Below are 72,089 nucleotides of genomic sequence, written 5' to 3' on the forward strand. Positions count from 1 at the left end.
CTGGCTGTCTTGGGAGTTGCTTTCCAGAGCTGGCTGGCCTTGAGTTATCAGAGTTGCTGGCCTCTGCTTTCCAAGTGCTGGTACCATAACTGTGTGCCACTACCATACCCATCAGAATCTTGAATTTCTAGATTAGTGGTTTTTATTTCAGTCTTCCTACTGAAGGACAATTCCAAGTTCAGTAGAATTGGGTGGGTGGAGACTCATTGGAACAATCAGATAGGAGTTTCCATTGAGAGGCGGGCTACCCAAGGAGGGACAAGGTGGAAGGTGTATAAAAGGCTCAGGGGAGATTTAGTAGAACATCAAATTCCCTGAGCTTGTAGTTGCTGCATGTTCCTGCTGAAAACAGTAACCTTGTCAACAGTGTTCTTACCAGGTAAGTACTACCTCCATCAGGAGGCTTCTAGAATGCTGGGCTAGCCTTATCACCACAACAGAACAGTCCATTTCCAATTTTGAAATTTTGTTGCTTTGCTTATTTTGTTTTTCAATACAGGGTCTCTCTGTGTTAGCCTTGGCTGTCCTGGACTCGCTGTATAGATCAGGTTAGCATTGAACTCACAGTGATCCACCTGACTGCCTCCTCAGTGCCAGGAATAAAGACGTGTGCCACCATGCTCAGCCCAATTTATAATTTTTAATATGTGTATAATTTGGTTTTAATGTGAACTGGTCATGGCCTGAGAATGTTCATGTTTGTTTCTTTGTTTTCATGAGATATAAGAGACTGGGTCTAAACTAAGCAAGGATGAGCTTGAACTCTAGAACCTCTGGCTCTGTTCAGAGTTCTAGGCTCACAATAAAATATGAGCTAGGATCTTCATTCTAATTTAATCCCTTTGCACTACCTTACAGTATGTTTCACAGATTATGGTTTTACAGGTATATGAACTGAATTTTTCTCTTAAATGTATCCTAATAGAGTGCTAGAGATGGCTTCATCTACAGAAGCCCCAGGTCCAGCCTTCTGGGAATCGGTGCTAGGAATGGGGTTGCTTAAGACTGTCTATTTTATTACTCCCATCTGAGACGTGTTTGTGTGATTCTGTGTGTGTGTGTGCGCGCATGTGCACGCGCGCAATATAGGATCCAATTATCTCACAGCAGCCACAGCTTGAAACTGAAATTAATGTGCTGAGCAAAAGAAGATCACAATCTAGGGTAAACTGGGCTGCATGGGAAGATTTAACTCTACATATAACTAAACAAACAGTAAAATAAATGACCTGGGAATGTGACTGAATGACAGAAGGCATGTGCATTGGGAACAAACATCTCTAAGGAAGAAATTCAATGAAGACATTTGAAAATCTTTATGAGGGGAATGGTGTTGGTGGTGTTGGTGGTGGTGGTGGTGGTGGTGGTGGTGGTGGTGTGTGTGTGTGTGTGTGTGTGTGTGTGATTGGTTGTTGATAGAGAAGGGATTTCTCTGTTGTCTTGGCTGTCCTGGAGGAACTTTAAAACCCATGGTGGCTAGAGTTCTAATCCATGAGGCTACTCTCCAGTCATTGTTTTGGGTTTTAAGAGAAAGAATTTTAGAAATAGAGCAATGGGTCCCAGGTTAGGAGCATTGGCTGTTCTTAGAAAGGTCCTGAGTTCAATTCCCATGAAACACATGATGACTCATAACCATCTATAATGTGGTCTGGTGCCCTCTTCTGGTATTTAGGCACACATGCTTGTACATTATAAGTTATAGTAAAGGGATTCCTCTGTGTTGTCTTTGCTAATCTGGACTGGTTTTTTAGATCAGGCTGCCCTGAACTCACAGACGTCTACATTCTCTGCATCCCAGGTTGCTGGGATCACAGGTGTGCAGCAACAAACCAGGCTGACATTTAAAATATTATTTTACTCATATCCCTAACCTGAAATAAACCATATTGATTAGACTAACCTAGAATCTTCCTTTGCCTTGCTCCAACAACCTGGAATTTTAGGTTCTTGCTATTCTGTGTGGCATCTATGCAGTGTTGTAAAGCACCTGCACTTGCCCATCTTTTCGGTGGGAAAAGACACTCCCAAGTCTCCTCTTCACAGGCAGGAACATGTTGAATTGCCACAAGCATTGGTTTTCTAATGAGATCCATTCATGTTTGGAAGCATAGGTAATTCTACTCCAGACTTCTTTGCAGGTAATACCATGTGTTAAAGTGTAAACAAAAACTTAAGAATATTGATGAAGTGTTTTCTCACTTCTTTTTTCCCTCGACCACATCAATATGGGGAATTCTCTTCCTTGTACCTTCTGAACCCTTGGATTCTCATCTAAGACTCACTTTTTGCAAGTGCTCTCATATCATAGCAGGGTTTTCTGATGCTTTTGAGCAAGTTGCATGTCTCCGTGACATTTGCATTTCAGCTATCGTCTAAGTGTGTAGCCAGGTGTCTATGAATTTGTGGAGCTTTTAGAGCATTCCTGAAATTAATAAAATGTAGCCCAGTGCCCCTTCACTGGGCTCCAAGGGCACAGACAGTGGTGCATGCTGACAGGTGTCTCACATATTCTCTTGGTCCTTATCAGGATGGATCTACTGAAAGGACAAAGCATGATAAGTGTGTGATTGACTTGCCATGTTACAGTGTGCATTCTTGAGGGCCTGGAAAGTTGTTGAGTATCTTTTCCTTTATCAACAAGAGTCTGGTAAAAGTGTATGTTTCTGATAACCATTCAGACTAGGCATGAGATCCAGAGTAGCAGGGCTGGGTACCTAGTAGGACCTTGGGCATTTTGTGTCCCTGTGGTGGCTTATAAGAGAACCTAGATGATGAGGGTGATGAATGTCTTGCTTTGAGATCACCTGATTTGTAATTTCTGCAATCTGACATCTAGATGGAGTCCAGCACTCTGGTTTCTGTGATATTGACAAAGAGGAATTTCCAGAACTTAGTCTGAAACTATGTCTCCTCAGTGCTTCAATAGGTCTCTCTGTCAGAATATCTATCCATCAGGATGAGCATGTACAACCCTCCCACACTTGTGCAGCTGGCCATGCACCAGCTCCTGAGTAATGATGCCTTGGCCATCTCTGCTCTGTAGAACTTGCCCATTGAGCTCTTCCCTCTACTGTTCAAGCAGGTATTCGATGGCAGACACACAAAGACATTGAAGTCAATGGTGGCAGCCTGTCCTTTTCCCTGCCTTCCTGTGGATACTGAGAAAGACCACTGAAGTGGAGACCTTGTGAGATGTGCTGGATGGCATAGATATTCTGTTGATGCAGAAGGCTCATCCCAGGTAAGCAAGGCTGAAGGAGGCTAGAAGGAAAATCACTGGGCTCGAGGTAAGACACACGTGAGGTCAAGAGGACTGAGGTCAAACTGGACAGAGGATTGTGATGTCCTTCCCTTAGAGGTCCGTGGAACTACTACTCAAGTTGAGAGCTGTTATAAATGACAGTCAGGAATGGAGGACATCTCAGGGCAGATGTAGCCCTATAGGAGGAGCTTTTGCCTGTCTCTTCTACGGACATTAGATGTGGAAGGGACAAGTCCAGAACCTTCCATGTGTAAGAGACAAGTCCACAGACACTGAATGGAGGCATGCAGGACATGCCTCCAGACAGCTCATGCAAAGAGTCCTTGCCTGTGAGGGGTACTACATTGGAATTGACATTAGAAAAGTGGGGTACAAACTGCCTCCATGATTGTCCTTGTTTACATTGTGCAACTTTTTCTTATGCCCTGACAGAAAGTACAAGCTTCAAGTGCTTGACTTATGGAATGTACACCAGGATTTCTGGGATGTATTGGCTGGAGGAGAGGATGGATCCTGCTCAGCAGATACTGTGAGGGAGAAGCAAGTAGCAAATCGCATTCATAGATATACCCGGAGGCGACATTTGAAGGTGGTCACTGACCTCAGCCTCTACTTCCAACTGAAAGAACACCAAAGGTGCTTATTGCAGTGGGCCAAGCAGAGAAAGGGCTCTGTGCATCTATGCTGTCTGAAAGTGAAGATATGTGCCTTTCCTGTGGAAATCATCAGGGATGTCTTGGACATTTCAAGCCACACTACATAGAGGAACTGGAACTATTTACAAAACAGGTCCTGGCCTTCCTGAATTACTTTGCACTTTGACTTGGCCAGATGAGAAATCTCTGCAAATTCCATCTAAGTCACATCTACTTGAACTCGGACACGGTTGTAAATGCGTTGGCAGGCATAGAGAAGAATTGTGCCTCCAAGTTCGTTGCTCAGTTCTCCAAATTGAACTGTCTCCAGCATCTCTCCATGAATGGGATCTCCATTTCCACTGACCATGTGAAACAGTTTTGCAGGTAAGGAATGATGGTGAGCCCTTCCATCAGCAAAATTTTCCCTCTATCTTGAGCATAAGTGTGCACCTGTGTAGTGGCAGCCACAGTGGATTCTATAGCTTGTGAGTCATGAAAGTATCTCAGTGTGCATTGTTTCCTTCTTAACTGAAGTCATTGGCTCAGTTCCCACTTATTTAGCAGAGTTTGAGCTGGGGTAGGAAATGCGTAGAAAGCTTCATTGCAGTTATGTCAACTCCACAGGTGGGATAGATGCAGTGAATGAACTTTAGGTGTTCTGCTTTGGGATTCTGTCTAAGAAGGGAGAAGGGAATAGGCTAGAGCCCTAATCTGGATAAGGCCCACAGCTGTGAAACCTACTCGAGTTCTGTACACAGATATCTGTGAACAGAAACCCATTCATTCTTTTTTTGATGCCTCTCAGCATCACTTTAAAGAAAGATGATTTGAATACAGGGTGGGACTTAGTAGCTGGGAACTGGTGACTTTGAGGTGCAGTTTCATCTGTTTTAAGGTGGAGAACTGAAATCAGGGATACAGGTTGTCCTAGATAGCAAAGACAAGGATGAACACTGTTAGACATGTGCCATAAGGTTGTCAGAACCTTTCTGTGATAATCCTTTCTGGTTATGGTCTCTTAGCATGATGTGGAAAGCTCTAGTCTTCTGTCTGACAGAGTGAACATAGGTGGTTGCATACCTGTGTTCTGAGACCATCCCATGTGATAGTGCTATGCCTCAGGAGATAGTGATATGAGCAGAAACCTTCTGTCAGTACCTTAGTGATGACAGTCAGTGTAAATGTAGATAGGCTTTGCATATGTGCTTCCCCCATTCAGTGTCAACCTTAGTAATATCCTCCAACAACATGAGCCAGTACTAATTTCTTGATCTTTCACTAGATACCAGAAGACCACATTGGAATCCTTGCCTATCACTCACTGCTATCTCTCACAGTCAGTCTTGAAACACTTGTCAGCTTGTCAGAGCCTCCATCAACTGAAACATCTGAATCTCAGTGATATAGTGTTATCCACATCACATACCACAAGTCTCCAACTTCTCCTAAAGAACTTAGCAGATACTTTGAAGACCCTGGAGTTACAGCACTGCAACCTGGAGGATTCTCCCCTCAGAGTCCTGCTGCCAGCCCTGACCCAGTGCTCCCAGCTCACCAGGGTCAATTTCTATGACAATAACTTCTCCATGGCTTCACTGAAAGACTTTCTGCACTGCATGGCCAATCTAAACAAGCTGACTGTAGAGCTCTACCCTGCCCCTCTAGAGTGCTATGATCAGCTGCATTATATCTTCGTGAACAAAATTTCCCAGTTGTGTCCTAAGCTACTGGAAATTATTGTGGTCAAAAGGCAGCTGAAGACAATCAGCTTTGCTACAGTCATGTGCCTTGAAATTTGTCAGCGCTGTGTCTATGACTTGAAGACCAAACTATGTCAATGTTGGCAGTAAGCAGGAGAGTCTGGTTTCTGAATGCTGAGATGTCGAAGTCAAGTGGAAAAGCATTCATCAAGGAGTTGCAGAATATGTGGCTTAAGACACAGTTTAGTGCATTGGAACCAAAATGGTGTTTGACACACTCAGTACACAGAAGCTGTCATGATATGAAGTGCAGTGGAACAATGGGGACAGGTGTCCTGTGGATTCAGAAAGATAATTCTGCATTTCTAAATGTACCTCTAATAGGACAGGTTCACCAATGACTTCACTGTGCTGTAAATACATGGTTAGTCTATGAACCTGAACTCTCTCCTCTGGTGTGCTACTCAGTCACTGACCTTAGTGTTACCTTTACAGTCAGGTCATCCTGTGACCTCATGAAGAATGACCAGGGAAATTATGGTCTAAGACATGTTGGTATCAAAATGCACTGAAGTCATTTATGGCATTGCTTCTCCTCATTACCTTCCACTGCTTGACAATGTTGTGGGTCATGGGAACAGAATTGTCAAACTGAACTGAACAGTTCAGAACTGCTACCCTGTGAAGACTGGTTTAGAGAATGGCAGGGTTTTTATATTTCACATAGAAGGTGCTGTGCACACTTTTAAGAATGCTCTAGCAAAAGTCCTTCCCTAGAGAATTGACTGAGCTGAAACCTGGTTGTTAACTATTCAGTTGTGAGCTGTCTTTGTCACTGTATCATGTAGCAATAAAATAATTTTAATTACTCTCTATTTTCATAGTTCTTTATTTTAAAAATTGCAATGTTCTCACATCATTTTGATTCCTGCTAACTCTGTACAATCTACAAATTGCAAAGAGCTCTTAAAAATCACCCTGTGGACAGAAGCATTCCTGGGTAGTGATGTGGTCATGAGTACAGTGGCATTGCTACATAAGACCCTGATCATTAATAGATTCTAGATATGGGGAGGGGGAAAGTAATTGAGAGAACTTACTGTTCCATCAGAACTCACAGAGATGGGCTACCCTAAGACATAATGTGACCATAGAGCATCAACTATGTAATTGTGGCCCCCAGAACACAATTCATTCACAGAAGTATAATGCATACCATATCCATCCCCTGACAGTCTGACCCCTTTCCTGATTATTTCATGTGCACACAGATAGAAATACTAAAAGCAATTCCTTCACGCCTTGGGAATGCCTGGAAATTGTAATCTCCATGTTCTCAGGTGTTGGTTAAGACAATGGAGTGAGTTCAGGCCTGATATTCCCTGTCAGGGGACTCATTGCCTGCATCTTCTGTTTCCCTGCTGGGTCCAACTTCAAGTCAAGATTCTGTTTCCTCATCCCTGTAGCCTGTATCAGTAGTTCCCAGCTTTGCTCTGTACTTTCAACACACACTGTCCAGATGGTACCCAGCACATAGGGCCAATGCATTCTCTCTTTCCAGCCTATCGAGTACCCTGGCCATATGTGTGTTTTCTACCTCAAAATATGGCACCTTTGGGGATGGCAAGAAGGCTCAACAGTTTAGACATATAAATGAAAATAAATACATTTAAAATAGGGTTGGGCACTTAAAATATTGTGTAGCACTGGTCAGCAGTTGGTATGCTTTCTTCTGGGGAAAGCCTCTTCTCTTCCCAGCTTTTCTTAGTCAGCTGTGGTTCTTGTGCAAATCTGGTGGAATCTTCTGTTTAGTTTCCCACATTCACTTTTGTCATCCTTTTTCAGCTCCTGTTCATCCAATCATGTTTGTCAGACTTTATGGGTATAGCTTCTCAGATTACTAGGAGATGCAATAGCACCAGAAACTCACTGATCCTCAAGATCTTACAATCATCTTTCCACAGCTCTCTTCAGCAATGTTTCCTGAGCCTTAGGTGTGAGAATGTTCATAGATTTACCCATTGGCACTGAAGCCCACAGTTTTGCATAATTTACTGGTTGTGTTTTTCTATAGTGGTTTCTGCCTGCTGTAAGGAGAAGTTTCCTTGATGTAGGGTAAAAGCTACAGGTAATCTGCATGTATAAGAGCAAATGTTTATAGATTGTTGTTAGGGATTCTGCTGGGTATTAAAGGATTAAGCACATTTGTGATCATAGATTATGCTGGATTGTCAACTCTGAAAACATGAATTTCTTAGTTAGGGTTTTGTTGATATTGAGAGGTACCAGGTCCACAGCAACTCTTATAAAAGAAAACTTTTAATTGGGGAAGCCTTATAGTTCAGAGTTTTAGTCCATTATCCTCAGGCAGAAAGTTTGGTGGTATGCAGGCAGACATGATTTTGGAGAAGAAGCTGAGAGTTCTACATGTGGCTCTACAAGCATTGGGAAGAGACAGTGAGCCGCCAACACTCAGTTAAATATTTCCTTCAATAAGGCCACTCCTTGAACAATGCCATTGCCTATGAGTCTATGAAGGCCATTTTTAATTCAGACAATGACTGGGGTTCAGGACTAGCCCCACAGTGAACACTCAAACACCGCACTGATAGAAGTTTATTGAATGCTGAACAAAGACTGACTTTCCAAGGCCTCAGCCTGGACTGGGCAGTCAAACTGTGACACTGACATTTTTTTTGTTGTTTTTGCTTTTGTTTTTTGAGACTGGGTTTCTCTTGGTAAGAGCCCTGGCTGTCCTGGATTCACCCTGTAGAACAGGCTGGCCTCAAATTCATAGAGATCTGCGTATCTCTGCCCCCTGAGCACTGGGATTAAAGGCATGTTCCACCACATCCATTTTCATAGTGAGTTGTTAAAGGGAAAAACCACAACCAAGCAGAAAAAGAATCCTTTCTACTCCAGGCATATTATGTTAATCTAAGCAAGAAGACTTCATTTTTGTTTCAAGTTCCTTGTATCTAGGCAGCTAGATAAAGCCTTTTAAGCTAATATTTGTGGTAGGGGAGCTCTTGGCAGGGGGTGGAAGGACAGGTCCAGCTTTCTGGGAAAAAGTAACATAATAGGGTGTTGTGGTTTAATTTTAAGAGAATATATATTTATGTTTAACTCAAGTAAAACACACATTTATGATCTTTCATTCTAAGCAACAGGTACTGAATTATAAGAAATTACTATCCTTCTATAGGGTGGGTACGTCCTGTGAATTTCATCCTGTGAAAAAATGGAGACTTAAAGTCAAAATGGCTCCTGTTATGCTAAAAATGAAAGTAGGTGTTAACAGACGACCTACAGTTATCCTAAGACCTAAAGTAGGCCTCAACCAAGGGGCTATAGTTATGCAACAACCTTTAAGCAGGTTATACTACTACAATGTAAGTATCATTATACAGACTGGACCGATTATATTTAGGAAAATGTACACATGAACATATAGGCATGCAATAACAATTAGTTTTTTTAAAGGCCATGACAGCAAGATCCAAAATGGTGGTGCCTAACACATACCATGTCTGATCAACAGGACAGCAGTGACTGAACAGCTACCTAGGGACCAAATTGAGAACTACAAAACACCATTGCTGGTAATTTCTTGGTAAGAGGGGTCCACACGGTGTGGAGAACAAGTTGGTCGGACATTGTGCCACCCAACTAATCCACAGAAAAGTCTCTGGGTCCCTTGTATGCAGTTTCCAAAGTCTAGCCACTCACTCTCATGCAAAAACGACCTACACCGTGGTTGTTAGATGGAACTGGAGACTACAAATGCCAGTGTCTGGATTTTATAGCCCAGAGAACACTTCACAGTCTAGAACACAAGGGGATCAGATCTATGGTCACTTGTCCAATCCACATAAAGTTCCTGGGTCCACACAGGCACAGGTAGGGCCTCGAAGGTCAGGCTAGTCACACACCTAGTGGGTAACACAGCATCTGAGCTCTGTGTCTCAGATAGAGTTGTGAGCTATAACACATGAGTGTCTGGGTCTTTTAGTGCAGAGGAGTCTCCACAGCCTGGAACAAAAGTGGATCTGACTTCAGATCCCCTGGCCAAACCAAGGAAAGGTCCCATCTTCCCACAGGCATGGATCAGGCTCCAAAGTCTAGCCTCAGTCCTGTTGGGGTACACAGCATCTGTACTCTGTGTCTTGGAAGGAACTGTGGAATATAAAACACCAGTGTCAGAGTTCCCCTGCTGAGATAAGATACAACAGTGAGGAGCACAAGTAGATCTGATCTCAAGTCATCCTCCTTGTCCACCAAAAGTTCCCAGGTCTGATCTTAGGTCACCCAACTGATCTACCTGAAGAGATCCCTGATTACTGCAGGTGAGGCATCTCAATCTGTGGCCATTCAACCTATGAGCAGCTCTTAACAGCCAGTGAAAGAGAGCAGAAACTACCATGCAATGCTAGAGACAGCAAGATGGCTAAAGACCAGCATAAAAACACAAAGAACAAAAGCCAAAATAATATCGCATCTCCAGAACACAGTTATCCTGAAGCAATGAGCCCTGGAAACTCTAACAAAACTGAAGTATGAGAAAATGACTTCAAATCTTTCCTAATGAAGATGATACCTGAGGAGAATGTTGAAAAGAGTTCCTTTGCTGCATTTTTCCACAGCCTCAGCTCTGCTGAGCTCTGGAGAAGCCAATTGAAGAAGGCTCTTCCCATGAACCAGTCACACAGAGGGCTGAGAATTGAACAGAGGTGAATGTGGGTGTTCATGGATTTTCAAGCAGAAGGGAGCCAGGTTCTTATGCTCTCCCCTGCAGGGATTATCATTCCACTTTTAGGTCCTTTGAATGGGGTCTGAGACTCAGACTTTAGGAGGCACAAGCTGGACTCTTAGCCAAAATACGACATCTGTAGACAAGAAACTAAGTTTCAATTCACTCTCTTCTTAATTTCCATCTACAAACAAGAGTTCAAAGTAAGTTTAAAGATAAAAGGGACAAGCACAAGTGCTAAAACAAAAGAAGAGTCAGGCAACGCACTCCCTCCCCGAATCAAGGACTCTTGGTTTGTAAAGCTCTGGTATATAAATGTCAGGAGGCTACCCAAGACATCATGCAGATCCAGCTTCCAGGTTGGATTCAAGGCAGCTGTGAAATGTTTCTTGGAAAGGACCCAGCTTTTTCATAACTTTTGGCCCAAGGTCATTATAGTCTGCCACCACAGGAGGGAGACACTGTTTTTATTCTGAGCTCAGAAAGTTGGCTTTCTGGAAGAATGTGCATCTGAAACTCTTCTGTCCATGGTCTATAAAGAAATGGATAAAATCCATAAACAAATATAGGAAAATACAGCCAAACAGATTGAGGCCTTTAGAGAAACCATGAAAGAGGAGCATAATAAAGAAATAACTGGAAGAAATTCAGGGAAATGAAAAACATCAGGTCAAGGAAATCAATGAAAGTATTCAAGATCTGAAGATGAAAATGGAAACAACAATAAAGATACAAACTGAGAAAAGGCTGGAAAGAGAGAACTGCAGAGGTAAGCATCACCAAGAGAATACAAGGGATGGAGGAAAGATTCTCAGGTATAGAAGAGAAAATGGAATAAATTGATGCAACCATCAAATAAAAAATAGAACAGACAAGTGGACCAAAGGAACTGAATCAAAAACCCAGACATATATTCACACAACTATGGACACTTGATTTTTGACAAAGAAGCCAAAACCACACAATGGAAAAAAAGATAGCCTCTTCAAGGAATGGTGCTGGTCTCACTGCATGTCTATTTATCCAAGAAACACTGAAAGAAATGCTCAGCCTCCCTAGTTATAATGGAAATGAAAATCAAAATGATTCTGAGATTCTATCTTACACCTTTTAGAATGGCTATGGTCAAGAACTCAAGTGACAGCACCTGCTGGCGAGGCTGTAGGGAAGAGGGAACACACCTCCATTGCTGGTGGGTATGCAAACTTGTACGAACACTTTGGAATTCAATCTGGCACTTTCTCAGAAAATGGATAATAGTGCTTCCTCAAGATCCAGCCATACCACTACTCAGGATATACCCAAAAGATGTTCCACCATACAACAAAGATTTTGCTAAACTATGTTCATAGCATCCTTATTTGCAATAGCCAGAATCTAGAAACAACCTAGATGTCTTTCAACCAAAAAAAGAAATAAAGACATGGTGGTACACTTACACAATGGAATACTACACAGCTATTAAAAACAAGGAAATCTTGAAAATTGCAGGCAATTGGATTGAACGAGAAAAGATCATCCTGAGCAAGGTGATCAAGACCCAGAACGACATGCATAGTATATACCCACTTATAAGTGGACATTAGTAGGCAGGACAAAATGTCAGGGCACAGTATGGACTCTATGTAGAAAGCAGAGTAGCAAAGGCTGGGAAACAGACTGAAGGAAACAAACCAGGAACTCCAAGCTGCCCCTTCATTGCAGTTGGACAACTCCCAGGTTGGAAGGCACAAACTTTGAACACCCTGCACTCCTCCAAATATGGGAAAAAGCATGGAAACCCTGGGGAACAGGGGGTCCACTGCAGTGGCTCAGAACAGCAAAACAGGGGCACAAATGGGCCACAGACTTGGGGACTCCTCAGACAAAACAAGTATGGATAATAAAAAGAAACCCCACCCCCACTCTACTCCTGCCTCCACTGCCACCATAGCTGGTCTTCCCTGAGGTTGAGAACCACAATCTCCAAAATACTGAACTTTTTTGAGTACTGGAGCAGGGTAGGCCCCCTGAGGAACAAAGGATCAACACAGTGGAAGCAACACAGCATTGTGACATACAAGCCACTGTTCTAACTTGTGGCTGATTCTCCGGAGGAGAACAAGGAGCCAGAGGAACCCCAAGAAATCACAGATTCTAGGTGGCAGAGCTTGGACTACTATAATCCAGAAAGACAGTGTCTGCAAATCCAGTATATGAAGCAATTGCCTTTGAAAGGTACTCACCCCTGTGACTGCCAGCTTAGACATGCCAAGCTCTTAACAGATGCCTAAAGGAAAGGGTAAGAAGACAAATAAAAAAAATAAAGAGAGCATGGCTCCAACAGAAAGCCCAGACATCAATAGATACCCCAATGCAGCTGAATCTCAGGAAAATAATCTTAAAACTATTCTCACACAGTTATTTGAGAATTATAAAGAGGAAATGAATAGATCCTTCCAAGAATTTCAGGAAAATACAAACAAAGGAAAAGAGGCCATTCAGGAAAAACAAGAAATCACAATCAAACTGGCAAAGGAGATGAGGTAAACGGTTCAAGACAGGAAAATGGAATAAGACACCATTATAGAATCTCAAACTGAGAAAGACCTCAAAATAGAACAATTAAAGAAGAAAGCAGGAATCATACAGACAAATATAACGAACAGAAGCCAATATATGGAGAAGAGAATCTCAGAGGCTGAAGATAAAATAGAAGAAATTGAAATATCTCCCAAAGAAATATTAAAAGATAAGTTTGTGACACAAAGCATCCTAGAAATCAACGACACCATGAGAAGGCATAACCCTGGTATTATAGGAGTAGATGAAAAGGGGGATGCAAAGTCCCACAGACTGAAAATGTTTTCAAGAAAATCATAGAAAAAGTTTCCCTAACCCAAAGAAAGAGATACCCTTGAACATACGAAGGCCTACCGAACACTAAACAGGCTAGACCCTAAAATAAATTCATACTGCCACATAATAATCAAAACACTACACCTATAGAACAAAGAAAATACATTAAAAGCAGAAATGGAAAAATGCCACGTAACATATAAAGGCAGACCCATCAGAATTATGCCTGACTTTTCAACAGAGACCATGAAAGCCAGAAGTGCCTGTGCTGAGGTCATCCAGATACTTAGAGATCACAGATTCCAACCCAGACTATGATATCCAGCAAAATTTTCAATCACCATAGATGGAGAAAACAAGATATTCCATGGCAAAACCAAATTGAAACAATATCTAAATACCAACCCAGTTCTACAGAAGATAGTAGAAGGAAATTTTCATTACAATGTGGTCAACCGCACCCAAGATAATCTCACATCAACAAAAGTGAAACAGAGACTGCCACACACAGTCATCACTAATTTTACAATAAAAGGAACCAATACCTATTGGTCACTAATATATCTCATCATCAATGGCCTCAACTCCCCAGAAAAAGACACAGGCTACGAAAATGGGTACAAAAACCAGATCCATCAGCCGCATTCAAGAAACACATCTCGACAACAAAGAGAGACATTACCTGAGAAGAAAGGGCGGAAAAAGATTTTCCAAGCAAATGGACTCAAGAAGCAAGTGGGGGGAGCTATTCTAATATCTGATAAAGTAGACTTTTAACTAAAATTAATCAAGAAAGACCGAGAAGGACACTTGTTCTAATCAAGGAAAAATTCACCAAGGAGACATTACTATCCTGAATATCTATGCCCCAAATATTAGGGCACCTAGTTTGTAAAATAAATACTTTTAAAGTTTAAATTACTCATTGATCCCAACACAATAATAGTGGGAGACTTCAACACATCACTCTCACCAACGGACAAATCATCAAGAGAAAAATTAAATAGAGAATAACCAAGATAACAGAGATTATGAAACAAATGGACCTAACACACATCTACAGAACTTTTTACCCAAACAGAAAAGAATATACCTTCTTCTCTGCACCACATGAAACCTTCTCCGACATAGACTATACAATTGGTCACAAAACAAGCCTTAACAGATAGCAAAACATTCAAATAACCTCCTGCATCTTATCAGACCACAATAGCCTAAAGCTGAGCATCAACAATAGAACTAACAAAAGGCCTATAAACACATGGAAACTGAACAATGCTCTACTCAATGACATCTGGGTCAGGGATGAAAGGAAGAAAGAAATTAAAGACTTCCTAGATTAAGTGAAGATGAAGGAACAGCATATCCAAACTTTTGGGACACAATGAAAGCAGTGTTAAGAGGAAAGTGCATAACACTAGGTGCCTTTGTAAATAAACTGGAGACAATGCATAACAAGCAACATAATGGGACACCTGTAAAATCTAGGAAAAAAGAAGCAGACACACTCAAGAGGAGTAGATAGCTTGGAATAATCAAACTCAGGCCTAAAATCAGTAAATTAGAAACAAAGAAAATAATTCAAAGGATCAATGAAGCCAAGAGCTGGTTCTTTGATAAAATGAACAAGATAGATAAACTCTTAGCCAAATTAAAGAAATGGCAAATGGTGACTACCCAAATTAAGAAAATCAGAAATGAAAAGGGAAACATAACAACTGATACTGATGAAGTCCAAAGAATAATTATGTCTTAGTTCAAAAGCCTATATGCCACAAAATTTGAAAATCTAAAGTATACGGACAATTTCCTACATAAATTCCACTTTCCAAAGTTCAATGAAGATCAGGCAAAAAAAAAATTAAATAGTCCTATATCCCGGAAGGAAATAGAGGAATTCATCATAAGTCTCTCAACCAAAAACAGCCTAGGGCCAAATAGATTCAGTGCAGAATTCTACCAGATTTTCAAAGAACTAATACCAATACTCCTCAAATTATTCCTCAAAATAGAAACAGAAAGATCACTACCAAACTCATTCTACGCAGTCATAGTTACCTTATGTTAATACCTAAGTCATACAAAGACCCAGTAAAGAAAGAAAGTTTCAGACCAATTTCTCTTATGAACATTGATACAAAAATACTCATAACATTTTGTCAAACTGAATTCAATATCACATCCAAACTCTCATCCATCTTGACCAAGTAGTCTTCATACCAGGTATACAGAGATGGTTAAAACATGGAAATCCATCAATTTAATCAACCGTATAAACAAACTGAAGGAAAAAACCACATGATCAACTTTTAGGTGCTGAAAAACCCACTGAGAAATACAATACCCTTTCATGTTAAAAGTCTTAGAGAGATCAGGGATATAAAGCACCACATACCTAAACATAGTAAAGGCAATAAACAAGCCTATATCCCACAACAAAATAAATGGAGAGAAATTTAAATCAATTCCACTTAAATCAGGGACACAACAAGGCTGTCTACTCTCTTCATTTCTCTTCAATATAATACTTGAAGTCCTAACTAGAGCAATAAGGCAGCTAAAGGAGATCAAGGGGATATGAATAGGAGAGGAGGAAATTAAAGTTTCACTGTTTGCAGATGGTATGATGATATAATATCAGTGACCCAAAATTCTATCAAGGAACTCCTATAGCTGATAAATAACTTCAGCAAAGTGGCAGGATACAAAATAAACTCAAAAAGTCAGTATTCCTCCTGGATAGTAATGAGAAATGTGCTGAGAAAGAAATTAGAGAAGCCACACCCTTCACAATAGCCTCAAATAATATAAAGTATCTGGATGTAACTCTAAACAAGCAAGTGAAAGATTTATAAGAATAAACTGTGACTTTCTACAGAAGGAAACTGAAAAAGGTATCAGAAAATGGTCATGGATTGAGAGAATCAACATAGTAAAAATGGCCATCCTACCCAAAGCAATCTACACATTCAAGGCAATCCCTATCAGATCACCAACAGAACATTTTATATAACTGGACAGATAAATTCTCAGTGTCATATGGAAAAATGAAAAAAACAGAATTGATAAAACAATCTTGCACAATAAAAGTTCTTTGGAAGAATCTCCATGCCTGAGTTCAAGTTATACTATAGAGGATCAATAATAAAAATGGCATGGTACTGGCATAGAAATAGGCCAGTTAACCAATAGAATCAAATCAAAGACCCAGAAATAAATCCAGAAGCCTATGGTCATTTGATTTTTGGCAAAGAAACCGAAACCATACCGTGGATAAAATACAGCATCTTTAACAAATGGTGCTGGTCCAACTGGATGTCTACATGTAAAAATTGCAAATATATCCATATTTACCAGCCTGTACAAAACTAATGTCCACATAGTTTAAAGACCTCAACATAAAATCAGACACATTAAATCTTTAAGAAGAAAAAGTTGGAAAGAACCTATAACTCATTGTCACAGGACACAACTTTCTGAACAGAACATCAACAGTTCATGTTCTAAGGTCAACAATTACTAAATGGGACTTTATGAAACTGAAAAGATTCTTTAAACAAAAGACACTGTCAAGAGAACAAAGCAACAGCCTACAGATTGGGAAAAGATCTTTACCAACCCTACACCTGGCAAAGGGCTAATATCTAAAAGATATAAAGAACCCAAGAAATTCAACACCACCAAACCAAATAACCCAACTAAAAAGGGGGTACTGAGCTAAACAGATAATTCTCAACAGAGGAATACTTAAGGAAATGCTCAACATCCCTAGTCATCAGGGAAATGTAAATCAAAATGTCTTTAAGATTCCATTTTATGCCTATCTGAATGGTGAAGATCAATAACTCAAGTGATAACACACGCTAGTGAGGATGTGGAAAAAGGGGGACACTCTTCCGCTGCTGTTGGGAGTGGACACTTGTACATCCACTTTGGAAATCAATCTGTCACTTTCTCAGAAAATTTGGAATGGTTCTATCTCAAAACTCAGCTATACCACTCCTTGGCATATATCCAAAAGGTGTTCCACCATCCAATAAGGACATTTACTCATCTATGTTCACAACAGCTCTAATCGTAATATCCAGCATCTGGAAACAACCTGTATGCCCCTCAGCTGAAGAGTGGACAAAGAAACTGGTACATCTCCACAATGGAATACTACTCAGACTTTAAATACAAGGAAATCTTGAAATTTGCCGGCAAATGGATGGAACTAGAAATGACCATCCTAAGTTAGATAACCCAGACCCAAAAAGATATGCATGGTATATACTCACAAGAGAATTTTAGCCCAACATAGATGTCCTGAGAGACTCCACCTAATGGGAGATAGGAACAATTACTGAGACTCAAAGCTGGACATTGGGCAGAGTGCTGAGAGTTATAAGTATGAGTTGGGGAATGGAAGGTCCAAGAGGGAGCAGGAGCTCCACAGGAAGACCACCAAAGCCTATGGATAGAGGCACCATGGGGTGATGGGAGAGGGAGGGGCTCCACAAACTAATGCTCCAATCAAGGACAATGCACGCAAAGAACCAAGACCTCTTTTTCAGATGTAGCCAATGAACTGTGGATTTTCCACATGGGGCAAGGTGAGAATGCTACTGAACCTCTGACATGCACTGGTGGGCCTACAACTTGGCCATTGCTCCTTGGCAAGACAGCCTAGTGGGCATCCAGTGGAAAGGGATGCAGACTGCCCTAATTATAGGCTCTTCCCAGAGGTCTAGAGGAGGAGAATAAGAAGATGAATAGAAGGTAGCAATGTGAAGATAAGAGGGAGGGGATAACATTTGGGAGGTGATATGAATAAATTACAATAAATAAAATATACATTTTAAAATTAGAATGGAGGAAAGGGTTGCTCCAGAGACTGATACACCAACAAGGACAATGCATGGCCAGTCCCTAGACACTCAGCTGAGTTGTAGTGCCTAGGCAGTACAGTCTTCCTGTGGGTCCCACAATATGGGGAGTAGGGACTACTTCTGACATGGACTCTGCTCCCCCAATGTGAACACCTTCTTGCAACCCCACAGGGTCTCGCATTGCAGGATATTTGATCTCAATGTGGTCTATGGGGGTATAGACTACTAAAACTTCTCTTTGATCTCATTGTGATCCCTGAGTTTGAGAACTGTGAAAACATGTGTTTTGTTTTGTGTGGCTAAGACCTAACAGACACCTTTAATATAAATTTGGCAAATGGATGTGTTTCATTTTGAAGAGTTTGGAAAATTGAAATATGTGCATCATACTAGAGATATATATTCAAGATTTCACCGGACAACTGCTTCAAGCCCTGAAAGGGCTGATTCTGTATTTATATATTTATTAGAATTTAGGCTTATAATTGTGAAACATATACAGATTAAGACTGAAAATGCTCCAGCATATGGCACTAGTAAAATGAAGCAGTATTTTACATATTACAACATAAAGTATATTACAGGTATACCACACAGTCATACAGGATATGTGGCTATAGAAAGACCTAATCTTACCTCAAACAGAAAGGGGAAATGGAGCTCCCCAAAGATTTACTGCACAGTGCTTTATTAAAATTAAAATTGTTTAAATGCCAGGGCTGGAGCGATGGCTCAGGGGTTAAGAGCACTGACTATTCTTCCAAAGGTCCTGAGTTCAATTCCCAGAAACCACTTGGCTCACAACTGTCTTTCATGAGGTCTGGTGCCCTTTTGTGGCCTGCAGGTGTTATATGCAGGAAGAACACTGTATAAATAATAAATAAATCTTTAAAAAATTAAATGCTAAAGAAAAAGAAACACCATCTGCAAGGAGACATTGGATAATAGGAAAAAACTGCTGAATTAAATCATTCTGTGTATTTTAAAGATGTGTTGACCCCAGAATGGAAACAAGATGTGTGTTACTTTGGGAAGAGCCTTTGCCTTTGTTTCCACAGGTGAAGAAAAGCCATGGATACCATCAAATTGATAAAGATTAGCTTTGAACAAGAGAGATTTCCAAAAGAAAGATCATCAGACAGCTTGGTCATTCAATTCAAACTAACATATAAGGTTAAAGTTGTCTTCTTAAATAAAAAAAGATAGTTTTTTGTTTGGCATGAAAAACACAGTGAAGAGATCTTAAAATGTTAAGCCAGGATCAGTGGCACACACCTGTAATCCCAGCATTCTGTTTGCACATGTAGGAGGATTTTTATGAGTTTGAGGTCACCTGGTCTACAAATCGAGTCCAGTACAGCCAAAGCTACACAGATAAATGCTTTGTTGAAAAAGAAAACAGAGAGAGGGAGGGAGAGGGAGAGGGAAAGGGATGGATGGATGGATGGATGGAGGGAGGGAGGGTGGAGAGAGAGAGAGAGAGAGAGAGAGAGAGAGAGAGAGAGAGAGAGAGAGAGAGAGTTGATATGTCTTAGATTAAAGGTATGAGTTAGGGCTCAACTACATCAAAGAAAAGATTATGTTTTTACAGTTCACAATCTCAGGGATCAAAACAGGATCAATGGCTGGTTTTTATAGTTCACCACCTCAGGGATCACATTAGGATAGAATATCATGCAACGGTCTCATTGTATAGCTTTGGATATCCTGGAAACCTCCATCTAGACCAGCCTGGGTAGGACCTCACAGAGATGTACCTGCCTCTGCCTCCAGAGGGCTCGGATTGAAGGCATGCACCCTATGCATAGCTAAAGAAATTTACTGTCACTGTGTGGATCAGGCTGGCCTGAAAAACAGAGATTCTGAGTTTGCTTCTGGAAATTAAATGATTGCATCACGTGATGGAATTATAGAGGTGTATTGATAAACCTTTATTGTTTGTTCGACTTTCATCTCATGCTTTGCTGTTGATTTTCACACTTTGAGAGAAAATATCCATCTTGATCATGATGGTTAGAACTCCTTGGAAAAGATGTTGTCTCAACAGAACCTCATGATAGCTAGAACTACAGGTACCCACCACCCAACTCAGACTTTCACATCTGCAACATATGTGTGTGGATTTGTTTGTTTTGAGTTTTCTTTTTATTTTATTTTTTTGCTTTTGTAGGGTTGAGAAAAAATCTCCATATGTAAACATTGGCTATCATAAAACTCATTGCTCACCCAAGTACACACACACACTAAAACCACACTACAACAAATACACATACAGACACTAAAACCACACACACTAAAATATACCAAACATAAATTAGTGTATGTACTTTTACATACAAAATGGATCAAGCAAGCAGACAATGGAAACTTGACTTTTGTTCCTGGTGTTTGTTTTGTTTTGTTTGTTCATTTGTTTGTTTTTCCAGACAGGGTCACTTTGTATGTATCCCTGTGTGCCTTGGAATTCACTTTGTAGACCACACTATCCTTACACTCACAGAGATATGGCTGCCTTTGTTTCCCAAGTGCTGAGATTAAAACCCAGTTCCACCATACCCAGCAGAATCTTGACTTTCCAGTTCAGTGTTCTTGATTTCACATATGAAGGTCTGAGTCAATCAGCCAACAATAGGAAAAAATCAATCTTTAATAATATTAAATGGGTAGAGACTCATTGGACCAATCAGACAGGGGCTTATGGGAGGGAGGTGGGGCTACATGTGGAAGGGCAAAGGGGAAGGTGCACAAAAGGCTCAGAGGAGGTCCAGTAGAACACCAGAGACTCTGAGCCTGGAGTTGCAGTGTGACCCCTGTAAGACCCCCAGCACAGTGGTCTTAACGTGGAGACCCCCACCAAGAACCAGCGAGACCAAGGTTTCGGTTGCAACATGCAAGAGGCTTTATTGCAGGGGGTCGGGTACCCGGGCGTCTCGTCTCAGTCTCTGGAGAGGCTGGCGCGCCGAGCGAGTCTTTTGGGGGCCTTTTATAGGGATTTTAGCGGGAAGCGCGGGTACAGAAGCGAGAAGCATAGTTACAGGGCTCTGATTGGTAAATTTAAATGAGGCGAGGTTATGGCCCGGTCATCAGATGGGCTCTAGGAACAGGGGAGTTTACCCGTTCTCTGGGCCAGGTGGCCGACCATAAATATCTTGTTTGACAAGGACAAACTGTTTCTGTTATCTCAGCATGTTTTTATCTTTTTTTTTCTGGGCTCCAGGCCTTATCTTATCCCGGGAACCTATTATTCTAGTCTTGCCTTGCAAGATAGCGTTGCTGCTGCTATGCTTGCTATGGCGGGTGCACAGGGGAGGGGGTCTTACAACCCCACTGAGAAAAACAGCTCTGTTACCAGTGTTCATATCAGGTAAGTCATCCACCTCCATAACGAGGCTTCTTGCATGCTGGGCTAGCCTTATCTCTATCAAGCTAGAGTTACATTCCCAATTCTGAAATTTTATATTTGATATAATTTGATTTTAATGAGAAATGGTCCTTACATGGGAATTTATATGGTAGTTTCTTTGTTCTCCTGAGTTTTTAGAGAAAGAGTCTTAACTAAGCAAGGCTGACCTTGAACTCTAGATCCATCTAGATCTGGCCAGGTTTCAAGGCTCATTCTGCAATTTGCTAGGATCTTCTTTCTAATTTAATCCCTTTGCAATTTTTAAACTGTATTTTATAGAATGTGGTCTGAAAGTTATATGAACTGAATTTTTTCTTAATTCTAGCCTACAAGGAGTGCTGGGGATGTCTCCATACACCAAAGCCACAAGTCACAGCTGATCTTGGAACCAATGCAGTAGCAATGTGTTTGCTTCAGCCTTGTCTATTTGACAATGAATGTCTAAGATAGATATATAGATATACAAATGTAGAAGTAGAGATATATGCAAACTAGGAGCCAGGTATCATACAGCAGCCACACCTGGAAACTCAGTTCGTGTACTGAGCACAAAAGATCACATTCCAGGGTAAAGTGGGATGCATGAAGAATCCTTATCTCTACATATAATTTAACAGAATGAATTAGATGACCTGGAATGTGGCTGAATGTTAGAACACATGTGTAGTAGGAACAAACCCCACTAAGGAAGAACTTCAATAAAGTCATTTAAAATATTTAAAATCTTTGTTTTGTTTTTGTTGTTTGGGTTGTTTGCTTGTTTTAGGTTTTTGTTTTTGTTTGTTTTGTCTCGTTTTTAATAGAAGGGATTGCTCTGTGTTGCTTTGGCTGTTCTTGACTCATTTGTAGACCAGGCTGGTCTCAAACTTACCTGTCTCTCCTTCCTGAGTGCTGGAATTAAAGGCATGCATGACCACAGAAAGACTTTAAAAAAAAAAAAGAAGGGATTTCAGGGCTAGAGAGGTGATTCACTTGTTAAGAGCATTGAGTGTTCTTCCAAAAGACCTCTGTCAATTCCCAGAAACCAGAGTGTAGTTCATTTCCATCTATAATTAGATCTGGTGCCCTCTTCTGGCACATAGGAGCGTATGCAAGGAGAATATTGTACTAATAAATGAATGAATGAATGAATAAATAAATCTCTAAAAGATGGGGGATATCTCTGGGTTGCCCTGGCTCCTTGGACTCATATTGTAGATGAGGCTTGCCTAAACTCACAGATATCCATCTCCTGTGCCTCCCAGAGTGCTGGGATTACAGGTATGTGCCCCCATGCCAGGCTGACATTTAAAAACCTTTTTTCTTTTCCTTTCTTTCTTTTTTTTGTTGGCTTTTGTTTTGTTTTGTTTTACTTTTTGGAGGCATGTTGTCTCTTTTACACAAAGCCCTGGCTGTCCTGAACACTCTTTGTAGACCTGGCTAGCCTCAAACTCACAGAAATCCACCTGCATCTGCCTCCCAAGTGCTGGGATTGTGACATTTACAAACATATTATACTAGTTTTTCCTAACTTGGATGAGCCTTAAATATACAATAAAGATTAGACTGATGTGGAATCCTGTTTCTTACTCAAAAGGGCTGGGATTATAGGTTCTTGATAGCCTGTGTGGCATCTATACAGACCTTGCAACTTGGGCTGGATGGCACAGACATTCTGCTCATGCAGAAGGCTCATCCCAGGTAAGCAAGGCCCAAGGAGGCTAGAAGGGAAATCACTGGGCTAGTGGTGAGACACAGGTTAGGTCAGGGTGAATGGGGTAAAACTGGACAGAGTATTCTGATGTCTTTGGATTGGAGGTCTGTGGAACTACTGCTCAAGTTGAGAACTGATATAAATGACAGTCAGGAATGGAGGACAGCTCAGAGTATATGTACCCCAAGTAGGAGGAGCTTTTCCCTGTCTCTCCTACAGATACTAGATGTGGAAGATATGTATCCCTAGTGTCTCTCTTACATGTGGAAGAGACAAGTCCACAGACGCTGAATAGAGAAAAGTAATACGTGTATCCAGTTTTAGCCCTGACAAAACGTCCTTGCCTGGCGGGCGTGAGGGGCTATGTTGGAACAAACATTATAAAGGTGGAGTAAAAGCTGCCTCCATGTTGGTTCCTGAGTTACATTTTGAAATTTCAGTTTTTCCCCCTCACAAAAGGTGCAAGCTTCAAGTGCTCGACTTAAGGAATGTGCACCAGGATTTCTGGGATATATGGGCTGGGGGAAAGAATGGAGCCCACTCAGCAGAGACTGTGAGGGAGAAGCAAGTAGAAAATTGCATTCATAGATATGCTTAGAGGCACCATTTGAAGGTGGTCACTGACCTCCACCTCTACTTCCAGCTAGAAGAACACCAAAGGTGCTTGTTGCAGTGGGACCAGCAGAGAAAGGACTCTGTGCAGTTGTGCTGTCTGAAGATGAAGATATGTGCCTTCCCTGTGTAAATCATCTGGGGGTTCTTGGACACTTTCGAGCCACATTACATAGAAGAATTGGAACATTTTACAAGCCAGGACCTGTCCTTCCTGGGTCACTTTGCACCTTGCCTTGGCTAGATGGCAAATCTTCCCCAAATCTGTCTAAGTCACATCTACTTGTACACGGGAAGAGCTGAAAATGCATTGGCAGACATAGAAGAGAAGTGCCTCCCCAAGTTCGTTACTCAGTTCTCCAAACTCAACTGTCTCCAGCATCTCTATGCGAATGGCAACCACCTTTCCATGGACTTCATGAAACAGTTTTTCAGGTAAGGAATGATTGTGAGCCCTTTCTACTATGTCAGCAAACTTTTCCCTCTACTGTGAGCATTAGTGAGCACCTGTGGGTGCCAGCCACAGTGGATTTTACACCTAGAGACTCATGATAATATTTCAGTGTGCATTGTATCCTTCTTAACTGAGGTTACTTGGTTCAATTCCCATTCATTTAGCACAGTTTGAGCTGGGGTAGGAAATGTGTAGAAAGCTGCATTGCAAGTATGACAACTACACTGGTGGGTCAGATGCAACGAATGACCTTTAGGTATTCATCTTTGGGATCCTCTCTAAGACTAAGACTGTGGAAGGGAACAAGTCAAAGTAAAGGGCTCTGAGCTGGGGAGGACCCACACCTGTGGTTCCTAGTGGAGCTCTTTACAAAGATGTCTCAGAACAGAAATTAGTTAGTTCCTCTATTGATGTCTCTGTCAGCCTCTAATTCTGCCTGGAAGGAAAGATGATTTTAATACAGGTTGGAATTTAGTAGATGGGAATTGGTGACATTGGGGTACAGTTTCATCAGTTTCAATGGTGGAGCACTGAAATAAGGGATAGAGGTTGTTTGAGATAACAAGGAAATGATGAACACAGTTGGACACAAGCTAAGATGTTACCAGAAACTTTATGTGATGTTCCTTTCTGGGTATGTCCTCCTGGCATGATGCAACAAGATCTAGTTCTCCTTCTGCCAGGGAGGATGGGGAGTTGCATGTTTGTGTTCTGAGAACAACCCACCAGATAGTGCTATGTCTCAGGAGATAGTGACATGAGTAGACACCTTCAAGCTGTTCCTCAGTGATGACATTCAGTGTAAGTGTAGATGGACTTTGCTTATGTGGTTCCCCCATTCAGTGTCAAACTTAGTAATGTCCTCCAACAACATGAGCCAGAATATATTTCTTGATCTTTCCCTAGATACCTGAATACCCCATTGGAACCCTTGTCTATTACTCCCTGCCATCTCTCACAGTCAGATTTGAAACATTTGTCATGGAGTCAGAATCTTTGCCAATTGAAACACATGCACCTCAGTGGGATAGTGTTACCCATGTCCCATCCTACAGGTCTCCAAGTCCTCCTGGATAATGTAGCAGACACTCTGCAGATGCTGGAGTTAGAGCACTGCAGCCTGGAGGACTCTAACCTCAGTTTTCTCCTCCCTCCTGTGAGCCAATGCTCCCAGCTCACCAGAGTCCATTTCTATGACAACTTCTCCATGGCTGCACTGCAGGACCTTCTGCACTGCATGCGCAGTCTAAACACGCTGACTGTAGAGCTCTACCCTGCTCCTCTAGAATGCTATGATGACTTGGGTTGTATCCTTGTGGACAAATTTGCCCAGTTGTGTTCTGTGTTCCTGGAAATAATTGTGGCCAAAAGGTAGCTGAAAACAATCACATTTGCTACAGCCATGTGCTCTGAATGCTGTCAGAGCTGTGTCTATGACATGAAGACCAGACTTTGTCCATGTTGGCAGTAAATAGGACGTGGTTGTTTCTGGATGCTGAAACATCAAAATCAGGGAATGGATGTTCATTAAGGAGTCTCAGGACAGTTGGCTTTAGTTCCAGTTTTGTGCATTGGAATCAAAATTATGTTCAACATATTCAGTACATGGGAGCTGACATGATATGAAGAGCAGTGGAACCATGTCCTGTGGATTGATTAAGTTAATTCTGCATTTCTAAATGTGTCTTTATCATAGCAGGGTAACAAGTGGCTTCTCCATGTTGTACTATAAGGTCAGTTTAAGAATATGAATGCTTTCCTCTGGTGTGCTACTCAATTACTGACTTCACTTTTACATTTACTCTTAGGATATTTTGCCATGTCAAAAAGTATGATCAAGAAAATTATGGTCCAAGGCCTTTTGGTAATAAAATGCATTGAAGTCATTTATGATATTGTCTTCTCCTCTGTTTGGCTGCTTGATGGGTTTCATTAACAAAATTGTCAAACTGAACTGAACAATGTAGACCTGCTCTCTTGTGAAGACTGGTTTAGAGAATGGCAGGGGATTTCATTTCTCGGCACTCAGATATAAAGTGCTGTAAACATTTTTAAGATGGATGAAGCAAAAGCCCTTGCCTAGAGAATTGTGTGACCTGAGACCTGATTGTCAGTAGTTCAGTTGTGAGCTCTGTCTTTAGTTAAGGGAGTACCAAAGCCAGCCATTTTACTCCCTTTGTCACTGTATCGGGTAGCAAGAAAATAATCTTATTTAGTCTCTATTTTCATTGGCCCTTATTGAAAAACAAATCTTCATGTTCTCACATGTCATTGTGATTCCTGCTAACTCCGTACAATCTATTAACTGGTAAGGACTCTTGAAAATCACCCTCAAGACAGAACCATCACTGGAGAGTGATGTGATTGTGAGCACAGTGGCATTCCTACAGAAGACCCTGATCATTAACATGTTCAACAAATGTGCATGGGGGCAGTTGTTAGAATTTAGATTTCCATCATAGCTCAAGGGGATGGGCCATCATAGGACTTATTGTGACCATAGGGCATCTTCTTGTTCTTGCAAAATAGTGTATATTTTTATCGTTGAAATTGTACCTGCTGCACAACTTATTCACAGCAAGTAGAATGCATACTGTAACCATCCACTAATGGTCTGACCCATTTCCAGATAACTTATCCTCAGAAAGGTAGAAATCCTATAAGCATGTCCTTCATGCCTCAGGCATTCCTTGAATTTCTAATCTTCATGTTCTGCAGGGTATGTCAGCAGTGGTGGTGCACACCTTTAATCCTATTATTTAGGAGACAAAAGGAAGTGGAGGTCTATTAGTTACAGCCATTCTATCCTTTACAATGAGTTCCATGTCAGTCAAACTATATATTGAGACCTTGTCTCAGTAAAGCAAAACAAGTCAAGAAAAACATGGCACAGCACTCAGGAGGCAGAGGCATGTAGATCTCTGTGAGTTCATGGCCATCCTGGTCTACAAAGAGAGTCCAGGGCAGTCAAGGCTTTACAGAGAAACCCTGTCTTGAAACATACACACTAATAAAAAGAAAATTTGGCATGGTTAATAATGCCTAATCTCAGGTGGTTCTCTGTCAGTTCAAGACCAGCCTGTTGGATCTACAAAGTGAGTTTTGAATCATCCAGAGCTGTATAAAGGACACCATGTCACCACTCCATCCCACCTCTTCACCTGGCAGCTGGGAGAGCCGACCAGCCTGGTCATTGATGCTGGAGGGCCCAGGAGGGAGTGTGGGAGTGCTGGAGGTGGTCGTGTTCTCGAGTGTCCTAGCATTCAGATCACCTCCATCTCTCCAACCCTCAGGGACCTCGCTGGAGGATACTCCTGAAACCTGGGGGATTACTTGCCACCAGAAGGCTTTGAGGGCTACCGAGAGGCAGGAGGGGAGGGTGAAGGTGCCTTCTTCAGCCCAAGCTCCAGCAGCAGCAGCCTGTCTTTCTGGAGCTTCTTCTCTGATGCCTCAGAGGAAGCAGCCCTGCATATAGCATGTGAAGAGATGTAGTCTGAACTTAATGAAGCAACCTCTTGCTTTGGCCTAAGCTCTCCACTGCCCTCGCCTTGTGCTTCCCCTAGAACATGGACTCTGGAGGATCCATGCAACCTATTTTGTCCAAGCTCTGGATGCCAAACTCTGGAGAATAGCTGGCTACTCCGCAGGGCTACTGGGCCCATCATAGCCTCCTCTCAGCCTGCTTCTCCTTATGGCAAGAGGCGCTATTCCAGTTCTGGAACCCCATCTTCTGCCTCCCCAGCTTTATCTTGCTAGGGCAGCCTCGGGGAAGAGGGCTCAAAACCACCTCCACCACCTCCTTTGCCTCTGATCCGGGTCCCTAGTTTCCCTGGCCCTTTTGATTATGTGGGTACTACACCAACCCAGACCATCCCTCAGAAAACCCAGAGGACTTCTAATGAGCAGGCAGTGGCCCTACCTTGGTCTGAGGAGACTGCCTCCTGCAATGGCAAGCTTCCTTCGGGAACAGAGGATGCTGTGGTTGCTCCAACTCTGCGGAACGAGGTGGCTGGCATGGACTAACTAGCAGTGCCTTCTCCCCTTTCTTGGTCCAAGGCCCGGATTCGGGGACACAGTCCCATCTTCAGGACCTCTGCCTACCTCCTCTGGACTGAACTTTGCCCAGCGAATATGAGCAGCTGTAGTTGAGGATCAAGGTACACCCTAGAGCGCACCACTAGGCCGACTATGAGACCGAGGGCTACTGAGGAGTTTTCAAGGCTGCTCCAGGAGGTCACCCCTTGGCCAAGCTCCTAGGCTACAATGAGAAACCACTCGCTCTACAGATGTTCATTGGCAATGCAGATGAAAGGAGCCTGCGGCCGCATGCCTTCTACCAGGTGTACCATATTACCAGCAAGATGGTGGCTATGGCCATCTATGAAGCTGTAGTCAGTGGTACCAAAGTGCTGGAGATAACCTTGCTCCCAGAGAACAACATGGCTGCCAACAGCGACTATGCTGGAACCTTGAAGCTTAGTAATTCAGACATTGAGCTGTGGAAGGGTGAGACAGACATTGGGCACAAAAACACACGAGTGTGGCTGTTGTTCCGTGTTCACGTTCCTCAGGGCAGTGGGAAAGTCATCTCTGTCCAGGCGGCGTCAGTGCCCATCAAGTGCCCCTAGCGCTCTGCCCAGGTGCTTCCCCAGGTGGAGGCCTACTGTCCCAGTGCCTGCTCTGTGAGAGGAGGTGAGGAGCTAGTACTGAATAGTTCCAACTTTGTGGGGCCCTGATGGAAAACTACAGTGGGAGGAGGAGGCTGCGTTGCATTGGCTGTAGAGCAGTGAGGTGACACTGACTCTCACCATCCCAGAGTACAGCAACAAGCACGTGATCCGGCCAGTCCAGGGCTACTACATCTCCAATGGCTGGAGTAAGTGCAGTACTACTCAAAGTTTCAAGTTCCTGCCTGTGATCTTCAAGAAAGAACCCCTGCCACACTCATCTCTCTGCAGCTTCCCTTCCTCATCGGGTCCCCCCTTTGGCACTGATACGGACTTCTCACCATCCAGGCCCCCTTACCCCTCCTTTCCCCATGAAGATCATGCTTATGAGACCCTGTATCTGTCAGAAAGCTTTGGTTATAACACACCCACTCTTTTCCCCCAGACAGGGCACCTGCCATCCTATAGATCAGGCCTGCCGATGTTCCCTGAGACTGGGAGTAATGCAGGATGTGTCTGCCCACCTTCAGTCTCCTTCTTTCCCTGCCCCTTTCCTTGTGATTCACAAGGAGGACAGAGCTCCTCTTTCATGCTGGGGCTTCTGTTCTCTCCTCCGGCCCTATTCAGACCTCCAGTACTATCCTCCCCACCACTTGAAGATGCCTTCCATCCCCAGAGTGCTGTGCACCCCCTACCAGCTGAGGATTACAATGAGGTGGGGCACGCTATACCCCTGGGAGCTCTGGAGCAGGAGAAATCCAGTGGTAGCTACAGCAGCAGTGAGTGCAAGAGAGATGGATTTGCGTGTTTGCTGAAAGCTGGAGTTTGGCTTTGAAGAGACTTGGCAGTATTAGTCTCCTGGGGCTAGTCAAGGCCTTGGGAGCACGTTCTAGGTGTGTGTGTCCACCTGAATTCAGCAACTTAATCCTGCAGGGCACATGGAGCATCTGTTTCAGCTTTTCCTGTCTCACAAAATTTCAGCCCTGGAACTATTTCAAGACCATTCATTCCATCCAGTTCCCTGAATCTGTAGATCTGGGCACTGGGTCTCAGGGAAGGACAGTGGCTTGTTTAAAGCCTCTGTTGAGTGTTTTCCCCTCACCTGATCTTTCCCCGATGACTGTAGTGCACATTGGTTAAGAAAAAAAAAGAGACACCATGTCAAAATTAAAGTGTCTTATAATTTAGAACTTGCTCCAACCAGGGAGTGTTTGACTAAAGTCAGGAGGACAATCACCTGAGTGAGGGACAAAACACAAGACACAAAGAAGGAGAGCAAGTCTGAATATTGATCAAGTTCTCAAACTTTTATTTTTCAGGCAGCAGTTTTTATAAGGCAGGAGACAGGGAAGCATACTGCTATGGCAACCCATCTGCAGTCTATCTCAAAACACAGGGAATTCCAGGCACGGTCATAATGTTCTGCCACACAGAATATCTTGCTCTATCTTTGTCTAGTCTAACTGCTAAACCATAACAGGGCCAGTTAGTTTCTGGTAAAAGGCAAGTTCTGGGAGAAACAGAAACTTAAAGGTGCAGACTTGGACAAGATGGCTAAACATTGGCCATATGACCTACTGTCCCCAAGAAGAACTCACTTTAGAGAGGCTGAGACAGGAGTTGTAAATTTGTCTAAATTTGTTACACAGAGTGAGTAAGTGGCCTGCTTAAGGTACATAGCAAAATCCTAGATTTAAAACAAAACAGAACAGTTAAGTATTATGATGTCCTCCTTTAATCCCAGGCTCTAGTTCCACAGATTCTGGCTGACTGATCAGAAAGCACAGTGACTTAGTTCCCCTTCTCCACAGGCACACAGTCTCAAGAACTTAAACATAGTGACTAGGTTAAAGTCCAAGAAAGACATCAAAGAGTGAACACCTAGGTTTCCATGGCCTGACCATTAAGCTAATACTTCATTCATGAGAAATTATTTTCTTTTTAAAAATTAAGTAATTTATTCAGATTACATCTCAATTGCTATCCGTGTACTTGTATCTTCCTGTTCCCCTTCCCTCCCTCTTTTACCCTATTTCCCTCATCTAGACCTGTGACAGTTAACCCAGACCCAGAAAGATACAATTGGTATATACTCATTTATAATTGGACACTAGCCCGAAACAGATGTCCTCTGGGATAATGGGAAATGAGAAATTTTTTTTATTCTTTTGTACCAGCAGACTTTTAGAATACAAGGCATTTTTTAGGTTTATTTTCCTTTGTTGGTTTGGTTTGGTTTTTGGTTTTTAGAGGCAGGGTTTCTCTGTGTAGCCTTGGCTGATCTGAATCTCACAGAGATCTGCCTGACCTTGTATTTTTAGTACTGGGACTAAAGGCATGTACCTCCACCACCCACTTTAGAATATTAGAATTGTATTATACTTGAGTCTTCTTTCTCCATGGACCCATGGTTCTCCATGTCAATGTTGAGCCCTCTTATTTGAACCTCCTATATCATATCTTACCCATAATACATAGACTCACTGGTCTGTGTTCCCTGGAGGAGTAATCTCTCTTTTCTCAGTGCTCAGAACTAACTTTCTCCCATCATTACCAAAAGAAAAAAAAAGACAAAGTCTGACTTCAACAAAGAAACAACAAGATCATGACTTCTAGGACAGTTATATGGAAGAGAGTGACTGACTTGAGCTACCTCATGACCCTGAGAGCACCCAACAGCTCAGGTTTATTGTGATCACATCACTCTATGAGAGAGTAAAGAATGTCTTTGAGCTCTCTGGGGGGCCAGGTACACTTGGTGATTCAACTGATTCAGTTTTACCATGTAGAGCAAAGTCACTCAAGGACATCCATGGGCATGTCATTTTCATGGAAGCAGATCTTGGTGAGCATGTTGTATTGGATCAAAGAAGACAGAAGAGAATTGAGCTGGGAGTGTCCATCCTACAATCCTCCAACTCAATGTCTTAAGAGTGGCTGAAACTCTCTCCAGAACAACATGGAGAGGCCTAGTAGGAAAACAGCACTGAATACTACTACATCACTGAAGTTCAGGTATATGAGCTAGTTTTGATGCAGACTCATGGATAGATCATTCGAGTCTGATGGTGAGAGCTGTCAGGAAGAGACAGAGAGGGTCTCTATGTCAGGGCAGGTCTTCAGGCTCCTAGGTGGAGAATAAGAGAAAGTTCTGGTAGTATGAAACAGTGACTTCTGGGGTTCTTGGTTTCCTCATAGAGATCACCACTTGGACCTATCAGGGAGGACAATGTCCAGGATATTGCCATTGGTGTCTCATCACTCACGTCACACCACTCTTGTCACAGCCCTCTCATCATCATGTAGGACTGACCTAGTCTTTTACTCAACCAAGGCCTAACATAATACTCTGGTGTCCCTGACCCTGAAACTTCAGCACAATCTCTCTGTTCACAGTACTTCTCTCCTAACAGAACCCCAGCATTACTCATCCAAGGACTTCATCATCTCCCTAGGCTCTCAGCAGCCTTTTACACAGAGACTTATGGACTCTTTAATTTAGAAATGATCTACAGCTGTGTCCTAACCACAGTATCTGTTCCACACCAAACACCCAATAAACTTTAAAAAGAAAAAGAAAAAGAAAGACTCAATCAGGGATGCAGGATAACTCTCCATCTCTCCTCACCTAGGCAACTTTTTTAGACAGTATTTTTGAAAGAAGATACAGGTCCTATAGAGCTGCAGGAGACTCCTAGTAATCCCTCTGCCTCAGCTGACTCAAAGGTGTAAAATGGGAAGACTCCTGAAAGGCCTTTGCTTTCCTCAGAAGAAAGAGGAAACAAACAAAATGGTGAGCTCCACTATCAACCATGAAGTTTTCATAGCCTCAAAGAATCAAGTCAACCACAGTGAACAATTATTTCTTTCTCATTTTGCTATGACCTGAAAATAAAATTATGAAAATGCAGGATGTGTTTTCCCACATTCCAACTCCAGTAATGAGGGGTATATGTGGGGAAAATGAAGGCCAAGGACAACCTTGTTACTTTGCCAGTTTGAGACCAGGCTGGGCTATGAGACTTTGTCTCAAAAACAGCAAACAAAAATCCCAAGTGGGTCAAATGCAGTTCTTCACGGATCAAGATGGCATTTTATTACATTTTGTTGCTTCTTTTTTTGTTAGTGTTTCCTGATAGATTCTTACCCTATACTGAGGCCAATTCTCCTGCCAGTTTCCCTAAGTCAGTGATTGTCAACAACAACAGACATGACCAATATTTATTTACTATTCCCTACCTCCACCCCTGTAGCAAGTTCTTTGTAGCTCTGGTTGGCCTGGAAATCAATATACTGACCAGGCTGGCCTCTCACTCATAGAGATTTACCCCTCAGCCCTCTCCTCCCTCTCTCTTTCTTTCTTTCTGCAGGTGGTGGAACATGCATTTAATACAAGCAGTTGTGAGGCAGAGGCAGGCAGATCTCTGAATTGGAGGCCAGCCTTGCCTTGTCTATTCAGTGAGCTGTAGGACAGCCATATCTACAACCCTGTCTTGGATAATAAAAATAAAACAAAACCACAAAACTAAGAAACAAAAGAAAGCAAGGAAGAAAAGAAGCAAGCAAGCAGACAACTTCTATGTAGTCATATCTGGCCTCCAACTAATAGACGTCTACCTTTCTCTGTTCCTGGAGTACAACCACACCCAATTGGATTGACCTTTGACCTTTTGTTTTCCAAGACAGGTTTTTGTATAGGTTTGGCTGTAATGGAACTCACTCTGAAGACCAGGCTGGCCTCAAACTCACCCATCTGTCTGCCACTGCTGCTGGAGTGCTGGAATTAAAGGCATACACCATCACAGCCTGTTTGAGCATTCTTTTTGTATTTGAGATATAACCTAGATTATAGCAGCAGGCCAGGAAAGCTTCCAATGTCTGATCTACATTCCAGCTTCACCTTTTAAGACAGAACATGGATCTAAACCCTTTTAATGGTACAATGACCCTGTCACAGTGTTCACATATCAGATATTCTGCATATCATTATTTACATTAGGATTCATAACTGTGGCAAAATTGCATTTATATAGTAGGAAAAAAAATCTATTGTTGGTTATTACCACATGTGGAACTATATAAAAGGGTCACAGCATTCAGAGGGTTGAGAACCACTGTTCTAATTGATAAAGTTAGCTGTGTTTTCCAGTGCTGGCTTTCACCTCTCCAAAAACTCCTACCTACCTTCCCTTCATAGTGCAAGGGATGGTTGGCACTGAGCCTGCACCACTGAGCCTAGCTGGCATTTAATCCATTCCCCTGTGATTTTTAGCAATGTTCACTAATCTTGAATTCCTGGTTGATTTTATCCACAGCCAATCTTGGATTCCTCTCGGTCACTTTAATAACTGGTTAGAAAAAGAGGGGCAGAGCTGGGCTTGGTGGCACATGTCTTTAATCCCAGCACTTGGGAGGCAAAGGCAGAGGTAGGTGGACCTTTGTGAGTTTGAGGCCAGTCTGGCCTACAAAGTGATTTCACGACAGCCAAGGCTACATAGAGAAACCCTGTCTTGAAATACAGAAGAAGAAGAAGAAGAAGAAGAAGAAGAAGAAGAAGAAGAAGAAGGAGGAGGAGGAGGAGGAGGAGGAGGAGGAGGAGGAGGAGGAGAAGGAGAAGGAGAAGAGGAAGAGGAAGAAGAAGAAGAAGAAGAAGAAGAAGAAGAAGAAGAGAAGGAAAGAAAGAAAGAAGTAGATGGACATAGGATTGCCAGAAATAAAAGACAGGGACACTGTGGCCTTTGGGTTGGGGTGGGTGAACATATTTTACTCTTTCACTTCTTTATTCATATTACACACTTATGTGTACTACTGTGAACTCATTGCATATAGTATTTTTTCTATGTTTGTTTCATTACAACTATATTACTAATACCTTTTCTGCGTGAAGCCTGACGATGCAGTGCAGAAACTCATGCTAAATATACAGCATACTTGCAAGGAACCACACCCTCATTCTTGTCCATGGATCACTGAAAAATATCATTATGTGGTAATAAATTAAACAGCATATTTAAAGTATCAACCCTTAAAAGATGAATTACCAGGCCAGCAATGACCATGCACTATTTAATCCCAGCACTCAGGAGACAGTCTAGGAGGTCAGTCTGCTCTGTAGAGTGAGATCCAGGACAGCCAGGGGCTACATAGAAAAACCACACTCATCATCAAACAAGAGATCTAGCAGCCTTAAAACCTTGCTAAAGCTCTGTCTACATTGGGTTACACATATTTCCTCCTCTAAAGACTAGTTTATGTTTCTATGCCCCTAGTTATAATCAGATCTATGTGTTTTTATTTAAGTGTGTTTACCAATGTATTTCAGTATAAAGAACAAAAGGTCCAATACATTCTGATTGGATTGCCCCTTCTGGAAATCTACAGGAGCCCATATTTAGAAAATATTTTTTAGCTGGGCGTGTTTGTACTTGCCTTTAATCACAGCACTCAGGGAAGAAGAAGCAGGCTGATCTCAGTAAGCTCAAAGCTAGCCTGTTGTCCTCAGTTAGTTCAGGACAGGCAAGTGTACCCAGGGAAACCCTGAGTCAATAAACCAAAAACAAACAAGCAAACAAACAAACAAGCAAGCAAAAACCCAAAAAACAAAAGTAGAGTTTTTCAAGACAGGGTTTCTTCATGCAGCCCTAGCAGTTCTGGAATTCAGGTTAACTGTGGCCAGACAAAGACAGGTGTGATAGCTCATACTGTAAATCCCAGAATTCAGGAGAAATAGGCAAGGGAAGGTCTCTGTGAGTTAGAGACCAACCTACTCTACAATGTGCATTCCAGGACAGCCAAGGCTATTACACAGAGAAACTCTGTCTCAATAACAAACAGACAAACAAAACAAATCAGCAACAGTGGTCAGGCAACTATACCTTCAAAATAAAACATATGTTTTCTATGGTCTGTTACACATCCTATCCATTCTTCCATGCCTGGGCAACTATGTTCTGCAACCTTTTAGCAGTAGACATCACTTATATAAAGGTGCTGGAGACAGTGGAGTTTGGGGAACTGAAGCAAGATTATGCTCATCCAAATTTCTTCCAGCAATGAAGACAGAGATATTGAAGAACCTCTGCACAGATCCCTCCCTCTAACACATCTGTGTGTGAAGAGTTCCCATCTGCTCCAGGAAGGTTGATAACTTGCCACCTTTCCCAGCTGCCACTGACAATTCAGCTCTAGGATATGGTTTGGTCTACCATTTTCTTTCTTTCTTTCTTTCTTTTCTTCTTCTTCTTCTTCTTCTTCTTCTTCTTCTTCTTCTTCTTCTTCTTCTTCTTCTTCTTCAGCATCAAATGGATGCTGACATGGATGAGTTTACTGATGATGCTGAGGTCAGAGGTGAACCTTCCATGGACAATTATTCCAGATCCTTCTCTTCTTCAACTTGCTTTTTGGGATAACATATGTTCAATAACACTCATGGCCTGATTTCCCTGTGTTTGAGGAGAAAAGGAGAACTCAAGTGTTCCAGGACCTATGAGACATCTTCCTTATGGACCAGACTGAATTTGGAGTCCCAGGGACTCCTCCCAAATATTTTCTTTCCGGAAGCCCAGATTTTAAGCTTTATAAGTACTATTCCACCCTAATTGTTAGGGTCAGTTTCATCTGCAGGACTGTGGAGAACTGAAAAGGGACTTGTGGTGTGCTGTTGAGTGATAAAATCTGTTATAATTCTGTTATTATTCTCATATCTACTATTGTTTTGGCATTGATTTACTAACATTGTTTATGGGCTAACTAGAAGATCAGTGATTTGAGATGACTGAGCAAGTTACAATGTCATGCTAGACTTCTGTAGACTCTTTGTGAGTAAGATGTAGCTAGATTCACATTAGATATAATCTCTTTAGAATTAACAGTAATCTACAGCATGGATTATCCTTGGCAGGGATGGCAGGGCTCGAGATTATAGCTTGTGCCTTCTGTCCTTTCTAACACATCTCATGTCTCAGCAATTACAGCCAATACAAGCACAAGAACATGGCATGAAGATCAAAGACACTGTCCCTCTTCATGTGTTGATGTGGAGGCCAGCCAGATATGGGTAAGAGTGAGTCTCAGCCTTATTGGACCAAAGACAGGCTATGAATGATGGAACTCTTAACCTCTGAACCATCTCTCCAGCACTGGTTTTGTTTTTTGTGTTTTCTGAGACAAGGTTCCTCTATGTGAAGCAGTGACTGCCCTGCAAACCACTCTCTGGATGAGGTTGGCTACAGACTCATAGACATCAGCTTGCTTTTGCCACCTGAGTGCTGCAATTAAAGGCCTGGGCTCCCACACTTGGACTAGCTTTCCTATCTAAATGTTTGCTTTTTCCCTATGTCTAGTATTCAATCTCAGGCTTCATGATTGGAAGGAACTATTTGCCTGAGTAGATCAGCAGCCCACTCTTACTTCCCTCCATTCCACACCCTCAATCTCATTCCCCTTTATCTTGTACCTGTAAGGTAGGCATGAGCAAGTCTATAAATCAGTTGCATGTCTAGTCTACTCTGTGTAGAGGAATTTTAATCCAACAACATAACCACTCTTGCTGGAATATAGACACAACTTTAGTTCTAGGAGACAGGGACAAGTAGATCTCTGAGTTCAAGGCAAGCCTGATATAGAGAGAACAAGTGTAGGTAAAGAAAATCTTAAGTCCAGGCCTTGTAGTACACACCTTTAAACTCATTACTCAGGAGGCAGAAGCATACAAATCTCTGAGTTGCATTCAGGCACTAAAGTTGATTCAGTGAATTGAGAGGCAGTGCAGTGAAGTTGAGTTCATGATGGTTCAGTTCATGCAATTCAGAGGCTGTTTTATGGAAAAAGTTGTGCAGAGCCCAGTTGCAGAGAGGAAACAAGGTAGAAAGAGGTAAAGACAAAATTTGCTGGAAAATGAGGAGTCAGAAGGTTAGAACATACTTCCAAAATTAGTATGATGCCAAGAAGAGTAAGTCAGTAAGAGGAGACAGAAGTCAATCTGAATCAGTCAGCTAGGAGAGGAGTTTGAGCCAGAAGAGCTGAGTTGATCCAGCCATCCAGAATTCAGAAAGAGCTAGAAAGGATGAGCTTATTCATTACTAAATCCCAGATACTGAAGACATTCTAGGCCCAGGTTAGATCATCTGGAGGCTAGATTCCAGCTTCCAGGACTAGATCTACCTAGGTCAGCATGCAAAGACAATAAGCCATCTGTGTGTGGTAGAGCATGCCTATAATCCCAGCATACTATGAGGCAGAGGTAGGTGGATTTGAGTTCAAGGCTAGCCTGGTTTAAACATGAGTACAGAATCAACAGTGAAACCCGTCTCTGAAAAAAAAAAATTAGGTAGTAAACCTCAGTGACAAGTAGTCAGAGTAATAAAAGTTACAGTTACAACTTTATTCTCCATACTTGCCATTATTTTACCAGGAGACTTATCCAGGATCCAGGTTCTACAGACATCTACTGTAGGAGAAGAAGCATCTAATTCACCAACAAAGACAATGGTTTGTTTAATAAGGAGCTCAGAAAGGAACCGAGAGCTACTTTAAAGCTAAACAAACATTCTTCCAGTGGAAAAACTCCAGCTGGCAGTGCAACCACACCCATGTACCCAAGCTGTCTTCTAGTTCACCCTCCCTCCATCCTTACTTCCTCCCATCTTTCCTTCCTGCCTTCTTCCATTCATGTTTAAATCTTTCTGTGTTTTTAAAAACAGGATTTCTCTGTCTAGCACAGTCCATTCTGGAACACCCTTTATAGACTGTTGACCTTGAATTCAGAGGTCATCCTGACTCTGACTCCCTACCGCTGGGATTAAAGGTGTATATCGACACCTTGACCCATTCCTTGACTGCTGGGATTAAAAGTGTGTGTCTCCACCTTGATCCATTACTTTTCTTAGTTTCTCTTACAGTAGATGCTTGCCACAGGCTCCAGCTCAGAAAATAAATTCAAAGAGACTGATTGTTTTGACTAGGACACAGGCCCCTTGATCATGGTATTCAGGTTTGTATGTCCATTATGTTAGACACAAACTAAATCTTGAGCTGACCCATCATCAGAACTCCATGATACCAGCAAGATAGTTCAAGTATCTTCCATAATCTTACTTCATAGCCAAGTGCTGAGGCAGGAGGATTAATGAGAGTTGGATGTCAGATTAGGCTATATAATAAGTTTTAGGAAGGAGTAAGCGATAGTGTAGGGTCCTCTCAAAAAATATCCAAAATAGTTATGTAAACAAATCTTAGGAATCAGAGTTTGTGGAGAGGTAACCTAGAGGTTGCCCTGAATTTCTCCTAGGCTCAGACCTTTGCCTATATCACCTTACGATCCAATCAATCTACAAGATAAAAAAAATTACAAATGAGGTTAACAGATTTTTTTAAAGACAGCATTTCTTTGTGAAGCCCAGGCTGTCATTGAACTGAATTAGTAAACAGGGCTGTGCTGGAACTCTGAGATCCTCCTGCCCCTACTTCTCAGTGCTGGGATTAAAGGCATGTACCACCAAGGCCTGGTTCAGGGTAGACATTCAATCTACCAATCAGTGTGCAGCTTATGGTTGGGAGGAGGGCCTACAAAAGAGAAGTGAGCAGTGAGCATAGGAAGATGCATAAAAGGGTCAGAGAAGCCAGAGAAGAAATTAGAGCCCTGGAGCAATAGTTACTTGCCTAGCCTTCTAGGAACTGGAGACCCAACACAGCTACCAATCTCTGGTAAATTCCCACCTCAATAGAGACACCCTACCTCACCCAGAATAGGCAGTGTCTATAGCTGACACTAGCACCAAGATGGGACCTGGAATTCTCATTTCAGTCTCTTCATAGGAGTAGATTCAGGATATAGGTTTTGATCCTTTCATTGGTTTGGAGACTTCTTCATTTTTGGGCAGAGCACTGAGAATGGTATGGAAGCATGGCAGGGTGGGGGAGGAGGGAAGGGGAAATGGAGGAGTATGGGAGTATCAAGGAGGGGGAAGGGGGAGAAGAGAGGGTAAGGCGGTGAGGGTTGTGGGAGAGTACCCAGAGGGCTCAGGAGCTTCACAAGGAGACAGTGAGGGCTGGCTGATCTGGACCCAGGGGTGTCTCTACAAACTATTGCACTAACCAATTTCAATGAATGCCGTAAACCTAGACCCTCCTGTTCATATATAAGCAATAGAGAGCTCATTCATTCTCCATGACTGTGGGGATAGTGGGGACTGCCTCTAACATGAACTCTGGTGCTCTGCTTTGATCACTTCCTGTTGGTGGGGAGGCCCAGCAGGCACACAGAGGAAGGGAAAGCAGATTATTGGGATGATCCCTGATTGGCTGTGGTCATATGATGGGAAAGCAGATCCTCTTCTGTCACAGATCTAGAGAATGAGAATGGGGTGGAAGAGGTAGAGAAGGTGGTAACAGGAAATTAGAAGCAAGAGGATAGCAACTGGGATGTAATCTGAATAAAGTATATAAATATATATACATATGCAATGTTGTCAGTTAGTATGCCCTATGATTGATTCAGGCCTGCCCTGTTGCTAGGCTGGCCTTGACTAACTACGTGAGAGGTCGTGTTCTTTCTCTCTCAGGACCTGAGTGTTGGGGTTGCCAGCATGGTTCATCAGAGAAGATTCCTATCAAGTCCACATTTGTGCTTAGTTTTGAGACAGTGTCTCATTTGAAGAAAAGGTGTCCTTGAACTTCTGCTAAGCCTCCTGCTTCCCAAAAGGCTGAACCTTTCGATGTGAACTGAGGAGATATTTTTGATATCCTCTTGTTTACATCAATTGTATAATTTTTTTCTTTTCCTGAGTCATGGTCTCCTGTAATACAGGATGGTCTTGGGATCACTAAGTAGTGTGTATAGCCCATCATTTACCCGTTCATTCTGCACAAGATTGCCTGGGTTTATCACTTATGACATTTTGAGGAGTTTGCAGACTGTCTTTGAAACATTGATGCAGCCTGGACATGGGGAGCTCACAGTTCACTTCCTCAGTCTCTACTTGCTGCACTAGGCAGAATGTCGCACTGCAGGATGCAAAGGATTGTGATGAATAAGTAATAGTGCTCGAGGTGCAACTAGCAGAGCCTTAGGTTTTTAAAGCATAATGTGGGGAGGAGGACCATGTGACTTTTCCACTCTTTCTAGGAGGGCCTGGAGAGGATGTCAGGATCTGTTTCCACAACTGTCTGAGGCTAAACTTTTGGGATGAATGCCTTTCCAATGGGATGGAGGAATAGGGGGAATTAGATGAGCCCACTGGGAATGTGTGGTCACATGTGCATTTGTGATTTTATCCAGGCTGCCAGCCATGAGTTTCACAGATGTTGTTGTTGTTGTTTGTTTCTTGAGACAGGGTATCTCTGTGTACACTGGCTGTCCTGGACTCACTTTGGAGACCACGCTGGCATAGAACCCATTGGTCCCCCTGCCTTTGTGCTTTGAGTGGTTGGATTAGAGGTGTATGCTGCCAAACACTGCCTGTTTGGAATTTTGGTCTTGTATTTTAACTTATGGTTTGATACAAAGAGATAGTAGTGGCAGAGTGTAAAGTGTGCATCAGGAATTGTCTTAATTGTCATCCTGCCCCTGAGTGAGCCCTTTGATTGGGCAGATGAAGAGCTTCCTAAGACTTAGTCTGAAAATGTGTTCTTCCATAGAAGACTCCCCAAGATTCTGGATGCTAAGGATATATAAGAATGAGTTTCTCAGCCCAGCCTGCACCTGTGCAGCTGGCAGTGCAATGGCTGCTGAGAGATGATGTGTTGGCCATCTCTGCTCTGGATCACCTGCCCATGGAGCTCTTCCCACCACTCTTCAAGGAGGCTTTCGCTGTCAGACAGACTAACATTGTGAGGGCAATGGTGGAAGCCTGGCCCTTTCCCTGCCTCCCCATGGGGACTCTGGTGAAGACCACACACATGGAGACTTTGAAGGCTGTGCTGGATTCACTGGACTTTCTCATAACACATAAGGTTCACCCCAGATAGGCAAGACCCATCTACTGTCCTGGAGGTTCAGTCATCGGACAAGTAGAGTCAGAAACCATGGGTCTCATGTGGATGATGGTTTCTCACTGCACCAGTAGAGGACTGCAGAGGCTTCAGAGCTCACAAACTTCTGCAAAACAGAGGGGTTTTGAAAGGCAGCTTAGTTCAGTACAGTCATAGAAGGAAGATCCTGTCCAGGCACAATGGGATCAGGGAGCACTCAAGGGAAACATAGTAGTGGGCAGTAAAGGAGAGCTATAGAGCCCAATGAGGCAAAGAACCCATCCAGGGCATGAGACCGAGAATCTGTAACTGTCTACAGACAGGTGAGTTGGGAGTGTAGCAGCCTTAGATGGGATCTGACCCTAGCTCTTGAGATTTCTATCTGTTTTTCTCAAAGGAGGTAGGAACTCCAAGTGCTTGATTTGTGAAATGTGCACCAAAACTTCTGGGATGTACAGACTGGAGGCACAGTTGACATCTGTACCCCACAGGACAGAAATCAGAAGCAACCAAGGGAAGACCATCCAATGTGCACGGTGAGGCAGCCCCTGATGGTGTTAGCTGATATCAACCTCTACGGAGAGCATCTCAAGGAACCAGACAAATACTTGCTGAAGTGGGTCGGGCTGAGAAATGGCCTAGTACAGTTGTGCTGTAGAGAGCTGAAGATCAGAGGCTCACCCATCTACACTGCCATAGAGATCCTGAAGATACTAGATACAGACTGTATCCAGGAGTTGGAAGTGAATTCCTGGTGGCAGCTGGGAAGTCTTTGCAAACTCCTCCTGTCAATCTACAAGACTATCTCCAATGATGACCTTACACTGCCAGAAAAGAAGTGTGTCAGTGAGCCCCCTCTTCAGATCTTCAACCTCAATTGTCTCCAGCATCTCTATATGAATGACATCCTCTTTCTAAAAGGCAACTTGAAGATGTTGCCGAGGTAAGATGGGGAGCTATCCTGTGGATCAGAGCAAAGACTTTCTCTGTGCTCTGTAGGTAGGGAACCTAGATGTTAGTTAGACATAGTGGCCTATCAGTACTGAAGAGTCTATAAAAGAGTGGCAGCCTTCCTTTGTGTCTGTGTAGGGAAAGACTGTGTGGAGCCTAGGTGGAGGCTCAGTAGTTGTGGAATATCTTGCACTGGGGTTGAGTGTCAGAAGTTGTGGGGAGAGGGAATCAGTCTGAAGAGGTAAAAAGTCTGTGCTGTTGACATACATGTTTAGAAGCTCTGCAGAGACACTCCAAGTATGCAGCTAGGTGCTCATTGATTTTCTCCTTCCTGTATGTGCTCTGTAGCCCAGAGATGGCCAGTTCTGGGTATTTCTTTTTTAGTAAAGGGGTGTCAGAGTGCATGTACTCTACCACTCCATTATGATGCTGACTGGCCTTGGTTTAGAATGCTGTAACTTGAGTGATAAGACCCTGGCAGCATCCTGAGTGCAACTCTATCATGTGGTCAGACTGAACATGAGCAATGCTAACCCTTCTCAGTGTGAGCCTGTTACTAGCACTTTCTAAGTCCATTTTCCTCAGTGCACCCCTTTTCTCTCGCTAGGTACCTGAAGGCCCCCTGGGAGACATTGTCCATCACTCACTGCCAGGCTCACAGGAAGACTTGAATCATCTACCCATGAGCTTGGACCTCATTCAGCTCACACACCTGAACCTCAGTGGTGTGGTAGTATCCCATTTTGGTACTAGAGCTCTCCACATTCTTCTGGAAAGAGCTACAGCCACTCTGAAGAGTCTGGAGTTGGAGGGCTATAGGATGAAGGACTCCCAGATCAGTTCCCTTCTGCCTTCCCTGAGCCAGTGCACCCACCTCACTAAGATCAATTTCTGTGGCAATGACAGTTTCATGGCTGTCCTTCAGGACCTTTTCTATGACACGAAAAATCTAAGGCAGCTGACAGTGGAGCTGTACCCTGTCCCTTGGGAGAGCTGTGATGACATGGGTCATGTCCTCGAAGATAGATGTGCCCAACTCTGCCCTGTGTTCATGGATTTCCTCGGGGCCATAAGGCAGCCCAAGTCTGTGTGCTTTACTACCAATGCCTGCACCATACTTTATGACTAGAGACCACATTTTTCTTTTTTTGGCAGAGACAGAAACGGGACAGGGCTATTTCTGGGCACTCAGAGATGAAGTCCACAGGAGGGCTGTCTCATTAAGCAGACACAGAAGGTTATGGCATAAAGGAGAGTAGGAATATGATGTAGCAGCTTCGTTTGGAAGGGGAAAAGGCACGAAGTACAATGGCACCATGTGGAAAAGTGGTTTAAGAGTCAAATAGTATTTGATACAAAAAAGAGAAGCTTTTGTAGTACATGTTAATAAACCAGTTTCCTGAGTCATAATTTTGGATAAATGATCACACCCTGGGCCTCTGGATGCCCAGAGTCTGAGCTCTTTCCCTCCCCACACCATGGAAAATAAATGAGGTGTTCAGTGGTTTCATACCACATGGATGACATGACAGGAAGAATAACACATTCACACACCACCATTACCAACTCCACAAAACCAGCCTAGGTTATTTAGAGAGTTCCAGGTCAGTCGGATTTCCAGACTGAAACTGTACCTCAGAGAACAACAACAACAAAAAAAGATTAGTGATATACCGGAAATGGTAAAATCTCATCTGGTGTGCTGAAGACCCGAGCTTAACCCTCCATCCCCTCAACACCCTACCACCCTACACTACAGTGGGAATGGTGTGAAAAGCCTGTGTTCTAGCATGGGAGTTGGAGTCAGGAGAGTCAGGTTTTCATGGTCATCAATAGTTATGTAACAAGTAGCAAGTCAGCCTGGGCACAAGTTTACAGCCAGGAAAAACATATTAAAAGACTGATTTGGATCTATGGCAGCTTTTCTGTCATCCCAAAGGCTCTTTGCTTCTTTTACAGTCCTAGGGATTGAAGCATATGTGTCCCCCTCCTGCCTCAGCCAACTGAGAAGCTGGATGCAGGGTGTCATGAATGGGTCCAAGTCTTTCTCCCTAGTCTCTGTTCACTCTCCTGAGGGTGATCTGATTCTGATAATCTGGACACACAAAAATGCTATTTAGGATTAACTGGGTGGAGACTCAACCAAATCAGCCTGTGAGTAAAATCCTGTGGTTAGGGGAGGGGCTGTAAAAGGGAGATGGGAATGGCCTCACTGCCATGTTAGTGATCTCTGGTTCTTCTTCATTTCTTTTGTGAAGACAAGGTCTCCAGTAGCTCAAGATGATCTCAACTTCCCTATTTCTGGGAGCACCTTCCCACCCCACCCTGGGGTTACTGGCCTAGCCATCAAATCTGAGGACATTTGCTTTCCTGATGGCTTATAATCTCTTTAAGGATCCTTCATGAATGCTGCTTTATGCTGGCCTAAATCAAATAGTCAATTATGCTATTTTTTACATTTTCATTTTATATGTATGAAAGTTTGTTTGAAGATATGTGTGTAACACACGTGTGGGTGGAGAGATCAGAAGATGGTGTCTGGACCTTTGGAAAGAGAAGTATATCTTGTGACAGGCAGCCCACCAAAGATACTCATATTGACTCAGTTCATAGCCAGTTATAAATTTTTATGGAAGCCAGCTGGGACCACACCTAAGAATTCTAGATGCTTGGTGTTAGCCTAACCTGTGAAGAGCACCAATTTTCCACATTAGACAGCTGAAGTGGGACTTCACAGAAGCAAGCTGTCTAAAGGAAGCTAAAATGAGCCGTGTGCTATAAGGATTTCCAAAACAAACAAGCTAAAGTAACTTAGCTATAATATCCTGATTTTAAGTTCCCAGAATAGAGTTGACAAATGTTCCATAGGATTTACCATCAAGGAGATAAAATTCTAGATAAACCTGAAATGACCTCAGCAAGAATTAAAAAAAAATTGAGTAATCAAGGCCTTGTCTTGTTCTGTCACAATATGGTGTGAGCTGCCTTTAAGGTACTGGGACTCAAATCCATGTCCTCTAGAAAAACAGCCAGTGCTCCAAGTGAAGGAGTGATCATCTTCAGCCCTTCATATAAATAAATATTTCCTTTTATCTGGGCCTACAGTTTCTGTGTTCTATAAGAAAGCCAGCTCAGCAAGCCATAGGAGAGCAAGGCAGTAAGCAAAATCCTCCAGCGTACTTTGTATCAGCTCCTGCCTCAAGGTTCCAGCCCTTCCAATTCCTGTCCAGGATTCCTTCAGTGATGGACCACAATGTGGAAATGTAAGACAAAAAAACTTGTTCCTCACAGCTTGCTTTGTGTCATAATGTTTCATTGCAGCAATAGAAACCGGAAGACAAAATCCCTAGATGGTTTGGGGTTTTTTTTTGTGTGTGTGTGTGTGTGTGTATGTGTGTAGCCTTGGCTATCCTGGAACTCACAGTGATCTGCCAGCTTCTGCCTCCATCTCCCAAGTGCTGGGATTAAAGGCATACACCACCATCCCTCAGCTCTCCCTTGATGTTTTATAAAGATTTTGTGTGCACATCTATTGTCAGAAACAGTAACCCCAAACTGACTAACACCAAAAGCCATGTGGGTCACATAGGAGTAAGACTCAGCCATGTATATTGTCTCACAACTGCTTTCTTCAGATGGGGATTCTCTCAGTAGCCTTGGCTATCCTGGAACTGTCTGTAGACCAGGGTGGCATAGAACTCAGAAAACCATGTCTCTAAGCCACTCAAGTGCTGTGATTATAGTTGTGTGGTACCATAACCTGCCATGTCTTTTTTTCTATGAGTGGATCAGCTCTGCCTTTGATTGGAACCTGGCAAGATTTGAAGAAAGATGGCTTTCCAAGTGGTATTTATTTGCTGACCTAAGCCAGATGTGTATGAGGAGTCTGTCATTCATTGTTTATCACAAGATTAGTGCAAGAGTTGAAATATATTGTCAAGGACTGTCTTTACCACTCTAGAAGTCTCCTGCCTTTTCTTCCTGGTGCTAGAAATTGAGGGTACATGGCCCCATGCCTGACTGGCATTCAGTCCATCCCCTATGTTAAAGCAATCTTGCATTTTAAGTGTGACTCAACCCTTATGCTAAACTTGAGTCCATTTAGTCATTTCTCTGATTGGAAAAGAAGAGCATGAGATTGGCAAAAGGATGAGGTCTTTGAGCCCAGGTATCACAATCTTCTATTTGTAGGTTATTTCATAAAAATATATTATCAATATGTGTGTGTGCATGTGTGTGTGTGTGAAGCCTCATGGTGCACTGCAGGCCCTCAGGCTTGCTACACAGCATATTTGCAAGGAAACACATCCCCAATCTTGTCCATGGATTATTATAAAAGTTTATACTGTGCTAATAAATTAAACACCTTTTTAATATGTATTAACTCCTAAAAGATATGACTAACCAGTCAAGAAGTACACAGTAGAGTAAGAACACAATCAACCCAGGACCACCACAATCCAGCAGTACCACCAGCACAACAAGCCCTGGAGATACTATACCATCTGACACACAATAGAAGGATTTCAAGGATGAAAATAAATCCTCCAAACTATAACAGGAATACACCAAGAAAGAGATGAAAGAATTGAATGAATCACTTAAAGAAACTACACTCAAACAGGAGAAAGAAATGAATAGAAGGTGTCAAGATCTAAACATGGAAATAGAAGCTATGAAGAAAACGCAATCAGAGATAATCCTGGAAAAAAAACCTGAAGAAGAGGACAGGATCTACAGACACAAGCATTTCCAACAGAATTTAAGAGATAGAAGAAAGAATATCAGGGATAGAAGCTATGAATGAAGAAATGGACAGGAAAGTCAAAGAAAATTTTAAATCTAAAAAGCTCCTGACACAGAATATCCAAGAAATCTGAAACACTATGAATAGACCAAATCTAAGAATTACTGCAATAGAAGAAAAAGACTTCCAACTGGAGGCCCAGAAAATATTTTCAGCAGAATCATTGAAGAAAACTTCCCTAACCTAAAGAAATGCCCATAAATATACAATCAGCCTATAGAACTCCAAATAGATGGAACCAAAAAAGAAAATCCTCCCACCACATAATAATCCAAACACTAAATGTACAGAAAAAAGAAATATTATTAAAAGCTGCAAAAGAAAAAGGTCATTACATATAAAGGCAAACTTATCAGAATTACACCTGACTTCTCAACAGAGACTATGAAAGCCAGAAGGGCCTGGATTGACATCATACAGACACTAAGAGACCACAGATACCAACGTAGACTCCTATATCCAGTAAAACTTTCAGTCAGCCTAGACAGTGAAAGTAAAATATTCGATGAAAAAACTAACAAAGAAACAACAACCACCACAAAAACAAGTTAAAACTGTACCTAACCACAAATCCAGCTCTCCAGAAGGAAATAGAAGGAAAACTCCAACCCAAGGAAAGTAACTTATACAGAAAAATGAAGGAAATAAATAACACCACATCCACAAAAGCAAAAGATAGGAAGTGTGCTCTCTCTCTCTTTCTCTTTCACATACACACACACACACACACACACACACACACACAGGAGAGAGAGAGAGAGAGAGAGAGAGAGAGAGAGAGAGAGAGAGAGAGAGAGAGAGAGAGAGAACCACGACCAACCCCAAAATAATAGGTAACTGATAGCTCCCAATATCAATGGCCCTAATTCCCCAATGAAAAGACACAGGCTAACATAATGGCTGTGAAAACAAGTCCCATCAATCTGCTGATGTACAATAAACACACCTCAGTAATAAAGATAAATATTACCTTAGAGTAAAGGGCTGGAAAAAAGTTACTCCATACAAACAGACCCAAGAAACAAGCTGGAGTAGCCATTCTAGTATCTAATAAAATAGACTTTCAACCAAAAGCTAATCAAAAGAGATGGGGAAGGATACTTCATACTCTTCAAAGGAAAAATACACCAAGATGATATCTCAAACTTAACCATCTATGCCCCCAACACAGGAGCACCAACATTCACAGAAAATATTAAATCTTAAATCACATATTGAACCCCACATATAAATAGTGAGAGACTTCAACACCCTACTCTCACCAAGAGATAGATCATAGTGGCAAAAACTAAATAGCAAAACAATGAAACTAATAGATGTCACGATTCAAATGGACCTAATGGACATATACTAAACTTTTCACCCAAACACAAAAGAATTCACGTTCTTCTCAGCACCTCATGGAACCTTCTCCAAAATAGACCATATAATTGGTCACAAAGCAAACCTCAATAGATAGAAAAACTTCACAATAATCCCTTGCATCTTATCAGAACATCATGTGTTAAAGCTGGAACACAATAACAACATAAACAACAGAAAGCCTTGTGGAAACTGAACAAATACCTATTCAATGATATCTGGTTAAGGGATAAATAAAAAAAGACCTCAATTAACATTTTTAAATCATCATGTCTTGGTTTCAAATTCCTAATTCTTCCCTCTGGTGTGTGAAAATCTCTCTAAATCACAGCCAGGGGCTATACAGAGGAACCACACCCATCCTCAAACTAAGTATCTAGCCAACTCAGACCCTTCTTGAAGTTTTGTCCACATTTGGTTACACATATTTCCTCCTCCTCTAAACACCAGACTTTGTTTATTTACCCCCATAGATAATCAATATTACATTTTTTTCTTTTTTGAGACAGAGTTTCTCTGTGTAGCTTTGGCTGTCTTGGACTGACTTTGTAGACCACCTGGCCTTGAACTCACAGTGATCTGTGTGCCTCTGCCTTCTGAGTGCTGGGATTAAAGGCATGAACCACCACACCCAGTTAAACCAAAATATGTTAATTAAATATATTGGCAAGCTGGGTTTGAAGGTACACACCATTAATCCCAGCACTCAGGAGGCTGAGACAGGAGGATCAATGTGAATTCCTGCCTGCTTTACAAAAGGAGTTCAGCAAAGCAAATCATACTCAGAGAAGCTTTGTCTCAGAAGCAAACAAACAAACAAAGGATCAGAAGGGCCAACCCAGCCTGGATTATTTTGGTGCTATGAATGAAATTCTTTTGCTTCATTTGGAAATCTACATGAGCTCATATTTTTTCCTCAGACAGGGTTTCTCTGTATAGCTCTGGTTTTTCTGGAAGTCACTTTGCAGACCCATCTGGCCTTAAACTCAAAGAGATGCACCTGCCTTTGCCTCCCAAGTGCTGGTATTAAGAGCGTGTGCCACCTTGCCTGGCTAGAATCTTGATTTTTATAGTTCAGTGTTTTTTATTTCAATCAACCTATAGTAGGAAAGATCAATTTTACTAGGGGTAAGTGAGTAGAGACTCATTGGATTAATCAGATAGGAGCTTCTGGAAGGAAGGTGGGGCTACACCTGGTGTGGCAAGGAGGAAAGTGTATAAAAGGATCAGAGGAGCTTTAGTAGAACATCAGATTCCCTGAGCCTGGAGTTGCTGCCTGATTCAGCTGAGAATAGTAGCCCTGTCACCAGTGTTCATATCAGGTCAGTCACTCATCTCCATCTGGAGGTTTCTTGTATGCTGGGCTAGCCTTATCACCATCAAGATACAGTTACATTTCCAATTTAAAATATTTAATATTGGTGTAATTTGGTTTTAATGAGAAATGGTTATTACATGGAATTTACATGTTAGATTTTCTGTTTTCTTGAATTTGTAGAGTCAAGGTAAGCAAGACTGACCTTGAAGTATAGATGTCTCCACTCTTTCCAGGTTTCTAGATTCATTCTGGTATTCCAGTTAGTGTATTCTTTCTAATTGAATCCTTTTGCAGTAACTTAAATTATGTCTCTCAGCAGGCCCCAGGGAAGATAAAGAGCTACAGGGCCTTTTGCCTTGTTGCTGTCTAGTTTCTTAAATTCCTTATATATTTTGAAAATTATCCCTCTGTCAGATGTAGATTTGATAAAAAATCTCTTCCCATTCTGTAGGCGAACATTTTGTCCTATTGACGATGTATTTTGCCTTCCAGAAGGTTTTCTGTTTCATTAGTCCCCAGTCATTAACTGTCTGTCTTAGTGTCTACACAACTGGTGTACTGCTCAGGAGTTGTCTCCTGTACCAATGTGTTTAATCCTATTCTCCACATTCTCTTCAGAAGGTTCAGTGTATATGGTTTTACACTGACGTCTTTGATGTATTTGAAGTTTTGATGCAATAGAGTAAATAAAGGTGGCACAAAAATTGTGAGAAAAGCTAAGCAATGCCTTGTCCAGTTTGAGACTTCTATCAGGAGAAGAAGCTGACACTGCATAGAGGACTAGAAATGAGAGGGCAGATGTCCCAGAGACCTAGGATAGAGCCAAGAGTGATCAGGGTCTGTCCCCAACAAGGGCTCTGTTGCCTGCTCTTTGATCACTTCCCCCTTGTGGGGTGCATTACCAGGCCAAAGAGGAAGAGGATGGAAGTATTTCTGGGGAGAGTTGGCAGGCTGAGGTCAGTTAATATGGGAGAAGGGCTCCTTTTCTCTGAGTAGGAGGGGATGGACATCGAGGGGAAAGACAGAGTGAGGATAGGACTAGGAGGAGAATAGGGAGTGGGCTATGATTGATATGTAAAGTGAATACATTTAAAAATAGATTTAAATTTAAAAATAGAAAAATGAAGAAGAGAAGTATTAGTTAAGCATAGTAAACCTGTGATTAAAAATGCAAAAATTAAAAAATAGAACTACAAGGTTAAAAGAGAATTATTTATTTTCTGGGACAATCTATCCTATCACTAGTTGTATTCTCTACACAAGTGTATACAATCAACACCAAAGGGACACAGTAGGGTTTTTTATAGGGGTGTGTGTGTGCATGTGTGTGTGTGTGTGTAACATTTGTTACTATAGAGTAGATCCCGTGGTTGAAAGGAAATTCAGAGGTTATAAAACAGTTGTTGTGGGAGGGAGAAGATGGGGAACAAATGATGTAAAAAAATGCTTATGAAATTCTAAAACAAAAAATGCTATTTTTTTGTTTTTGTTTTAAAGAAACTGAACTAACCAACACTTTTCTTTTCACACTAAGAATCACATGCTCTAAAGCATGGTGATGTAACGTTGGTCCTGAGGACATATATTTTGGAAGAAGTGAACACTTTCCCACATGTTATTTGACTTTTGTGTGTTTGTGTTTGTGTTTGGAGACAGGGTTTTGCTATGTAGCTTGGCTGTCTTAGAAGGTGCAATGTAGATGAGGCTGGCCACCAACTCAGAGATTTGCCTGGCTATGCTTCCCAAGTGTTGGGATTAAAAACATTCCCCAACTTTCTGGCATGGTTTGATTTCTAATTACTGTTGGCTAGGCTATTTGCCATGGTGCACTGGTGGAGGTCAGAGACATCCATTTAGGTGACTGTTCTCCATCTGGGTTCCTAAAATCAACTTGGGGTCTTCAGTCTTGGCGCAAGTGCATTTAACTCAGAAGCCTTCTTGTTGTCACTGGGTAAGGGAGAGCTAAAAGCCCCTTTGATGCACCGAGGTTTCTACTGTTTCTTCAAGAAAGGCACCAGTGTTTTCTGCATGGAATTTGGTCTTCTTATTTGACAGATTCTGTATGGAGAAAGATGACCTGTGAGCTCTTCCTGAGTTTTCATTTGGGGTGCTAAGACCACAGGCCGAGATTGTTCAGGTGTTTTAATAAGGCTCCCCTCCCTACCCTCCACCCCCAGTCAGGGTTTCATATGGCAGGATATTAGATCCCATTGTGATTCCGCAGATTGTGAACTGTAAAAATACATCTTTTGTTTGGTGTAGTTGAGCCCAAACATACACATTTTTTCCAAATTTGGAAGATGGACGTGTTTCATTTTGAAGAGTAGGGACAACTAAAGTATGTGCATCATGCTATAGGTACATATTTGGGATTTTAAAGGGCACCTACTTTAAGTTCAGAGACGGCTGATTCGGTAATTACACTTTTATTACAAATTATGCCTATTAAGGGGATACATGTAAAAATTAAGACTGACAGTGCTTCAGCATACATCTCTAGTAACATGAAACAGCTTTTTGCATCTTACAACTAAAAGCATATTATATGTTTACCACACAATCCTACAGGACAAGTGGTCAATAAACAGAAAGGGTAATACAGACCTCAATGACAGATTATAGAGTGCTTTATCAACTTCTAAAATTTTTATTTTTTGGTCTTTCTAGATATGGTTTCTCTGTGTAATGTTGGCAGTCCTAGACTCACCTTATAGAGCAGGCTGGCAATGAAATCACATCACTCCACCTGCCTCTGCTTCTTGAGTGTTGGGATTAAAGGCATGTGCAACCACACCCAGCAAATTTAAAATGCTAATCGAAAGGAACAGCAACTCCAGAAGGACATTGGATAATAGTAAAAAAGAAACACTGCTGAAATAATTCAGCCTGTATATTTTAAAGATCTGTTGACCTCAGATGGGAAAGCAGGTTGTGTGTTCCTTTGTGTAAGACGCTTGGTCTTTGTTTCCACAGGGAAAAAAAAGCCATGGATCTCCTAAAGAGAGGTAATAGCTCACCAGACAGTTTGAACATTTAGTTCAAAGTAACATATAAGACTAGTTTTCTGCTTAAAAAAAGAAGAAGGAGACTTTTCTTTTGTTGTGGTTGTTTGTTTGGTTGGTTGCTTTGGATTTTCCAAGACAGGGCCTCTCTGTGTAGCCTTGACTGTCCTGGACTTGCTTTGTAGATGAGGTTGGTCTCTAACTCACAGATTCTGCCTTCCTCTGCCTCCCAAGTGCTAGGATTAAAGGTGTATGTGTGTATGTGTGTATGACCACGCCTTGCAAAAAGGAGAGTTTTAATGGTATTAAAAAACACTCTTAAAAGATTTGAAGCAGGGCACAATGGTGCACACCTGTAATCCCAGCACTCAGTTTGCAGGTGTGGGAGGATCTCTATGGATGCAAAGAAAGCCTGCTCTACCAAGCAAGTCTTATAAAGTCAAGGCTACATACACAGAGAGAACTTTTGTTGAGAAATGAAAGGCACAGTTTTGAAATCTTTTAAGTAAGTTTAAAGGCCTGTAACAGTTGAAACTTCTTTCCTTAGTCTCTACAGATTTGAGTGGTTGGAGCTAAGACAAAAAATTAGAGCAGGGTAGCTACAGCCTATGTCTTTAAATCTAGTAAGATTTAAAGATCCCTACAATTTAGTATGTTTCTAATCCTTCAGTTACAAGGAATAGGTCTTTGGTTGTTCCCACCTTTTTTTTTCCGAGTCAGGGTCTCTTTGGAGCCTTGGCTGTCCTGAACTCACTTTGTAGACCAGACTGGCCTTGAACTCACAGCAATCTGCCCACCTCTGCCTCCCGAGTGCTGGGATTAAAGGCGTGCACCACCACGCCCAGCTCTGGTTGTTCCCACCTTTAATCACAACTCTTGTGAGGCATCAGTCTTTAATCCTATGGTTAATTTTAGTAAATCCTGTCTTAGAGGAAAGGTGTGTGTTAGGGCTCAACCATGCCAAACAAAAGAAAGATAATAATCTCAGGATCTCATTGAGATCAAATAGTTTTTTATAGTTCACAATCTCAGGTTTAACATTGGGATTAAATATTTTGCAAGAGTCCCACTGTATAGCTCTGGGTGTCCTGGAAAATGCTGTCTGTAAGGGAGATCATAGGTGTGCAAGACATGCTGGCATTACACAGGTGTACTAATAAAACTCTTTTTGTTTGATTTTTATCATATAATGCTTTGCTGTTGATTTTCACACTTTGAGAGAAAGTATCCATATTGATCATGATGTTTTGAAACTCTCTGCTCAAGACATGGTTCCATTAAACTTCTTGATACCTAGAACCACAAATACCTACCACCCACTTTAACCTTCTCACATCTGAAACATATTCATGTGGAATTTTTACTGTTTTCGGTTTCATTTTTATTTTGTTGTTGTTTTGAGACAACAATATAACTAGGTATCCATAACAGAAAGCCCACACTGAAACAAATATAATACAGACACCAAAATCACAAACACAAATATACCATATATAAATATGTATGTAGATACACGTAGAAAATGGGTCAATCTTGTACCAATGGAAACTTGACTTTCCTTTTGCTATTGGCTTTGTTTGTGTGTTCGTTTCTTGCTTTTTCATACAGGGTTTCTCTGTGTGTGTCCCTGGATGTCCTGGAACTTTCTTTGTAGACCAGGGTGTTTCTGAACTCACAGAGATGTGACTGCCTTTCTCTCTCAAGTGCTGGCATTGCTGCGCCACCACATCCAGCAGAATCTTGACTTTCTTCTTCAGTGTTTTTGATTTTACACACTAAGGTCTGAATCAATCAACCTACAGTAGGAAAACTCAATCTTTAATTGGATTAAGTGGGTGGAGACTCATTGGATCAATCAGATAGGAGCCTGTGGAAGGGAGGTGGGGCTACATGGGGAGGGGCAATGTGGAAGGTGTATAAAAGGCTCAGAGGAGTAGAAGATCACATTCCTTGAGCCTGGAGTTGCTGCCTGACCCTGACTGGTATAGGAGTTCATATCAGGTAAGTCATTCACCTCTATCAGGAGGCTTCTTGCATGTTGGACTAGCCTTATCACCATCAAATTCCAGTTACAATTCCAATTTAGAATTTTTAATGTGTGTATACTTGGCTTTAATGAGAAATTGTCATTATATGGGAATGGTACATGTCAGTTTCTTTGTTCTCTTGAGTTTTCAGAGACAGGGTTTCAACTAAGCAAGGCTGGCCTTGAACTCTAGATCCTTCTGGCTCTGTCCAGGTTTCTAGGCTCAGTTTAGAATTTCAGTTAGAATCCTTTTTTCTAATTTAATCCTTTTACAGTAACTTAATTCATGTTTTACAGAGTATGATTTTGCCTTTGTGGGAACTGAAATTTTCTCTTAATTGTAGCCTACAGTTTTGGGGATGGCTTTATGCCAGAGCCACAAGTAACAGCTGATCAAGAAACCGCCTCTCTCTCTCTCTCTCTCTCTCTCTCTCTCTCTCTCTCTCTCTCTCTCTCTCTCTCTCTCTCTCTCTCTCTCCCTCTCTCCTATACAAAGCAGGAGCCAGATAGCTTATACCAACCAGACCTGGAAACTCAAATTAATGTCCGAAGCAACATAAATGATCACATTCTGGCCTTGACTCGACTGCATGAAGTAACCTTGTTTGTACTTAAAGTTAAACAATATGAAACAGATGACTTGGGAATGCGACTAAATGTTAGAACACTTGCACAGTGGGGACCCATGCCACTATACAATTTTAATGAAGACATTTAAAATATTTTTTTAGGGGTAACATATTGAGAAAGTTTTGTCTACTTGTCTTGGCTGTTATGGTCTCACGTTTTAGACCAGAATGGCCTTGACCTCAAATTGATCCACCTGCCTCTGCCTTCTTGTGTGCTGGGATTAAAGCACGCACACCATGCCCAGCTCTTTTTTGCTTTCTTAAAACAAGGGTTCTCTGTGTTACCTTGTCTATCCTGGGCTCACTTTGTAGATATGGCTGGCCTGAACACATATAGATCCACCTTAACTGCTTTCCAGATTGCAGGGATTACAATCATGCACTACTCTGCCCAGCTGACATAGAATTATTTTGCTTGATTTCCCCTAACCTAGACTAGCCTGAAATAAACTATATAGATTAGACTGACCCAGAATGCTTGTGATTCTTTTACCCAAGAGCTGGGTTAATTGGTTCCTGGTAGCTTGTGTGGCATCTATGCAATATTTTAAAGCACCTGCATTAGCAATGAATGTTGGGGAAAAAGACAATCCCAATGCTCCTCTTCACAGGCAGGAACATGGGGAGTTGGCACAGGCATGGGTTATATATGAGATCAACATATGATTAGATTGTAAGGTAGCCAATTTCACTCAAGACTCCTTTGTAGGCAACACCAACACAAAATGTAAAAGTTTAAAACATAAAACCAAACAAACTTAAGAATTTTGATTTTTTGTTATCATTTCCTTTCTTTTTCTGAAGCCCAATTCAACATGTGAAATCCTCCTTGTAGCTTCAGGGCAGTTTGGCTTCTTATCTAAGACTCATATTTAGCAGGTGCTATAATTTCACAGCTTGGATTTCCAGTTGCTTTTTGGGAAAGTTGCATGTCTCACTGAGGTTTTGAATTTCAGATATGATCTGACTGTGTGGCCTGGTGGCCTTTAGTTTATGGACATTTTACTGTATTCCCCAAATTAATACAATATAGCCCAGTGCTCCCTCACTGGTCTCTGAATGGAACAGAAGGCAGTGCGTGCTGACAGGTGTCTCACATATTTACTCAGACTTCCCAGGATGTATCAGTGTATTGAGAGAAAAAGCATAAAGGTTGGGAATGTCACAGCACAGAGTACATTTTGAGGGCCTGGAAAGTTGTTCAGTGTCTTTTCCTGGACCAAGAGACTGGTTGAACTATATGCTCTTGAATAACCCTTGTGAGTAGGCATGAGATTCAGAGGAGCAGAGGTGGGTTCCTAGTTGGACAGCCCATCATTATTTTGTGCATATGTAGAATCTTACAAGAGAGAATACATGACGAGATCAATGGACATTTGGCTTTGAGATGAGCAGACTGGCTGATTAGGAATTCTGAGTTTCCCACTATTCCCATAGCATGGACTCTAGTCCCCTCAAGAATGTGATATGTGACAAATAGAAAATTCCACATATTAGCCTGAAACTATGTCTTCTAATGTTTCAACAGGTCCCTCTGACAGAACATCTATCAGGATAAGGATGCACAACCCTCTCACACTTGTGCAGCTGGCCATGCAGGGACTGCTGAGAAATGATGCAGCATCCATCTCTGCTCTGGAGAACCTGCCCATTGAGCTCTTCCCACCACTGTTCAAGCAGGCCTTCGATGGCAGACACACAAAAATATTGAAGGCAATGGTGGCAGCCTGGCCCTTTCCCTGCCTTCCAGTGGGGGTACTGATGAAGACTGCTGAAGTGGAGACCTTGCAAGCTGTGCTGGATGGCATAGACATTCTGCTAATGCAGAAGGCTCATCCCAGGTAAGCAAGGCCCAAGGAGGCTAGAAGGTAAGACACAGGTGAGGTCAAGGGGAATGGGGTCAAAGTGGGCAGAATAATCTGATGTCCTCGGCTCGGAGGTCTGTGGAAATACTGCTCAAGTTGAGAGCTGATATAATGACAGTCAGGAATGGAGGACAGTTCAGAGTATATATACCCCAAGTAGAATGAGGCTTTCCCTGTCTCTCTTCGATATGGAAGAGACAAGTCCACAGATACTAAATGGAGGGAAGCAGGACATGTCTGAAGATGTGGCTTAGGCAAATAGTCCTTGCCTGGCAGGTGTGAGGGGCTATGTTGGAGCTGACATATTCGGGTAGAAACTGCCTACATTTTGGTTACTGGTTTACAGTATAAAACTTCACATTTTTCCCTAACAGACGATGCAAGCTTCAAGTGCTCGACTTAAGGAAAGTGCACCAGAATTTCTGGGATATATGGGCTGGAAGAGAAGATGGAGCCGATTCAGCAGAGAAAGGAAGCAAGAAGCAAGTAATAAAACGCCTTCCTAGAAATTCCCAGAGGCAGCCTTTGAAGTTGGTCACAGACCTCAGCCTCTGCAACCAGTTGGAAGAACAACAAAAGTGCTTGTTGCAGTGGGCCCAGAAGAAAAAGGGCTCTATACAGATGTGCTGTCTTAAGATGCAGATCTGTGACTCCCCTACAGAGATGGTCAGGGAAGTCCTGGACATTTTCAAGCCACACTACATTGACGAATTGGAACTACTTATATACCAGGTCCGGCCCTTCCTCGGTGGCTTTGCACCTTACCTTGGCCTGATGAGAAATCTTCGCACTTTGCATCTTAGTCTAGCCTATCTGAACACGGATAGGGTACCCATAGAGAAGTGTCTTAACAAGTTCCTTACTCAGTTCTCCAAACTCAACTGCCTCCAGCATCTCTACATGAATGGCATCAACCTTTTCACTGACAACATGAAACAGTTGTGCAGGTAAGGAAGGATGGTGAGCTTTTTCTGCCATGTCAAGAAACCTTTCCTTTTGAGCATTAGTGGGCACCTGAATTGTGCCAGTTAATAACTCATTATAGTATCTAAGTGTGTGTTGTTTCCATGTATTTATTGATTTTGTATTATCGAACATGACTACTCTGTGTAGTGTTGGATGTCCTGGACTCGTTTTGTAGACCAGGCTGACCTCAAACTCACAGCAGTTTGCCTGCCTCCTTGTGTGCAGTGCTGGGATTGAAGATGTGTGCCACAACACCCAGTACTTCTTTCCTTCTTATTTGAACTCATTCTTTCAGTTCCCATTCATTTAGCAGAGTCTGAGCTGGAGTAGGAGATGGATACAGAGCTGCATTACAAATATGTCAACTGCAAAAGTGGGTCAGATGCACTGAGTGATGTTTGGGTATTCCTCTTTCTGATCCCATCTAAGATGATGAAGGAGAAAGGACAGAGCAGAGTGCCCTGAGCTGGTGAGGACCCACATCTGTGGTTCCTACTGGAGTTCTTTACCCTGATCTCTGTAAATAGAAACCAGTTTGTTCCTTCATTAATGTCTCTCTCAGCCTTTGATTTCCCTTGGAGGGAAGGATGATTTAAATGAAGGTTGGGACCTAGTAGATGGAAACTAGTGACAGTGGCATATGGTTTCATCAGTTCCAAGGGTGGGGCACTGATATGCTGGATACAGGTTGTCCTAGATAACAAGGAGAAGCATGATCTGTGGTGGACACATGCCATGACCTTTCAGTTATCCTCCTTTCTGACTATGCCTTCCTGGACCGATGAAGCAAGATGTAATTGTCTCTTTTACAGAATGATGATTGGCAGTTGTAGATGTGTGATTTTTAAAAAGAATTATTTATTATGATATATACAGTGCTCGCCTGCATTTACACCTGCAGGCCTGAAGAGGGCATTAGATCACTTCATACATGGTATGAGCCACCACGTGGTTGCTGGGAATTGAACTCAGGACCTCTGGAAGAGCAATCAGTGCTCTTAACCGCTGAGGCATCTCTCAAGTCCTAGATGTGTTTTCTAAATCATCACATTTTATGGTGTTATGTCCCAGAAGACAGTAATATGAGCAGACACCTATGAGCTCTTCATCCAATGCTCACCTTCAGCATAAGCATAGATTTACTGTGCATATGTGACCCCATCTTTCCCATTGTCAACCTTACTGATATCCTCCAATACCATGAGCCAGAACTAATTTCTTCTTATTTCTCCAGATGCCTGAAGACCCAGTTTGAGTCCTTGTCTATGATACTCTGCCATCTCTCACAGTCAGATTTGAAATACTTGTCACGATGTCAGAGTTTCTGTCGACTGAAACACCTGGACTTCAGTGGTATTTTCTTATCCACGTCCCATCCCACAGGTCTCCGACTTCTCCTTGAGAATGTAGCAGACACTCTGGAGACCCTGAAGTTAGACAACTGCAGTCTGGAGGACTCTCACCTCTGTGTCCTGCTGCCTGCCCTGAGCCAGTGTTCCCAGCTCACCAGAGTCAATTTCTATGACAATCTCTTCTCCAGTGCTGCAGTGAAGGACCTTCTGCAATGCATTGCCAATCTAAACAAGCTGAGAGTAGAGCTCTACCCTGCCCCTCTAGAGTGCTATGATCACTGTGGTCATATCCTTGTGGAAACATTTGGCCAACAATGTCCTGGCCTACTGGACATACTCATGGCCAAAAGGCAGCCAAAGACAATTGTCTTTGCTACAGCCCTGTGCTTTATATGTCATCAGCGCTGTGTCTATAATGGGAAGACCAGACTATGTCCATGTTGGCAATAAATAGGAGAAGGTTGCTTCTGGATGCTGAGAATTCAAAATCAAGCAGAAACACTTTCATTAAGGGCTCCCTGAACATGTGACTTTAGACACAGTTTGGTGTTTCAGGACATTTGATTCCATTGTGAACCTGAGATAGTGAACTCAGTAAAACCTGTTTCTAGTTGTAAAGATGTTCAACCCCAACACGGCACCTTTAATTCAAAACCTTATGTTTATCATAAACAGGTGGTTATGATGTGGTCAACCCCAGCACACATCTTTAATCCAAGAGGTTTCTGTAAATAAGAGCTAAATAAAATGAACCCTAGGTCAAGAGGCAGAGCAAGTACCCAGCTGACAGCAATCCAGGAGAAAGCGCGGGACTTTGGGAAAAAGGTATATAAGACTGAATGGAAAAGAAGAGGCTTTGGGCTTTTTCTTCTTCTATGTGAGTTGAGTAGGAAGGTCAGCTATGTACTTTCTCTGTCTCTCTGAGCTAGCATGTTTACACCCGAGCATCTGGCTTCTGAGTCTTCATTGGAAAAATAGAATGTATGGGAGCTCATTTAGAAAACATCATCTTGGCACTCCAAGGAGTGGCACAAGCACACAGACAAATCTCTCATGCTAGGGACAAACTGAGAAGCCACCAGATTTGGTAAGTCATCCAGGAAGTATTCCAGGAGAGAGTTTGTGATGGGAAATCCCATAATAATGGGCTTTAGAACCCTATAGAGAGTTCCTTTAGATGGCTTGAAAAACATCAGAAAATAAAAAGCAAAATGGCCTAACTATAGATTGTCCCAATACCAGTCATGACTATTTTCATTTTGGTATTATTTTTCCTTCATTATTAATAGCCATAATGGCTTTTTGTACTTATTTAATGATAAAGCAGATTAATAAAATATAAGTCTTAGGAGTTAAATTAGAGATGCTTATAAAGAAGAATAATAAAAACACTCAGATTCATAGAGAGGATTTTACACAAAAGTGTACCACACCATGACAGAACAAAATGAAAGTGGGTAGACCAAGATTGTTTGAATGTCAACCTTAGCTTATCCACTTACTAAACAAGACCTATTAATAGATGATCGGCACTCGAAGGTTCATAATGAAGGATATGTAATCCATAGACATTAGATTTGAGGATTTTTAAGAGAGCAGTCATCTCTTATGAATGCATTCATCTTATGTAAAGCAGATTCTAAATTCATGGGAAAGTAGAAAATGATAACTCCAATACTGTAAAAGTTTTGTATCAGTGATATTGGAAGCTTGTTCTCAGGTGCAATAGAAATTGTGGTGGAAGAATGATGTGCAGTCCATAGGACAGTGAAACCAGACAAGTGGTGTTGATGTTTCCTAGATCAGTTACTAGGTGAAGTTCTATATGCTGATTTACAAAGGCAGTTTGAATTTGATGAACACACCTTGGCAATCTGTCATCTAGCAGCTTTAAATTCTTGGGATAATGAAGAATCAGGAAAGAGGTCTGGGTCATTTACTAAAATTACACAAGACCCAAAAGAGTCATTCCCTGATTTTTTCCCAAAGAGTAACTTCAGCTGTAACTAGAACAATATCAGATTCAGGAGTCAGAAAATACTGACTAAATCTTTGGCTTTTTATAATCCTAATTCAAAATGCAAAAGAGGGATTAGGCCTTTAAAGACAAGGGCAGTACCAATAGAGAAATGGATTAGAGATATAGCTGATATAAGATCTTGTGCTTATGATGCTAATCTGATAGGAGAAGTAATTTCTGAACATCTTAGAAAAACTCAATACAGAAGATGTTTCAACTGTGGAAAGCAAGGACATTTGATAAGGGATAGTAGGCAAGAGGTACATAGACACAATTATTTAGGGTGAGAATCCAAAAAGTAGTTGCCAGCCTTCCAGAGTAGGCAAAAGTGGCAAAGTCAGGCATAATGAATTCAGATCAACCAGGGATAGGCAAGGTAATCTTTTGCTGTCAGGAAACAGCAGCAGGGGCTGCCTGCAGGCCCCAACATCAAATTCAATGCCCTGTCAGCTTAGAATAAACCTATCTACAGAGCAATTAAAAGAGTTACTGCCTGTTCTTAAAAGGAGCATTGCTCTAGATAAATTAAAGTACATAACAGCTTCAAAAATAGTGCAAAATTTCAAAAGAGATTACAAAACAAATATTTTGGCAAACTGCTATAAAGGGTCAGATACCTAAGCTGAATTTAATAATAAATATTACTGGAACTGAAGGTTTAGAAGACAGAAAAGAGACACACGAATCAATTCCCCAAAATCCTGGTATCCAGATTCTAGGGATTTGAATTTCATCTCAGATAAAATCAGCCCATGGTGGGTTGAATGTGTTGCACCAGAAGGAGAAATAGCACAATTTAAAGCATACATGGCTAATATAGCTATGAATTTATGGTGATATGTTTTGTTGCGGAAATGAAAAACACAGATTAACATTCCTCCCATCTCAGAAACAAACTATAAAATAAAGAATGCTTCAGAGAAAAATATTAAAAGGTATTATCAAGAACCGTGACAGACTGTCCAGTTTGTCCATAAACAGAACATGAGAAGTGTTGGTCTTTCAAAGATACCAAACATCCTACCTTTAAAATGGCTGACAAACTTGCATGGGTAGATCAAGGGTATAATACAAGAGAAAAATTATTGGTACTAGAACAGCTGATACAGAAACAGTGAAATGTTCAACACATTGAAGAATCTACAGGCCCATGGAATTCTTCTGTCTTTGTTTTTATAGAGAAATCAGGAAAATGGAGGATGTTAACAGATTTAGGAACCATAAATTAGATGAGTCAGTCAATGGGCTCTTTACAGCCTGGATGCCATTGCCTTCTTTATTACCTAAGCTATGGCTTTTGATTGTAATTGATTTAAAAGATTGCTTTTTCCTGATCACTTTGTGTGAGCATGACAGAGAAAGGTTTGCTTTCTCATTACCTACTTATAATAATAGTTGCTTAATATGAAGATAGCTTTGGAAAGTCTGAGCACAAGAAATGCTAAACAATCCTACCTTGTGCCAATATTTTGTACAATAACCCTTAAAAATAAATCATAAGCAGTTTCCTGAATCTAAACTTTATTATTATATTGGTGATATCTTACAGGTTGATTCAGATGCAGATACATTAAGGAACAAATGATTAATGAAATAATAAGTATTTTACCTTGGTAGAGGTTACAAATTGTTCCTGAAAAAATACCAAAGGGAGATTCTATCAAGGATTTAAGGTAAGTTTACAGAAAATTCAATCACAGAAAGTATAAATCATGAGAGATCATTTACAACTTCTTAATTTTCCCTCTCCCTGCCCTTACGAATCCTTCTCTCTGCCTTCACCCCTCCCTCTCCACACCTTTAGCCCCTCCCTCTCCCTGCTCTTTCCACACTCTCACCCCCTCTCTTCTATCTCCCTCCCCTCACACCTCATTCTCTCTGCTCCCACACCTCCCTCACCCCTTCCTCTCCCCACCCTCATCCCTCCTTCTCTCTGCCTGCTCCCAACCCTCACTGCTCCTTTTCTCCCTCCTCTCATATCCCTCTCCCCCCACTCACTCCCTTCTTTCGATACTCACCCCACCCACTCCCCTCCCTCTTCCTACTCTCACCCCTCCCTCCAACACGTTTCATGTTAAAAGTCCTGGAGAGACGAGGCTTACAAGTAGCCTAACTGAACACAGTAAAAAAAAAATTATATAGCAAGCATAAAGCTAGCATCAAATTTCATATAAAGAAAATTAAAGCAATCCCACTAAAACCATGTAGAAATCAGGCTTCCCACTCCCATTGTACATGTTCAATATAGGACTTGAACTACTAACCAGAGACATAAAACAACTAATGGAAATCAAGCAAATACTAATTCAAAGGGGAAATTCAAAGTAGCCCTATTTTCAGATGATATGATTATGTACATGAGTAACCCCAAAAATTCTACAGGAGAACTACTACAGCTGGCAAAATTTCAGCTGGATACAAATTTAATTATAAAAAATCACTATCCTTCCTTATAAACATGAGAAATAGGCTGAGAAAGTAATTATGGAAATGATACACTTCATAATAGCCACAGATAATATTAAATATTTTACTGTTACTCTAAACAAGCAAATAAAACTTCATATGTCAGAAACTGCAAGTCACTTGGGAAAAAATTGAAGAAGAAACTATAAATTGGAAAGATCTCCCATGATCATGGAACAGTAGGATTTACATAGATAAAATGGCCATCTGACAAAAAGCAATCTACAGATTCAATACAATTCCCATCAAAATGTCAAAAAATAATGTACAGAACTTAAAATAGCAATTCTAACTTTTGTTTGCAAAAATACCAGCATCGATAAAACAGTCATGAACAATTATTAAAAAAAATTCTGGAGTTATCACAATTGCTAAGTTAAGTTGTATTCCAGAGCAATAGTAATAAACACTGCATGGCTTTGGCATAGAAATAGACTGGATTATCAAGAGATTCAAATCAAAGGTTCAGAGAAATCCAACATCCCTGGACACTTGATTATTGCAGAATAAGACAAAAACATAAAATGAAAAGTTTAAAGCATCTTCAAAATTGTACCGGTCTAACTGGAAGTCTACATGTAGAATAATGCCAAAAGAACCATATTCATCACCCTGCACCAAACTCAAGTAAAAAATGGATTTAAAAAACGCACCCTAAAAACAAAACAAAAGAAAACAAACAACAACAACAACAAAACCACACCGTAAAACCAAACCCACTAAATCTATTGGAAGATCAAATGGGGAAAAACCTTGAACTGATTGTCACAGGAGAAAACTTCCTGTACAGAACACCAACAGCTCATTCTTTAAGATATACAATTCATAAATGGTACCTAATGAAACTGAAAATTTCTGTAAGGCCCTGTATACTTGCAGGGCCTAATATCCAAAATATATAAAGAACATAAGTAAATACATATCTGTAAACCAAATAATTTAATTAAATTTCGGTACAGTGCCAAACAGAGACTTCTTAATAGGGTAATACTAATGGCTTAGAAATACCTAAAGAAATGTTCAACATCCTTAGTCACCAAAGAATGCAAATCAAAATGACTCTGTAGTTTCATCTTACACCCATATGAATGGATAAGATCAAAAGCTCAAGTGACAGCATATGCTGGCAAGGATGAGGCGAAAGGAGAACACTTCTCCATTGCTGGAGGGAATGAAAACTTGTACAACCACCTTAGAAATTAATTTGGTGCTTTCTCAGAGTATTTAGAATAGTGATACTACATTTGATTTTAGGCTAATGTATAAGACATTGTAATTGGGAATAGTGCTAAGTCAAGACCCAGCTATACTACTCCTGGGCATAAACGTGAAAGATTTTCCACTATCCAACAAGGACATTTACCAATTATGCTCATGGGATCTTGATTCATAATAGTCAGCATCTCAAACAGCTTGGCTGTCCCTCAACCAAGAAATAGCTAAAGAAACTATTGTACATTTACAAAGTGGAATATCACTCAGCTATTAAAAACAAGGTAATCTTGAAAATTTCAGGCAGATGGATGGAAGTAGAAAAGATTATCTTGAATGAGATAACCCAGATCCAGAAAGTCACCTGTGATGTGTACTCATTCAGAAGCAGATATTAGCTGTATATACTCGACAACCACACTACAACCCACAGACCTAAAAAAACTAAATAAAAAAGAAGACTCTAGGGGGATACTGAACTCCTAATCACAAGGGCAAGCAGAACAGACAGCAGAAGCAGGTGAAGAGAGGAAACTAGAAGGGAGCCTACCATAAAGGTCTTCTGAAGAACTCCACCAGGCAGGGGATTCACGCAGATGCTGAAACTACAGCCAAATTTTGGGGCTGAGCACGGGGAGTCTTATGGAAGAGTTGTGGCATAGAAGGAACTGGAAGGAGCAGCAGATCGACAAGACCAACAATACCAACAGATCTGTAGTGACTGATGCACCAACCAAGTACCAAGCTATGAGAAGATCTTGACCCCCTGCTCTAATGTAGTTGATAGACAGCACAGTTTCCATGTTAATCCTGTAATATGGATAGTAGTGGCTGCCTTGCACATTGACTCCATTGTCCATCGGTTGATCTCTTGTCCTTGGTGGGGCAGCCTTGCCAGTCAACAGAGAAAAAGGATGTATGCATTCCAGATGAGACTTAATAGGCTGGGGTCAGATGATAATGGAGGGTGGCTCCCCCTTTCTGAGGACTACATGAGTGGGTAGAGGGAGGGATGAGGTGAGAAGTTGAGGGAGTGGACTACAATTGTGATGTGAAATGAGTAGATTAAAAATAAATACCTTTAATAAATGAATAATTTTATAGTCATACTTGCCCAGGAAAAGAAGTCATTCCTCTGGCCTCAGGTGTCTACGTTCCCAGAAGGGGAAATAAGTATCCTTGTTACATATCTCAACCTAGGCTATTTTCCTTCCCAGACATTTCTATCTCCTTATGTTATATTATTATTGCCAAAATACTCTAGAAACTGTGCTCCCTCTCTCTATGAAGGCAAAGTTTCTATCCCTGTTCTAGCTATCTCCTCTTATCTCTCTGGATCTTCTCCATTATCTCCTAGACTGCCTGCCTTGATAAAATCTATTTACATGTACATGCCCGTGTTCTCATAAACCAGTTCTCATAAACAAAATTTTACATATATTAAACATTTTTGTTGGCTCAGTTTATTAACAATTAAACTTTATTATACAACCCAACTAGCATATACAAGAAGGAAAAAAAAAGGTTAAAGGGACAGAAGATTAAAACCTCCTGGAATCTGTTCGGCAGGACGGGTCCTTAGGTGTCTCAGTCCCACGAGCTGGTCCGGTCCTTTCCTCTCTCTCCGCGCCTTCTTCTTCTTCCTCTCTACCTCTTGTTTTTTTCTCTCCCCCACCTTCCCAGTCATATGTAAAGGGCGGTCCCTTCTCCCTTCGAGGGTCAATTAGGAAAACAATAGCCACGGTGGGGTTCCTAGGTAGGCTTCCTGAATTCCAAGCCCAGGAAGGCTCCAAACAGTCTCTCACAAGGTATTCATGGTGTGCCCCAAGGATAAAGCCCGTCAAGACTGCTTCCACCTGAGACAAAGCTTAATCTTTCCTATACCTCACCATTCTCTCTAAAAAATTAAGAATTATATACACATATATACATATATACATATACACATACTCATCAGGAATTAAGAACATAACAAAGTCCTTTTATACTTGTTAACCTAAGGGAAAGTATACCACTATCCTATTAAAGAGAGTCCTTTTCTTTCATGAGAAATTGTAATTATTAATCTACTAAAGCTTCTAGTAATACTGTGGCTATCTAGTCTTCAATCCCATCAGAGACCCAAGAAGGAAAATCTATCTAATAAAGGAAGTGTTGGCAGGCAACTTCCAAGTTGCAGAGTACAGAGAGAGCAGACTGCCTGGATAGTCACCGAATTCTCTCCTTCATTGGGGCAATCAGTCTTCAGCCTTTCGGCCTAAAACATCCAACGAACTGCTTTTTGAAGCAGGAAATCCGACGGTCTGGTCCATCTATTCTCTTTAAAGCTGGACAGTCATCTTTCCAGCATCATTGTTGATCGTTGCAGACAGTCAGCCTGTCATCAGCCGTAGAGATAAGAGCAGTAGCAGAGCAGTTTTTCTGTCTAGTGACCATTCTGTCACCAGCGTCTCTTGAAGCCCCCATCTTCAATGATGCAAATGGAGAGGCGGCCAGGAGCGGATGTCTCTCTCTGTCAGGAAAGCCCTCATCATTTAATGCCATATTCTGTGGATCTCTGAAGAGTTTGAAGAGCAAATCTATCTATTCTTACAGTTATCAATCTATTCCTTTGAAGACATAGACAAGCTATTAAACAAACCTGCTCTATAACAAAGTGAGTATCTAATAGGATTTCTACGTAACTAAATACCAACTTTTATCCCCGATGATTTCAAACAGTTTTTTATAAGACATTAGTGGTACAAATAATACATCAAATAAACATTGAACAAAAAGAATGTAAATTTCTAACATACAATATACAATATTTTGTCAACATATAACATACAATACATAAGGCAAAAATGAATGGAATATACAATTTAAGTTCATATCAATGTGAAGCAAAAGTTGAAGTCTTAAATTTCCGTCAATCAAAAGTCTTAAATTTCCATCAATCTACAATACCAATGTAGAATTTTTTTAAGTTAGTAGATTCAATAATCTACCTTTTATTCTACAATCCTGTATCCTCCCTTCCTTCCCTCCTTTTTCTTAATATTAAAAGGGATAGAAAGTAAGAGAGAAAGAAAGATAGAAGAAAGAAATCCCCAAATGAACTTTTATTAATTGTAAATAACCCCGTTAGGCAAAGATGAGCATTGGTAACCCACCAAAAACACACATCCCACCTACTGGGAATGGGGGTGTCGTGTTCTCAAAATTACTTGATGCTGTTTAAGAGAAAAATATTTTTCGGGTACCCAAGAAAAATAATATATTGGCCAAGCGCTGGAAAAGCTAGCTGTTTTTTGTCCAGTCCTTTTGGGATCGATCCTTTCGGCTAGCCGATTTATTGTTAATATGCATGCAATTTCTGGAAGAAGTAGTAGTGTCAGAGGCAGAAGTTCGATCTTCATAATTGTCCTGTTTTTTGCTCTGAAAGTAAGCAGACTTTATAAATCATTAGTACAGGTATGTTAGTACATATATAATTTTCAAGGGAACATCATTTGAGGCATTTTGTTCGAGGTGCCAGAGGCATGCTTTTGGGGTTAAATCACCCATGCTGTCTGCTGTCTTCAGCATTGTCCTGCTTTTTGCAAATACAGGGCTCTACCTGCATATACACCAATAGGACAGAAGAGGGCATTAGTTCTCCAAGCTGTAAGGAACAATGTCAAGCTGTTAAGAACCAGGTAGCTCTTAAGATTCACTTTATATGGTCAGATCTAATCTTTATAAGTTTAGTTGGTAGCCATATATTTTCATTCCCTGTGGAAACATACGCATACCCACGACCCCATCTTAAAACTACTGCAGGTTTTTATTTCATACTTTTCAAGTCCTTGAAGAATATTGGTTGTCCCAATTCCTCAGTTTTTTTTATTATCCAATGTCTCTCTGTAGCTGACGTCCCTTCATCATTCACATTAAGAAAATTTAGAGTCAACAAAGCATTATTTAATCGATCCCTGGGTGTCTTTACCCTTTCCTTTTGTTTAATAAGCATTTCTTTTAAGGTATGATTAGCTCTTTCTACAACTGTTTGTCTTGTGGGATTGTGAGGTATACCAGTAACATGTTTTATATTATAATACATAAAAAAGTTTTTTATCTTAAGGGACACATATGCAGGAGCATTGTCAGTCTTAATTTGTGCAGGTATTTCCATAAATGCCATTATTTCTAGTAAATGAGTAATCACACAGTCAGCCCTTTCAGAACTTAAGGCAGTTGCCCATTGAAAACCTGAATAGGTATCAATGGTATGATGCACATATCTCATTTTTCCAAATTCTGCAAAATGAAACACGTCCATCTGCCAAATTTCATTTCTTTTGTTACCTCTAGGGTTAATTCCAGCAGGTAATGGTAGTTGACTATATAAGGAACATGTAGGACATTTATTAATTATTTTTCTAGCTTGTTGCCAAGTGATAGAAAATCTTTTCTTCAACCCCTTACCATTGACATGATGTTTTTCGTGAAATTTGGAGGCTTCGAATACATTACCTATCAATAATTTGTCAATCTCTTTATTTCCTTGTGCCAATGGACCTGGTAAACCTGTATGGGATCGAATATGAGTAATATACAAGGGATAATTTTTGCTTCTGATGACCTGTTGCAGCTCTATAAATAAAGTAGTCAATTTTGTGTTATCAGGAGTAAATTCAGCAGTTTTTATATGCAAAACAACCTTTTCAGCATATTGAGAGTCAGTAATTATATTAAGAGGTTCAGGAAAATCTAACAAAACCATAAGGATAGCATATAATTCTGATTTTTGAACTGATGTAAATGGGCTTTTAATCACCTTGGTCATTTTTTCAGACTTATAACCAGCCATACCTGATTTATTTGTATCAGTGAAAAAGGTGGGTGCCCCTGAGATTGGTGACCTCTTTACAATACTTGGAAGGATCCAATTAGTTCTTTTTATAAACTGTATACGTTTGCTTTTTGGGTATCTATTGTTAATGTCTCCCAAATAATTACTACAAGCTTTTTGCCAATCTTTATTAATTACCCATAGTGACATAATCTCAGAATCAGTAAGAGGCACTACAATTTCCGCCGGGTCTATCCCTGACAGTTGACGCAACCTTATTCTTTCCTTTGTAATCAATTCAGAAATTTTCTCTATATATGTTTTTAATTTTTTGCTTTGTTTATTTGGCAGGAATATCCATTCTATAATCCGGTCTTTCCTTTGCATGAGAAGCCCAGTAGGAGAATGTTTTGAAGGCAAAATAACCAAAATGCAACCAAGTTCAGGATCAATTCTATCCACATATGCCTTTTGAAGTTTTTGTTCCACCAGAATTAACTCCTTTTCTGCTTCAGCAGTTAAACACCTAGGACTGTTTAAATCCGAATCCCCTTGTAAAATCTGAAACAAGTTACTTAACTCATAGGTAGCTAACCCGATTGTAGGCCTTAACCAGGTAATATCGCCCAATAATCTCTGAAAGTCATTAAGAGTTTGTAATTGATCTCTACGGATCTGCACCTTTTGTGGTCGAATTTTTTGTTCAGTTATTTTATAGCCTAAATAGGTAATTGAATCTCCTCTTTGTATTTTTTCCACCGCAATCTGTAATCCCCAGCAAGGCAGAATTCTTTGTGCTTCCTGAAACATTTTTTCTACAATACTAGGATCAGAATCAGCTAGCAGAATATCATCCATGTAATGATATATGATAGATTGAGGAAACAGCTTACGAAGTATTTTTAAAGGTTGTTGTACAAAATACTGGCATAAAGTTGGGCTATTTAACATTCCCTGTGGAAGTACCTTCCAATGATATCTCTTCATTGGAGAATTACTGTTCAGAGTAGGTACTGAGAAAGCAAACCTTTCCCTGTCCTTCTCGTGTAGAGGTATGGTAAAAAAACAATCTTTTAAATTAATTGTAATTATATGCCAAGACCGAGGTAATAAGGAAGGCAAAGGAATTCCAGGTTGAAGCGAACTCATGGGTTGAATCACCTTGTTTATGGCCCTCAAATCTGTTATCATTCTCCAACCACCTGATTTCTTTCTTACCACAAACACAGGGGAATTCCAGGGACTGGAAGATTCTTCGATGTGTTGAGCCTCCAGCTGCTCTTGCACTAAACCGTGAAGCGCCTGTAACTTTTCTTTTGTTAAGGGCCACTGCTCCTGCCATACAGGTCTGTTTGAAATCCATTTTAGGGGCAAGGCGGTTGGTATCTCAGCAGTGGCCCCTCTTATAAATTTTGACACTCTAAACCTGAAGAATTCTGA

At 41.4% G+C, this 72,089-nt stretch overlaps 1 protein-coding gene and 2 pseudogenes across 3 annotated transcripts; all 3 read left to right on the forward strand.

Annotated features, from left to right (window-relative positions):
• Window positions 1-316: 316 nt before the first annotated feature.
• LOC311599678 (PRAME family member 12-like) lies at window positions 317-23,900 on the forward strand (annotated as a pseudogene). The gene is made up of 7 exons: window positions 317-379; window positions 3,083-3,241; window positions 3,695-3,898; window positions 4,123-4,284; window positions 5,183-5,746; window positions 23,615-23,708; window positions 23,799-23,900. The product of its transcript is annotated as a PRAME family member 12-like (transcript).
• A 111-nt stretch (window positions 23,901-24,011) lies between these two features.
• LOC311599679 (nuclear factor of activated T-cells, cytoplasmic 4-like) lies at window positions 24,012-29,723 on the forward strand (annotated as a pseudogene). The gene is made up of 4 exons: window positions 24,012-24,202; window positions 25,128-25,592; window positions 26,030-26,085; window positions 27,337-29,723. The product of its transcript is annotated as a nuclear factor of activated T-cells, cytoplasmic 4-like (transcript).
• Window positions 29,724-58,301: 28,578 nt separating this feature from the next.
• Window positions 58,302-60,910, forward strand: LOC311600665 (preferentially expressed antigen in melanoma-like protein 7). The gene is made up of 2 exons (XM_084787634.1): window positions 58,302-58,764; window positions 60,018-60,910. Exons 1-2 carry the CDS (start codon window positions 58,439-58,441, stop codon window positions 60,583-60,585), a joined length of 894 nt encoding a protein of 297 aa, XP_084643760.1. The 5' UTR covers window positions 58,302-58,438; the 3' UTR covers window positions 60,586-60,910.
• The last annotated feature ends 11,179 nt before the right edge of the window (window positions 60,911-72,089 follow it).

The sequence above is a fragment of the Acomys minous genome (assembly GCF_964271855.1).
Source record: "Acomys minous genome assembly, chromosome: 6".
Taxonomy (NCBI): domain Eukaryota; kingdom Metazoa; phylum Chordata; class Mammalia; order Rodentia; family Muridae; genus Acomys; species Acomys minous.

Bases quoted from the DNA above. Each gene is read 5' to 3' on its own strand.
- LOC311600665 (XM_084787634.1), top strand. From the start codon at position 58,439: ATGTGCTGTCTTAAGATGCAGATCTGTGACTCCCCTACAGAGATGGTC. The intron at 58,765-60,017 runs GTAAGGAAGGAT...TTATTTCTCCAG, and splicing joins AACATGAAACAGTTGTGCAG to ATGCCTGAAGACCCAGTTTG.